This window comes from Peromyscus eremicus, chromosome 8a (genome assembly GCF_949786415.1).
Source record: "Peromyscus eremicus chromosome 8a, PerEre_H2_v1, whole genome shotgun sequence".
Taxonomy (NCBI): Eukaryota; Metazoa; Chordata; class Mammalia; order Rodentia; family Cricetidae; genus Peromyscus; species Peromyscus eremicus.
Window position 1 is genome coordinate 98,783,945 of NC_081423.1, and position 68,157 is coordinate 98,852,101.

Genomic DNA, 68,157 nt, shown 5'->3' on the forward strand with positions numbered 1-68,157 from the left:
GTTAATGCTCAAATGCTCTGAGATGAATGAAGGCCAGAGAACTGTCACTCATCCGCAGCAGTCAAGCACTTCAGAACGTCACTATCTCCCACAGTCCCAACTGGTGCACCTCCCAGGTGCACACAGGGCCACCTTTCACTGAGGGCCTGTCACTGTCCACACAGGGGGCAGGTGCCAGCAAATTCGTTTTGGTTCTCTGAAGTTAGATCAAGTTGGTCTGTCTGTCCCCCCAGATAGGGTTTCTCTGTGTAGCCTGGGCAGTCCTAGAACTCACTCTGTAGAGAAGGCTGGCCTTGAACTTGAGCTCTGCCTGCTTCTGCCTCCCGAGCACTGGCATTAAGGCCTGTGGCACCCACACCTGGCTTCCTTAGATCCAATCCTGGTTTTGTGTTCCCCACTCTTTTTTTTTTTTTTTTTTTTTTTGGTTTTTCGAGACAGGGTTTCTCTGTGTAGCTTTGTGCCTTTCCTGGAACTCACTTGGTAGCCCAGGCTGGCCTTGAACTCACAGAGATCCGCCTGGCTCTGCCTCCCGAGTGCTGGGATTAAAGGCGTGCGCCACCACCGCCCGGCTTTCCCCACTCTTTTTAAACAAGTCTGGAGAGATGATTAAGATGTTACACAGGAAACCTCACAGCTGTCCCAGCTCCCTCACTGCTCCAAGTGTCCCCCCAACAGGATACGCACCAGTGGGACGCCTCAACACACACACCACAGCAAAGGAGCACAGGGAGACTCTAGCATGCCCAAAGGAAAGCTGTCCAAGATGTAAAATGGATTGCTTTTATTAAATAGGGAAAGGGCTTCCTTGGCACCATCTACACACCTTCGCCCTTTGCTAAAAGACATGACCGTGGAGAAAAAGCCACTGTACCAAATGCTATCAATTCCCATTCAGAGTGTCCTCATTCTCCGGTGTCACCCTCCCTGGTTCTGCAGATTCCGATGGGCTGCCCCTCCCCAGGCTTGGGCCTTGCCCATGGCTTCGAGCACGTCCTTGCACAGACAAGTGCCACATGTGGTCACCTGGAGGAGCTTCGTTCTTTGCTCACACAGTCATCCTGTGAGGTGGTGTCCCCGTTTCCCACCATGCTGCATGTCCTCCTCTTCTTCCTTCGGTGTGTTGTCCCTTCACCTTCAGACCCAGACTCACACTAGACACAGGGAAAGAAAAAGAAAAAGACAGTTTAGGGCCGGGGAGATGGCTAAAGGTTCTTGATGCTAAGCTTCATGACACTGGGGCTCCCAAGGAAGGAGAGAACCAACTCCAAGTCATTTTCTGCCCTCCAGGTGTGTGCTACGCAAGCGCTTGTAGGCACTGGCACGCCCTTAATAAATTAGTGCCATATCAGAAGCTGTAGGGACTGGAGAGACAGCTCAGTGGCCAGGAGCACTTCCTGCTCTTCTGAAGGACAAAATTCACTGTGAAGCTTGTACACAGAGGAGCAATGTTCTTTATAGCGAGATAGCTCAAACCAGAATGTTTAAATAGAAAAGAACCAGCAGGGTGTGGGGATGCACACCTTTAACCCCAGCACTTGAGAGGCAGACGCAGGTAGATTTATAAAGTGAGCTCCAGGACAGCCAGAGTTACACAGAGAAACTCTGTTTTGAAAAACAACAACAAAAACAAGAATCCCACCCGGATAAAATCCCTCTTTTTTGTCTTTTTTCTGAATTACTAGGCATTGAGCACAGGGCCTTCCTAGGCTAGGCAAGCATCAGTGATGGTGACAGTGACAGTGACATCCATCAATGTATAGCACCCTCTCACCTTGAACTAGTGTTAACTAGCGCAGGTCACTGGGTTTGCCTGTTTCTGGGCTTGGGTGTTACCATCCACAAGGAAAATTTCTAACAAGGGCCCTGACACTGCTGTGTGTGCTAGGTATGATCACAAGGCCACCGTTTCACAAACCTCCAAACACCCAAGCACCTCTGCATGGATGTAGTTCCCACGTGTGTGAGGCTGTAAAGGGTGTATGACAGCAAGTGCTGCACATGAGGAACCTGCGTGTGTGTGTGTGTGCGTGTGCGTGTGCATGTGCGTGTGTGTGTCCCCGAGGGGCCTGGGCACTGGCGGGGGAGGAGGGGAGCTCACCTCCGAGTCTGTGTCGGAGGAGCTGGAGCTGGAGGAGCTGGAAGAGTCGCTGGAGCTGTCAGAAGCGATGCCTGTGGACTCTTGGAGGTCAACAGCGTCCGCCAGGACTGCCAGCTCAGGGTGCTCCTGCTTCAAGATCCTGAAGGGCAAGAGGTACGGTTCTCAGGGCTGTGACAGCTGGTGGTGACAGCCACTCAAAATGACAGACTCAAAGTGGAGAACTCCATTGCTTACAGCACCTGGAAACACCTAATGCATCGGCTGGAGCAGCCGCGGAGACACAACCGGGCCGGACAGACCACACGCTGCCCACATTTGCTGAAGGAAAACTACATTCTAGTGCCACACGCCCGAATGAGCACTAGCCACACACCTCTGGAGGCCGAGTTTCCTGGGGGACGGGGAAGTCCTTAAGAGTTTTCCCTGGAGAAAAACAGCTCCTTTTTCTACTTTCCTCCCTAAGCCTTTTCTAGCTGATTTTTTTCTTTTTCTAGCCTTTTCTTCCCACAGCAAGGTGCGAGTGAAGGGGGTGGGAGTTTGTTAGATTATACTAGAAAGAGCAGAAATAATTAGGTTTACAAGAAATAAGACATCACACGAGAGACCACCCCCATCACTTGGAAGAGAGACTGAGCTGTCACAAAGAGCAGCAGCCCTCCCCAGCAGCAACCTAATCTGGCATCCACTGTGACCAGCGACAAAGGACCTGCACACGCTGAGGCCCGAGTCCAGGGGAATAGAAGCCACCACCCTTGCTGGCCTCTCAGCAGGGAGGCAGAGCATGGAGCAAGCCAGGATCCCTCTCTTACCCCGAGAGCTGGTCCCTCCAGGTCAGGGTTGGGACACAGTGGCACGGGGTGGCTGGGGGTGGCTTGAACTGCCGCTGCCCGTGCTGTATCTGTTCTGTGGATAAACAGAGGAGCTAAGTCTCCAGGGCAGTTGCCTCACAAGAACTGAAGGTATAAGTTCAAATGAATAATGTTTCTGGGGGGAAATAAAGAAAACCTCAACAAAGGGCTTTTTTTTTTTTTCCGCTAGTGCCAGTTTTTATTTTTTAAAAAATAACAAACCAAAACAACAACAACAACAAAAGAATACGAAAAAGGGAGCAAACAGAGTGAAAACAAAATGCGAGACATCCCAATTGTGACTCTATTTTGACTGTGACTTGATGGAACATGCAGAGCCGCACCCTGCCACCTGGAGGCTAGCAGACACCCTGACAACTAGCCCTGACCTTGGGCCTTCTCTACCCACAGGTTTACAGACCCAGCTGTTCCCAAGCACAGTGTTGCAGCAGACAACTCTTCCCTGTTCATGTCTGGGGAAGGAACCGGAACAGAGCAAGAGGGAGAAGGAGGTTCTCACCTGTACCACTTCCGGGACAACTTTGGCCTCCCTCTTACCGTCTTGTGCCACACAACAGGGAAGTTGGTGCTGCTGGCAAAGTTCTGGGTGATGGCGATGGTGGTGTCAAGATTGAGGACAACATGCCACCAGCCCCCTGAAATCCAACAAATGACCATTCAGTAAAGATCAGCCCTGCCGCTCCTGATCGACCTGATGTCTAACTCCACACAGCGGTACCCTTACTTTTTTCTACTGTTTATGGCTGTTTTCCTGCTAAAAGGCAAAGTTCAGCGATGGTGACAGAGACTGTCTGCCTCAACTGTATTGACTCCTGGTAACCCAATGTGACTAATATTGTAAACGAGAAAGTTTTAGGGGGAGAATCCCTAGCTTTTAAATAGTCTCACTTCTAGAAACTTCATCCAGCAGCTGTCTGGCTGGGATTTTCCAAATCAATCCAGCCAGCTCTGCAATCTAGCAAGAGCCACAGAAAGCAGGCAGAACCTGGAACACTACTCAGAGACACCAGGTAGCAGGATACAGGCACGTGGAGGTGGAGACGCACTCTCTCTGGACTTGTTTCATTCTATAATTCTACTCCAAAACAACCAATCAGTGCAATTACAGAATCCAGTTGGAGCTGGGAATAACGGTTTCTTCTAGCTCATCTATACCTGGTACAAAGACGGTCTCTCCTGGTTTCTGTAATATCTCCAGGGGTTTGAACTCAGGTGGCCAGGTCGGAAGCTGTGTCCGAGGATAAATGATGTTAAACCAGGTAATGGCCTCATCTTGCTGGTTCCCTCCTTCTTCTCGGGTCACCTTGATGAGCTCTCGGGGGGTACTGGTCGGGAACAGGCACCAACGCTTGTGGCCCTGAACTAAGGCATTCCAGGCACTGGTTCCCAGAGGGTCAATGTGAATCCCCGTTCCAGAACGTGGTGGCCCCATCACAAACCACCTACAGGAGATAGACATGAAGACATGAAGGGTCATCTGAAATGTACAGTCTCTATAATATCCTCACGCATGCTTATTTACTTCAGAGACTGTACAAGTTGTGGTACACAATAGTAAGTAAATGGTGTATGAACTGATGTCTTAATAGAAAAAAAGAAAAATCACTGATGAAAATTATTGCTGGACTTTTTTAAAAAAGACAGGCTATCTATTATCTGCCTGTGGTGGTCCAAGCTTTTAATCCCAGCACTCTGGAGGCAAGAGGCAGATGGATCTGTCAATTCAAGGCCACCCATGGCTACACAGTGAGACCGTCTCAAACAAACAAACAAACAAAAACAAACAAACAAACAAACAAAAACCCAAACCTAGCTGGACTTAGTGTCTTTAATACCAGCACTCAGGAGGCAGAGGCAGGTGGATCTCTGTGAGTTGCAGGCCAGCCTGGTCTACAGAGCAAGTTCCAGGACAACCAGAGCTACATAGTGAGACCATGTAGCTCAAAGAAAAAAAAACAAAAAACAAAAACCAATCTCCAGGACCCACATAATGGAAGGAGAGAACAGACTGCCACAAGTTGTCCTCTAAACTCTACATGTGCTGTGGCACACGTGCCCCTCTAGTAAATAAATAAAGCATAGGTGGATGTAGTGTCGAACATCCTTAATCCCAGCACTCGGAAGGCAGAGGTGGAGGCAGGATCTCTTTGAGGTTAGCCTGTTCTACATAGTGAGTCACAGTATAGCCAGGGCTATACAATGAGACCCTGTCTCAAAACAAAACAAACCCAAAAACCAAAACACAGTGCATGGTGGCTCACAACTATCCATCAATCCAGCTCCAGAGGATCTGAGGCCCTTTTCTGACCTCCTCAGGCACTAGGCATGCACTGGTACACATACTTGCATGCAGGGGGCGAAAAACCAAGCTAGATGCCTGGAGAATTTGAGGAATCCAGCCAGATGTCTGCGTGGACCCCAGACCAGTGAAATCAATCTTCCCAAGTAGGACCATAAATGAGTCATTGTGCAGGGAGGATCCACTCACGGCTTTCACAAGGTTAGATTGAGCTCTGCTAACCACACTAAGGTTTTTGAACACTTGATGCGGAAAAATTCACCTGTAAGGGGGCCTGCGCTTCTCCCCTGCATACTGGAAAAGGTCATCCGTGAAAAACTTGGGCACCTTGTAGTCTTCTAAAAGTTTCCTTCTTTTGGGGTGTTCACCATAGCTGCTGTCAAAGATGTAAAGGGGACTGTCATCACGGGTGCTCTCCATGTACTCGATGTAGTATTTCATCTTCATCTTCACCGAGTAGCCGTCATTATCCTCGCCACACTTGAACTTCTGGTTCCGGTATTTCCTTTTGAGGCGCTCCAGAGTCCATTTCTCCTGCGCGGACCAGCCCTCCTGGGCATTCAGCAGAACCACGGGCTTGTAAGGCCTTTCGTACCGCTCTACAAATTCTTCCACCGACAGCTGTAGAGCATCAGCCCTCTCCACGTTATCCTAGGGGAACAACAAAAGACCTGCCCCGTTAAAAACACAGGAAGAAGTCCGGTGGCGGATAAAGGTGTCCCACAGGGCCAATTAGCAACGACACACATTAGCAATGACATACATTAGCAATGACCGAGCCTCAGGCTCCTCCAAGGGGAGGGATGCCCACGTGCGTGAGAGTGAGCACGTCGCACTCAGAGCCAGCCCTTCAAGGGAGGGAGGGGCTCGAAGCGCCCCTTAATGAGCGAGCTTTGACAGCCCGGCTGCGGGGCCCCATCGCCCCAGAGGGTCCGGGGACAAGCGGCCTTCGGGCAGCGGGCACCGAAGGTGGACCGCCGCTGAATGGGAGGCCCCGCCCGCAGCCAGGCACCGGGCGCCCCGCGCCCCGCTCACCGGCACGGCCGCCGGGCTCAGCGGGAAGCTCTCGTAGTAGTTGTGCCGGGTCCAGTCGAGCGAGTCCTTGAGCTCGGGCCGCGCACTCCGCTTGGCCTCGCGGATGCGCTTCTTGCTCTTGTGGTTCATCCTGAGCAGGTCACCGTCTGGTTCCGCCACGACCTCGACGCAGCTCGCTTCCTGCCACCAAATGCGCCCTCTCTGGCTGGCGCGGCACCGAAACGCCCTTCACTCCGGCAAGGCGCCTTTAAAGTCGCCTTCCAGAAAATTCACTCCCCAGCCACCTCCGGAGCTTCGGGTTGGGCGAGACGCGGCCGTCCTCCCCGCCCCACGGCCTCTTGCGGACCGCCATTGGCCTCAGCGATCTGCGAGATCCGCCTTCACGCGCGCCGATTGGGCGCCATGTTGGGAAGGTCGCCTTGCTGACGCCCTGCCCCTCCCGGCTGCGGCCTGCGCACCACTTCCGGCTGCGCGTCGCTTCCTAGAGGCCGCTTCCGGCCAGGCTCGCTGCTGCAGCTGCTTTCTGTTTGGAGAGCGTCCAGCAGGCTCGTCTGGTCTCGCGGCCACGTGGCACAGCCCCACCGGCCTGGCGTCGCTGCGCGCGTATCGCCCTCCACCGCCCCCTGACCTGGGGTCCCCCGACTCCCCTCCGTGCGAGCGCGGCCTCATGGCCGGGGCCCAGCGCTTTCGGTTCCGGGAGGAGCCAGGCCCTGGAACCGACGGGGCCGTGCTGGAGGTCCGCGTCCCGCAGGTGCGTGCAGTGGCACCCACGTGGAAGCGCTCCCTGGTTAGAGTGTAGGGAATGGGGATCCCTCAGCTCTCCGCTTCGTTCATTAGCAGCAGGTTTGGTATGAATCCCGGTGAGGGATTAGACGTGCTCCGGAGACAGACATTAAGGACCGTGCCAGGAAAGAGACACCGAATATTTCTTCCGGGAAAGTGGCTTTCTTGGCCTGTGATGTTAGCTTTGAACTTTTTTGAAAAGCATTTATTAATATATCTTAACAACACACACACGCCGCTTCTGAGTACTCTTGATTGAACCCAGCCTCTGTTAGGCAAGTGCTCCACCACTGAGCGATATTCCTAACATCCTTTTTGTTTTACTTTTGACATCAGGCAGGCTTTGAAATTGAACTCCTGTTCCTCTTCCTAGAATCGTAGGTGTGCGCCACGCCACCATGCTGCTTTGTGAGGTTCTGGGTATCAAACCCAAGACCTCATACATGCTAGGCAAAATTCTCACTTGGTGTAAGATTTGAAACTAGGGATTTCTGTCTCTAACACCCCAATAAAATTTTCTGCATCCGCCCTGGCTTGTTCCTCTGAGCTTCTAGCTACCCTAATGCTGAATAATAAGTATCCCCTGATAGTCGTGTGTTACAAAGAGTTTTCAGGTTGTAATGTTAGCAGCTGGCCCAGCAGGTGTTCCTGGCAGCAGCAGTGGAAGCAGAAGGTGCAACCCTATGCTGCCACCTGTAGCAGCCTGCATTCTTTGCAGAGACTTCTGCCCAAATGAAGCAAGGATTCTTTTGTTTTTGGTTTTTTGAAACAGGGTTTCTCTGTGTAGCCCTGGCTGTCCTGGAACTCACTGTAGAACAGGCTGGCCTGCCTCTGCGATTAAAGGCGGGATAAAGGCTGCAGGCCGCCGCCTCCACCACCCAGCAAAGCAGAGATTTGTCACTATACTACAGAAAAACATTTCAGGGCAAATCAGTGTGGAGCAGAATGGGAGGATATTAACATTATAACCTGGCTTTAAGTTTGAGGGTTAATAAACATTTAGGAAAAGAACACAGAAGGCATGGGTACAGGCTTTGCAAGTGCACAAAACTGCACTTAACTGTCTTAATAGCCATATGCGCAATTTTGGTAGCTTCTGTAGGTAAATTTAAGGGATTTCTAAGAAAGTTTTAGTAAATAAGATCACATGGGTGGGGGTGGAAAGATGGCTCAGCTGTTAAGAGCACTGGCTGGCTCTTCCAGAGGTCCTGAGTTCAATTCCCAGCAACCACATGGTGGCTCCCAACTGTCTACAGTAGGATCTGATGCTCTCTTCTGGCATAAAGGTGTACATGCAGATAGAGCACTCATACATAAATAAATCTTTTTTAAAAGTCCCAGGATGAGATTAGTAAAGGGCATTGGACAGGAGGGATTACAGTGATGTCAAACTATATGCTACAAGGGTCAAATGAATCTTTAATTATACTAGGTCCCAAGGGTGTTGACATGTTTATAATCTTGCTCGTGAGATTCTCAGAAAGTTGCAGGTTACAGCTGGAAAAGCTGTGAGGTTACATTCAAAGGTCAGACATATTTTGGTCACAAGAAGTTTCTCTCTTTAGTTTTTAATTTTTTTTTAGATAGTCTCATTCTGGAACTGACCAGGCTGGTCTTTAACTCAGAGATCCACCTGTCTCTGATTCCTGAGTTGGGATTAAAGGTGTGCATCACCATCCCCTCCTGGTTCTTTGATAGTTTAACATTTGGGTTTGAAATATATCTATAAAGAGCACTGTTCCTCTGTAGACAAACTTCACAGTGAATGAATTTGGTTAGTTGTACTGAAATTTGACTCTTACCTGGTGAGAGACTTCAATCAAACTCTGGGATGAGATCTTTACTTTCCCATGTCCTCATGATTTTTCCCTGTCTGTCCTGCCTTAGTAGTTCAGTGTTAAAAAGACACAGCATAAGTGACAAAGCAAAACAGAACTTTTTTCCTGTAGCCTCCAAGTGACTTCATGTTAAAAACTATTGAGTCAGGGTATTATGCTAAGCCACTGTTACTTTATTTTTTGAGACATGATGTAGCTGTGGCTGGCCTGGAACTACCAGAGATCTGCCCACTTTTGCCTTTCATGTGGATTAAAGCCATGTACCATACCCTGCTTCATTTTTCCTTTTTTTTTTTTTTTTTATTTTATTTTATTTTTTTTTGGTTTTTCGAGACAGGGTTTCTCTGTGTAGCTTTGCGCCTTTCCTGGGACTCACTTGGTAGCCCAGGCTGGCCTCGAACTCACAGAGATCCGCCTGGCTCTGCCTCCCGAGTGCTGGGATTAAAGCATTTTTCCTTTTTTTAAAGATTTATCTTTTGCTGGGCATAATAGCCCATACCCTTAATCTCTCTCCTTTAATCCCAGCATTCAAGAGGCAGAGGCAGGAGGATCACTGGGAGTTTGAAGCCAGCAGAGTCTGCAGAGCCAGTTCCAGGCCATCCAGGGCTACGTACCAATTTGGTCTCAAAAACAAGCAGAAAGCACGTTGAACTGCTGAATTATCCTTCTAGCCTATTTTTTCCCTGTAACTTCATTTAAGTTATGTATATATGTATATGCATATACATGTTTTTAATTTTTTTATGTGCATTGGTGTTTTGTCTGCATGTATGTCTGTGTGAGATTGTCAGATCTTGGAGTTAGACAGTTGTTAGTGGGTGCTTGGAATTGAACCCAGGTCCTCTGGAAGAGCAGTCAGTGCTCTTAACCAATGAGCCATCTCTCCAGCTCACATGTATGTATTTTTGAGTAAACAAGAGTCCTCAGAGGCCAAAATGGTGTTAGATCCTGCAAACTAAAGATACAGACGTTTGCTAACTGCCTTATAAATGCTGGAAAAAGCATTTCTGGAAAAGCAATCTTTCCAACCCCTACTTATTCTTATTTTCAATTAGGGTCTTGATATTTAGGCCTGACTGGCCTTCAGTTCGGGGCCCTCTGGTCCAGCGCTGGAGTGAACAGTGTCCCACCACAGCCATCCAAGCACTGTTCTTGAGTGGACTGAGTAAGTTTGGACCTCAGATTCCTTTACAGCCTTGATAATTTTTGTCTCTGTTTGTCACCCTATCAAGGATGCCCTTGTCTCCACAAGACAGGCCAGCAGATGCTATGTAGATCAGGTTGGCCTTGAACTTATAATGTTCTTTCTTCCTCCTGTGTGATAGGATCACAACTGGGAACCACATCCTAGATGATTCTAGTTCTTTCCAAAGGCTCTCTTTTGCCCTTCAGAATTCAGCTCCACATATGCCTCCTTTTGTAGGACTGCAGGACTTGTCATTAGCATCTCCCCCAAAATAGGGAGAGATAGGGACACAGCTTAGTTAGAGTGCTCGTCTAATATAAATGAAGGTCTGGGTCTGATTCCCAGCACCTCAGAAAACTGAGTGTGCTGGCACACACCTGTAGTGCTAGCATTTGGCAGGTAGAGGCAGGAAGAAGCTCATGTCATCCTAGGCTGTATGAGTAGAAGACCAGTTTGAACTACATTAGACACTGCCTATAAAAAATAAAAAATAAAATAAATAAGGCTGAAGAGATGGTGTAGGTAAGGACACTTGCCTCCAAACTGGACAACCTGTCCTGAATTCCATCCCTAGATCCCACATGATGGAAGGAGACAACTTACAAGTTGTCCTCTGACCTCCACATGTGTACCCTTCCCCTCTTCCTCCAACAAAGTAAAGGTGTAAAGTTGTTTTGTTTTTTAATTTAAAGAAACCTTTCAACATCTTTTTGTACTTAGAATTCTAAATTCCTGCAGCCAGTAAGACGCACAGATTAATAAACCTCTACTCACAGCTGTGCCTGTGGTTAGACCAGAGGCACTTGCTTGGGCAACCTTAACTGTCTCCATGTGTTATACCCTTGCTTTATCCTGCTTTACTGTTGTAGCATTTATCATCAACCAAAACGACCTGCTTTTTGCCCATCATTGTCCAGTATGTAGCATGCACAGTATACATCTAGTCCAAAAAGTTGTAACTGTGCTGGATCCTCAGTTTAAATGCTTGTGGAGAGGCTAGAGATGACTCAGTGGTTAAGAGCACTTGCTGCTCTTACACAGGACCTGGTTTTAGTTTCCAGCACACAGATGGCAGCTCAACCATGTTTAACTCTAGTTCCAGGGGATCCAATACTCTTCTGGTTTCATACATGCACATAAAACACTCATACATGCCGGGTGGTGGCGGCGCACGCCTTTAATCCCAGCACTCAGGAGGCAGAGGCAGGTGGATCTTTGTGAGTTTGAGGCCAGCCTGGTCTACGGAGCGAGATCCAGGAAAGGTGCAAAGCTACAGAGAGAAACTGTTTCGAAAAACAAACAAAAACCACACTCATACACACAAAATGCTAGTTGAGGGTCTAGCACTGTCATCCAAAGCCCTGGGTTCACTAAGGAGGCTGAGGCAGGACTGAGGCCAGCCTGGTATACAAAGAAATAAAGCATCATGGTTTCAGACATATAGGTCCTGGACTGGAGAACCAGACTATCACAGTAATGTCAGTGACTGACAGTACATGAAGATAAATATTCACATGAAACTTTTCTTTATAGGTCCTGCATGTCCAATATGGGATGTATGTTTGGCCCTGTGCTGTAGTCCTGGCCCAGTACCTGTGGTTTCACAGAAGATCTCTGCCAGGCAAAGCCGTCTTAGAGGTAACAAGGATCTCTTAAGTTTCCAGAATGCTGGGCCATATTCACATATACCTTCATGCTATTAAGTCCTGTTAGGTTTTTTTTTTTTTTTTTTCTTCCCCGAGACAGGGTTTCTGTGTAGCTTTGCGCCTTTCCTGGAACTCACTTGGTAGCCCAGGCTGGCCTCAAACTCACAGAGATCCGCCTGCCTCTGCCTCCTGAGTGCTGGGATTAAAGGCATGCGCCACCACCGCCTGGCACCTGTTAGGTATTTTTTTTTTTTTTTTTAAAGATTTATTTATTTATTATGTATACAATATTCTGCCTACATGTAGGCTTGCAGGCCAGAAGAGGGCACCAGATCCCATTACGGATGGTTGTGAACCACCATGTGGTTGCTGGGAATTGAACTCAGGACCTCTGGAAGAACAGTCAGTGCTCTTAACCTCTGAGCCATCTCTCCAGCCCCCTGTTAGGTATTTTTAAACCAGGTAGTTTGGCTGGCTTTGAAATTCCAAATAAGTCTTCACATTTTAAATTCTTAAAAGTGTCTGATGGTGTGGTGCACACCTTTAATCCCAGCACTCAGGAAGCAGAGGCAAGCAGTTTAAGGCTAGTCTAGTCTACATAAGTTTCCAATATAGCCAGAGGTATCCACAGAGAAACGCTTGCGAATCTGGATACTGACTTTAGCTATAAAGTCGACACCAGTTGGTGGCACAACTGGCTGTGCAACCCACCTGTTCAGGTGCAGTCAGCTGCTTCCGCTTCAGATTATGGAAACCACAGTAGGTGGCATTTCAAACTGTTTTGAGATATGGAAGCACACCTTTTAATTTGGCAGGTGTATACTGCCATTTCTTAGCAAATAAACCATGTATTCTCAAGTTCAAATTTCAAAACTGCTTGTTGCCAGTGGCAGAGCTACCAAGCTTTAGTCCCAGCACTCAAATGGGGAAGCAGGTAGACTGAGTTCAAAGCCAGCCAGGGAATATACAAACCGTCTCATCTGGGGTAGAAAGCTAAATCATTAAATTCCATTTTCACTAGATTGGAGCTGGAGTGAGTCTTCCAGGGATTTTGGCTGCCAAATGTGGTGCTGAAGTAATACTATCTGACAGCTCAGAACTGCCCCACTGTTTGGATGTTTGCTGGCAAAGTTGTCAACTGAATGACCTGACACAGGTACAAGTTGTAGGACTGACATGGGGCCATATAACGAAGGACCTACTGTCTTTGCCACCACAAGACATCATTCTTGCATCTGACGTGTTCTTTGAACCAGAAGGTAAGCTTAATCTGCCCCCCTCCCCCAAACAACCTACCACAGATGTGTTGTATTAAACTCACTCAAAAAAGTTCTCCCCACCAGACTTTGAAAGCATTTTAGCCACAGTCTACTTTCTGATGCAGAGGAACCCCAAAGTTCAGTTTTGGTCTACCTACCAGGTCAGAAGGTGAGTATGGATCATTTCAACTTTAATAATTATTTAAAAAATGCACTAAGGAAAATAAAGCATCAGTCATAAAAACAATTTATTTCTTTTAAGTGCGGACTGGTCACTTGAAGGCTTGCTCTTCAAGTGGGATATGAAATGTGTCCATATTCCTCTGGAGTCTTTTGATGCAGACAAGGAAGACATAGCAGAGTCTACCCTCCCAGGAAGACATACTGTTGAAATGCTGGTGGTCTCCGCAAAGAACAGCTCCTGAATTGTACCTCAAGCTGTTCAGGGACAGTGTCAAGAGTGAATAACCTGGCATTAAGGGGAGCTGTCTCCAGTGGGCCTGAAGATGGCTTTAAGACTGTGATGTCATGCCCAAGAAATTCATGGGCAGTGTAACTTTTAACAAATTAAAACACTTAAAAAAGGACTTGGACTCCTCTCGATAACTAGGAGAATGTGACGTTTTTAAATCCTACTCAACACTGAAGGTAATTAACTACATACGTCTTTAGATTAAACCGAGGGAAAAAAAGACCAGGACATCTTCTCAAAAAAGCTAACACCAAGAAACACTTTAATCAAACTACAGAAACAATGGTTATAGTACAGAATATTCATAAGCAAAAGATACACCATGTTTTAAGTACTTACAAAGTTACAAACCATTTGCTTCCTTAACATTTTCTGATTAAGTTCATACATGAGGATGATCAGATTTACCATTTTTTGAGGGGAGGGGGTGTATTTATCATCAGCTAGATGTGCTCACTGTATGCTCCATTATTTATATGCAAGGCCCGGGTGACTGGAAGTGCAGTTGTCAGGCATTTAATAAACTGGACAGCCATTTGTTTCTGCACAAGAAGGCATCTTTACACAGGAGCAATCAGGAGAAAACAGGAAACAGCCAAGCACTCTGCACTGCAACACGCCACCTTAACAGCTAACCAGCATTACTCAACTGCTACACAACTGCGCCTAGTGCACAAAAATACATAAGAGAAGAGATTAGAATTGTGTTTGGTAAACAATCCTTTCAAAAAAAATTAAGTCTTTTCACCTGAAAGTCTTTATACAAATTTGGGTTCAGATTATCATTTAGACCTGAAGGTAAATAACATATATAAACGAATTACACCAACTTTCGTAGGTTTTTAATTTTAAGGAGTGAAGGCAATGTTGAGTCAATCTGCTGACAGCTTTAGGCTGTGTGTAATGGCTGCAAACGTTTCCTTATTAAGTCAGGAGGCCACAAATTAGGTTACCAATCTGTTTAATTTCAAACAAAAAAAGTCAGCACTATAAACAAAAATGAAATTTTACCTCAAATATCCAATCCAATAATGAAATCTGAAGTCGCTCACCTCACTAAATTACAAGAAATTTGAATAACAGCAACAAAATGGCACATAAAATGAAGTTTGCCACCTGAGGCAGATTAAAACAAGTAAAAAGTTAGACAAATGTTACAAAATAACCTTTTCAATAGCCAGTTGCTTGTTCCAAGGACTCTTCCATGGACGATGGACTGAGTTTGTGGTCCTTTCCTCCAGAGTCCTCTGTTAAGCTGTTTGCCGATCCATCTAGATTTGAAAAGAGAAAGGTTCAGCTTACCTTCTACCACTACAAAGGTACCAAAAGTGCAAATGGTTTCAGTTTCAGGCACGTACTTACTAAGGCTCTGGTGAAACAAGTAGGTTACAGAAGGTTCCACCTGGCCATCAGTTTTTTAAAGGCCCAATGAGAATTCTCCTAAAGGCTACCACCAGCACAAGTTTGAATGTGATTCTTGGTCAAATAACCAAGGCAAAAAGAAAAATGGCAAGGGGGGGAAAAAAAGAAAAAGCGGGAGGGCAGGGTGGGGCTGTATCCAAACAAAAACTTGCTATCAGAAATTAGTCTACACTTTAAGATGTTTGAAAATGAAACGTTGGCAGTTGAGGATGTTCTTAATCAGCTACTTAGGGCCCTTTCCTTTAAAAAAAAATAGGACCAAACAATTTGAGAGTTAAAGACACACTATCCTTTCCCCACCCAGTGCAATACCTGTAACTTTCTTTTGGGGTTCCAAAAGTTCATTGCTTCTTAATTGCAATTCATTTGCCACATCCATTAGAGTAAGAAGTCCCAGTCAGTACAACCACAGTTGAACTGATTGTTTTCTCTATGAGGATAGTGCATCTTTAACATTTAAAGACAAACCTGCTCCAATACACGCCCACAGAAACTGGTCCCTGGAGGATCAGCCAAATCAGTTAAAATCTGCAATACTGGCCAATATTCTTTTATCAAACAGGAGACCGCAGCTTTAAAGGGGGAAAATGCAGACGTTGGATAAAAACAGCAAGAAATAGTCATTTTCATTAATAGGTCTCAAACAGTATGAAACAGCCATTATCATTTAAGCTTTACACAATCCTCTCTGAAGACCCCTCTTCAGCATTACTCCCAAAGCCGAGTAACTTCAGAGCAGTACTCTTTAACACCAGGAGTCACTATTACGCTAGCATGGCTCAAAAAACCTACTTCAAACCCCACGGGACTCAGGGTGGGTCTCGGATTCCTGCAGACATTACCTTTTTCTTAAGAGGACACGGCTCCTTCTTCCTCTGGAGACTTGGGGGGGCTCTTGGAGCGCGACCTAGACTTGGATTCCCTCTTGGACACGGGGGGAGGACTTCTGGATCTCGACCTGGACCTGGACCGCGAGCGGGATCTGGAGACCGACGAGGACTTGGACTTGGATCTTCGCGCCGATCTGGACTTGGAGGTGGACCGCGAGCGCGACCGAGTGCGGGACCGAGACTTGGAGCGGCTATACCGGGAGCGGCTCCGGGACCTGGAACGGCTCCGGCTCCGGGACCGGCTGCGGCGACGGCGCCGAGGGCTGCGGGCGGGACGCGAGCGCCGGGGTGAGCTGCGGGCCGCCGGCCCAGCCCCGCCCGCTGCTCCCGCCCCGCCGCCATTATCTGGCTGCCGGGCGCCATTTCCCTCGCCGCGAGGCGGGGTCTCGCACGGTGCTGCCAGGCTCCGCCGCCGCCGCCCAGGCCGCGAGGGAGGGGCCCGCTCCACGTGCTCCGCGCACCTTTGTGCGCCCGGCGGCCTCCCGCTCCGCCCCCGGGCCCCCGTCGCGCTCACCTGCGGCTCCGCCGTCCGTAGCCGCCGCCGCCGTACCTCCGGGGCGGCGGGCCCCGGCGGCTGTGGTGCGAGTCGGGCGGCCGGCCGTAGCGCGCCATCTGCACCCGCAGCTCGCGGCCGTCCAGCACGGCCCCGTCCATGGCGTCCATGGCGTCCTCGGCGTCGCGCTTGTCGTGGAAGCGGACGAAGGCGAAGCCGCGGGACTCCTTGGTGTAGCGGTCCCGCGGGATGTACACGTCGCCGACGCGCCCGTACTTCTCGAAGACGCGCCGCAGCGTGTCGGGCGAGGTGCGGTAGGTCAGGTTGTCCACCTTGAGGGAGGTCATGCCCTCCACATCGGGAGGCGGGCGGCCGTAGCTCATGGCTGTGAAGCGGCCCGGGGCCTAGCGCCCGGAGCCGGCGCTCGCTCTCGGCAGAAGCCGCCGCTTCCTCAGGCCGCGGCGGCCGCAAGCCGCGCCTCTCTTGGCAGTTAGTGTCCGCGTGGACGAGCCGGGAGCGGCAGGGCCGTGGCCGACGGAGCTCACGCTACAGGCTCCTCACGGCAACTGAACGGGCGGGCCGGCCCCCGGCGCGCATTTATATCCGCCCTCACAAAATGGCGCCCGCGCCACCCGGAAATGAATCTTCTGATTGGCTCTTCCTGCCCGGTTCCGTAACGTCGCGGCCGCGCGCCCCGCCCCTCCCGCGCGCGCCTGCGCAAAGCGCGGCGGGCGGGCAGAAAGCGCGCAGTCACTGCGGCGGGGCGGGGGGAGCGGCTCGGGAAGGCAGTTAGAAAGCCCGCCAAATGCTCTTTCCGCCGGCGAGGCCGGGGGAGGAGCGGGGAGGGGGAAGGACTAAGTACTACGGAGGGAGGAAAAGGAAGCGCTCCCCACCGGACCCCGCCTTCTTCCCCACGCCAATACCCGAGCTCCACGCACCTTTCTGCCCAGCCCTCTGCCCCGCCTCTGTCAGAGGGGTACTCCTGTTCCCAGGTGCTTCTGTGTCCCTGGCCACCTCAGATGCACCCCCCAACCCTGGCTGTTCCTGTGTTTAGCTCGCTGCACTCGGGGTCACTCCCCCCAAGGGACGAGTTTGTGAGACACGCGCTAGTCGCCTTGCGCAGGCGTACCCCCTCCCTCGCCACCTGGGACTACATTTCCCGGCGGGCGCTGCGCCTACACTGTGGTCAGCTGACCGTTCTCGTGATCTGCAGTGAGTCAGGCCGGGAGGGCGGGCCCCATCGGCTGCTGAAACTTGTCCTTGCCCCTGATCCCCCTCCGTGCAGCTTGGAGTTGCTGTCGGCCGGCCCCGGGTCTCCTCCCCAGTCGGTCACGTCCCTGGAGTGTCCTAACTGTGCGGGTGGGGAGAACTTTCTTCTAAGCCTGCGATTCCCGTTCGAGGACTGGAAATTGGTAGTCTGGCTGCCTGGCTCTCTCATCTCGTTTCTTCCCTCAGGATTGTCAGGGGCTTCGGCTGGAGGAGGAGAGGTGACTGCCCTGGGCCGCTGCCGATCTCCGACCAAGCGGAGCCAAAATGTCCCCGGAATCTAAAAAGCTTTTCAACATCGTTATTTTAGGAGTTGCCTTTATGTTTATGTTCACCGCCTTTCAAACTTGTGGAAATGTGGCGGTGAGTTGGAATTTGTCCTCCCTCCTTTGAAATGCCTATCAGAATGCACTCCAGTTGTGACAATAAACGTTGATGTCCGCTGCCACGCCAAGATTGCTCCTCCTGTTTTTCAGCCTGCCTTTCCTTGTTTTCTATGATTTAGTTTGATTTCATGTGTCAGACATTTCTCCTTCATGAGGTGTTAAACACCGGCGTTTATTACTCAGGTGCGGCTTGGAGTTTGAGTATTGGCCATAGTTACTCTAATTCTTGTCCGCGTTAAACTCTGCGTTTAATGTTTGGGTGGTTGAGGCATTAAAAACCAATATAGTTACAGCTGGTTGCCAGTTCCGGGTCTCGGGTTTGTGTTCCGCAATTGTGTTCTTTTTCTCCTCTCAAGGTAGGCTTGGGCGGTAGATAGTGAGCACTGTGACTCATAACACTTTCCAAGAACTTAGGCTTTCCAAGGGGGAGGGAGATGGCAAGGCGTTTTCGTTGACTAGTTTTATCTTCCACACAGCAAACTGTCATCAGGAGCTTAAATAGCACAGATTTTCATGGCAGTGGATATACCAGGTATTGTACTGTGTGCATGATTTTGCTTTGCATGTTGTAGTTCCATACATCTCTTCAGGAAAACCAGCAATGAAGTGTTGTAACTGGATAGTAGTAATTCCTTTTGTACTTATATTGGATTTTATTCAAAACTCTGAGAAGCAGTGACTGTGTCAAATCTGTCCCTTTTTCCTACTTTAGGGCCAGCCAGCTAGGGCCACCCTTGCCACCAAGGCTATTTGAATTCATCCCAGAACCTACATATGGAAGGAGAGAACCAACTCCTGTAGGTTGTCATGTGACTTCCACACAGGAATACACCCTTACACATACATACATTAAAAAATGTGACCCTAAAAAATGATAGGCCAGGCATGGTGGTCATGCCTCCATCCCAAAATTAAGTAAGTTTTGATAGGTTGTTTTTTTGTTTTGTTTTGTTTTAGATGATGACTTCAGATTTTCTGCAGAATTAGACTTTGAGATTGAAAGCCTAGCTTCAGAACTTGAGTGCTTGCTGCCTTGGGCAAGTTATTTCTCTGAGCCAAGTTTCTTTCTTTCTTTTTTTTTTTGTTTTGTTTTGTTTTGTTTTTCGAGACAGGGTTTCTCTTTGTAGCTTTGGTGCCTGTCCTGCATCTCTGTAGATCAGGCTGGCCTTGAACTCACAGAGATCCGCCAGTACTGGGATTAAAGGCGTGCGCCACCAACACCCGGCTGAGCCCAGCTCCTTTAATAGGATCATGGCAGTAAAGACAGTGTAGTGCTTCCTGTCCAATATGCATGCTAGTCTTGTCAGTTCCATTCCAAACCTAAACAGTTGAAACGTTGGATCTTCATGGCTTTGTAATTTCATAATCACTGTGATTTCATTCTCAATTTGTAATTTGGTTTGTTTTGGTTTGATGTTTCAATACAAGGGGTCCCTATGGTTGTCCTGGAACTCACCCTGTAGACCAGGCTGACCTTGAACTCAGAGATCTGCCTCCCAGTGCTTCGATTAAAGGCCTGCGCCACCACCACCCGGCCTCAATTTGTAATTTCATCAGAAGCTTTTGGATTTTTATGCTGTCCAGGTCCAATTTTATAGGCAGAGAAAATGAAAACTTCACAAGTCCAAAGTACTTTGGGTTTATAGCTGGAATTATTATTATTTATATATGTACTAAATAATGTGGGTATGTACATCCTCTCCCTCTTCTTCTCATGTAGCCTTGACGCTGCCTGGCCTTGAGCTCACAGTGTATCACAGGAGAACCTTTAACTTCTGATCCTCTCGCCTCTGCCTCCCTCATGCTGAGATTAAAAGCCTGTAGCACTAGACCAGGCTTCAGGGTACATGCACGCGCGCGCGCGCGCACACACATACACACACACACGCACACGCACACGCACACGCACACGCACATACACACAATAACCTACATCAAAGAATTCAGCATCCTTCAGGCCAGGCTGTGGAGAGCCCTCACCCCATGTTTGTGAGGAAGGTGACCATGGGGCCTCTGTCAACCTGGCTTTACCCATCGCTGAGATACTAGACAAATTGGACACAGGCAGTTGCTTTGTGGCTAGAAGGGTCAGAGGCCGAGCAAGGCTGGCAGCCAAGCTTTGTGTTCTCTAAGAATGTTCCAAGTTTGTCCTGCTGGTTCTTCCAGTCTTTGTGTATAAGTAGGGCAAATATTGCTGCTTTTTTTTCCTTTTTTGTGAGACATTCTCACTATGTGACTCTGGCTAGTCTTATTTATTTATTAATCTATTTATTTGTTTTGGTTTTTTGAGACAAAGATTTTGTGTATAGCACTGGCTGTCCTTGAACTTGTTCTCTAGACCAGGTTGGCCTCAAAATGGCTATTCAAAGTTACAGAGATCCTATTTTGCTTCCTGAATCCTAGGATTAACCAAATGCACTACCTCATTTAGCTCAGGGTTCTTAACTTTAAGACAAAATAAAATAAAATAAAAACCCTCAACTTTTTAATTTTTTTTTGTTTTGTTTTATCAGACAGGGTTTCTCTGTGTTGCCCTGACTGTCCTGGAACTAACTCTGTGGACCAGGCTGGCCTTGAACTCAAAGATCCTCCTGCCTCTGCCTCCTGAGTGCTGGGATCAAAGGTGTGGGCCACCACCACTGCCCGGCAAAAGCAAAACTTTTAACTGACAAGAATTGTACATATTTATCCCTAGTATGTATACATTACAGAATTGTGAAATTGAGTTATACACACACTCTTTAAATTTAATTGATTTTTTAAGACTTTAGAGGCAGGGTACTGGCTCATGCCTTTGATCCCAGCACTCAGGAGGCAGAAGCAAGCGGATCTCTGTGAGTTCAAGGCCAGCCTGGTCTACAGAGTGAGTTCCAGGATAGCCAAGACAGAGAGACCCTCTCTCAAAAAACAAAACACAAAACAAAACAAAAAAAACTTTAGAAAGAGAACTAAGATCTTCCCCCGTATCCCAAGCTGGCCTAGAACCTATTCATGCTCAGCTTGGGATTGCCGACATGTATTACTGTGCCTGGCTACTTTTCTTAATTTCTCTTTGCTTATAGGTTTGTTGTTACCCTGTTCCCGAATTCCAGAGCTTTTTTTTTTTTTAAGGTTTTTTTTAAGACAGGGTTTCTCTGTGTAGCCCTAGCTGCCCTGTAACTCACTCTGTGCACCAGGCTGGCCTTGAACTCAGATGCATCTGCCTCTGCCTCCTGAGTGCTGAGATTACAGGTGTGTGACACTACCACCCAGCCCCAAAGTCTTTATTTTGGCTCTTTATTACCTAAATCTAGTATATGGTGTCTGAAGATAAGCGGAAGTCAGTGTCCGTGTTTTTTAGGCGGTTAGCACCATTGGAGCTTTGTAGCACTGTGTCTTCTATGTATTTTAAAGAACAAATGAAAGAATACATTTCATGTCTGAGCCGCTTATGGAAGCCAAAGAAATACTTCCTTTGAATTTACAGATTTAAGCACTACCTAATAAATGAAACCAGCACCTTCAAGATGGCTTAAGTGCCCCTCTGTTCAAGATATATGTAGTAAGCTGCATAAGGTGGTGTAGCCTTGAATCCCAGCCCATGGGAGGCAGAGGTGGGGGGACCTCTATGAGTTCAAGGCCATCCTCTACTGTATAATAAGTTTCAGGACAGCCAGGGCTACAAAAGAAAAGAAAAACAAATACGTGTAGTAAGTGGGAGGAGAGGTATATGTAGTGGGGTGCTTAGGCCTGCTGTGTATGTGTGCGATCCCAGGACATGGGAGAATCGTGGGTTCCAGACCAGCCCTGGCTATATAGTGATAGAACAACTGTCCATATAGCTAATCTATACAGTTATATAACGTATTTGTATAGCTAAATTGTGTATATGTAATAGGGCTGAGAAGCGACCGAAAAATGTTCAGGTGAGTAAAATAAATCCTAGTGTAAGGAAATTCTAACTCCACTTGTTATTTATAGCAAAGAAATGCCATTCAGCTACCAGAAGCTGTAGTGGAATAGACTGTTTAACCTAGACCCCTGGACCACATCTCCAGGGCTGGATCCTGACTCACCTAATGACTGGTTGAACTGAGGCGACTCACTCACTGCAGTTCTGTTCTCGATGAAGTGAGGCTGTGTAGTAATGCCTTCTTCCTATAGCGTCTAGACTAGAGGAGGAAGGACCTGTGAAGTCCTCAGCACAGAGCTTGTTAATATTCTCTGTTGTCAAAACCAGTACCTGGAGCCGGGCAGTGGTGGCGCACGCCTTTAATCCTAGTACTTGGGAGGCAGAGGCAGACGGATCTCTGTGAGTTCGAGGCCAGCCTGGGTGACAGAGAGAGTTCCAGGACAGACTCCAAAACAACATAGAGAAAAACCTGTCTCGGAAAAAAAACCAAAAAAAAAAAGTACCTGGAATCATGTTACAGGCAAGCTGGCTGAAAGAAACCCGATACAAATGTTTAATACAAGACAGATGTGGTGGAATATATTTGTAATCCCAACAGTGTCCTGGGATAGACAGACAGATAGACAGGAGTGTTGCTGCAGGTTTGAGACCAGCCAGGGCTAGATTTAGAGACCCTGTCATAACAATCAAATAAAAACCAGCCAGTGTTAGGTTGTATTCCTGTAATCCTAGCACTTGGGAGACTGCAGCAGGATTGCCGTGAGTTCAAGCTCAGTCTGGGCTGTGCAGTGAGTTTCAAGCCAGCCAGGGTTACATAGTAGGACCCCATCTCAACAAAAGCTCTACCCATCAATAACTAATATATTTATAGGGTAAATATATATTTCTGTATGTTACATAAGTGAAAACTTTAATGTGGTCTTTAAGGATATAAATATTAATTCTAACTAAAGTCTATGGAATTTTCTACAAAATTTTAAAATTTACATATCACTAATAGAATTTTACATTATTTTATTTTGTGCATATACACACACACACACACACATATATGTATATATATATGACATACCACAGTGTGAGCGTGGAGGTCAAAGGACAACTTTCAGGAGTTGGTTCTCCCCTTCCACAGTGTGGGTTCTAGGCACTGAACTTGGGTCGTCAGGCTTTACCTGATGAGCCGTCTGGCTGGCCCTAACTAGAATTGGAAAAGTGAACTTTTGAGATATTACTTAAGGTTTTTGTTCTTTTCCTTTCTGTACATTGTGCGAGCAGCTTGGCAATTATTTACGGCGTGTTCTCTGCTTCCAATTTGATCACTCCCTCCGTGGTTGCCATTGTAGGACCTCAGATCTCTATGTTTGTCAGTGGCTTGTTTTACAGGTGAGTTGTTCTTTTTCCACTTCTCTTGTTTAATTTAGAACACTTTAGCCCGTCTTTCAAGCACAGTAGAAAGTAGTTATTTTAGGGATTCGGTGCTATGCTTTTTGCTCAGGAACACTGTATTTCTAACTGATACTCATCAGTGTGTGTCAAGTTCAATTTGTGTTTGAGACAGGGTCTCACTGTAGCCCAGACCCAGGCTGTCCCTGAACTGCCCATCCTCCTGGCTCGGCCTTTAAAGTTTGGTATTATCGGGCTTCTCCGTGTCTGGCAGATACCAGTTTTTGTCTTACTCTTAATAATTAGAATGTACAAATCTCCTTCTGTTAGGGTTGAAAAGAAGCTTCCTTGAAATAAGTTTCCTTTCTGTTAAAGTTGGTTAGCAGATTTATGTGAAATTGAGAACTGTCTCTGGCTGGAGCTTCTTCAAGCATTGAGCTCATAGCAGAAGTTGTTGCAAACCTGTGAAATCTGCATTTACAGGCTTGAGGTGGTGAACAGCACTGAGTAGCTTGGGCTGCAGAAGGCTCAATGGCAGAGCACTCGCCCATCACACACAGAGGCCTGGGCTTGATCTCTTCTGGGGGCAAAAAAAAAAATAAAACAAAACAAAATTCCAAAAACAATTCACATTTATCCCTTTCCAAAAGCCCAAACCAAGAAAGTGCTTTCCAGGTCGAAGTTAAGGACGAGAACCTCTGAGCTGGCCCCTGGGTGGTGTGCTCAGCGTTCTCTTTCATGTACTGTTTGACTGTAATGCACTGACCTGTTGTATTTTAGCATGTACATTGCCGTTTTTATCCAGCCTTTCCCATGGTCCTTCTACACAGCGTCTGTTTTCATTGGAATTGCAGCTGCTGGTGAGCATTGCTCTTTACCTGCTTTCCCGGGATATGGGTGCTGTTTACATGTTAGCACGGGAGACTGCCTGATGTCATTCCTTTGATAAACTTTTGGTTTGAATTTTAGTACTTTGGACAGCACAAGGAAATTGCCTGACAATAAATTCCGATGAGCACACAATCGGGAGAAACAGCGGCATTTTCTGGGCACTCTTACAGTCTAGGTAATCATCTCTGTGGAGCTCAGTCTGTCCTTGGGTTTCTTTCTGACATCATTTACTAGCTCTTTATTGTGTGGGGTGCAGATTCATACTCTATGAATTACATAAAACACATGGAACTGTTTTCCTAAAAGTTAAAATTAGCAAACAAAATATTGGCCTCCAATGTATGTAGCAGCCTCTGTATTTTAGACCTTTTGGATTATTGGTTTAATTTCATGTTCTCTTCACATAGACTTAGGAGGTAGAAGGTATTTTCTGTATTCTGCAGATGAGAAAATGGAGCTAAAAGTTAACCCATGTAGATATGATTATCTGTAGTCCGTTAGCCACGTCCTTCCTGCCAAGCTGCCCCGCCTGATAGCTATTAATAAATACACCAAATTCAGGAGAGTGAACGGTGGCACCGGTCTGATCAGTCCAGCATGCAGATGTTTCCTAAGGAAAGCGCAGCAGTCATTCTGCTCAGGACTGTGAGTTTCACTAGGAATAGTGGCATGGACCTGTAATTCCAGCTTGGGAGGCAAAGGCAGGCAGACGCAGTGAGTTCAAGGCCAGCCTAGGAGCCGTGGATGGCTCTGTGGATAAAAGCTTGTCACCAGACCTGATGACTTGAATTCTGTCCCAAGACCCACGTGGTAGGAGGAGAGGACAGCTCCTCCGGCAGGTTGTCCTCTCACCCCCCAACCCCCACCCCACCACACTTGTATACTGTAGTACTGGCACACCTCCTCCCACATACAAAACTAAGTGTAATAAACATTTTTTAAAAAGAGTTTTGGTTTTTCACAAGACTTAAGTTTGACCGTTTAGTTGATGATGGTGGTAGGGATGTGTGTGCGTGGTTTTTTTGTTTGGTTGAGGCTGATTGGGAGTCTCACTAGGCTGGCCTTGAACTCCTCCTCCGCTCAGTGTGATTATTTTGCTTCAAGCCTCCCAAATAGCTGAGACTATAGGTACACCCCACGGAGCCTGGTTAGGAAACAGGAGAATCCGTGAGTGGCCAGCCGGTCCTCAGGAAAGTCTGCCAAACAGTTGGAGGTGGCTATTAAGTCACAAACTTTTCACAGAGTCCTTACATTTTAGGATTTTAAAAGTAGCGTAAGTTTGTCTCTAGTCTATGTGGAGAGTCCCAGTAAGTCCCACATGTCAAAGTGAGTCAAGGCCTCTAGGGCGGTGCTGAGTCAGGTCACTGTCATGTGCATCTGGGCGATCAACGTCTCAGAAAAAGTCAGGTGGAGTTGATACTGTTAAGTAACCTAAGGCAGGCAGTTCTCTATACTATCCTCTTTCCCTCTTCAAACAATGGGAGTGATGTTTTAAAAGCCCCAAGTATGAGCTGGGCACAGTCCCCGACCTCTTTCATCCCAGCACTCAGAGGCAGAGGCAGGTAGATCTCTGAGTTCCAGGCCAGCCAGAGACCCGTTTCAAATAAGTAAACGTACCCCCACCCCCACCCCCAGGATGCCAGTGATTCGCCAGCATCTTCTCCCTTTCTCCCCAACAGCTTGTTCTTTGGAAATCTCTACATATATTTTGCCTGGCAAGGGAAAACTCAAATTTCAGGTTGGTCTTATTCACGTTGCTTTATTGACATGGTTTTGAAAGCAGAACAGTAGTTCTACAGAAATGCCCGTCTCTGCTCCGTCATTCCAGTGAACTTTAGCACACTGAAGTTCCTTCAGATGTTTGCTTTTTCGTAAGCTTTTGCCCCAGATTTATTAAATGAAGGTCTGAGTTCATGGCTGTGCTTTGCAGGACACCTCCAAGAGAGCAGAAGGTCGTGGTGAGGGTGCACGTGCTAGCCAGGCTCCCGAGGGTGTGGAGTGGTCGGTGGCTGGCTCCGTGTCCTCCTCCAGTTAGAAGAGGCGGTTCTGTGATTGTACTGTTGTGTCTTGGGCTTGTTAGTATTTCTCCAGCTGAGAGACGAAGGTGGAAGTGGCTGTTTCTTCCTAAATTTTTACTGATGCCTTATAATAAAAATGTAAGAGGAAGTGTTTTTGCTGCCTAGCGACAAGGGCATGGCACTAACTGGCATTGTTTCACCTGTGCCGTCCACTCTCTCCTTTGTCCCTAGAGAACGACCGAAGGACAGTGTTCATTGCCCTGACGGTGATAAGCCTCGTGGGGACTGTTCTGTTCTTTCTCATTCGGAAACCAGATCCTGAGAATGTCCTTGGAGAAGAAGAGTCTTGCGATGACCAGGACATGGAAGCCACTGAGTAAGACACCTGGAACATTCTTCTTCAGTACAGTAGATTTTGAGCTGTGGTCTAGGGATTACTAGACTGTTGACCACAGCTGACATGTGATACTCTGACAGACAGACATGGGGGGAACTTTCAAATAAAGATGGAGGAGATTCATGGATGACAGAGAAGGGAAAGGCTGTTTGGGGAAGAGAGGCCATGAAAGGTCCTTCAGTCCTTCCACAGCTGCAGGGGACCCTCACAGTAGCAAACGTCCTGTCCTGTCTCTAGGCTGCAGTTTCCCTGTGCGAGGCTGGGCCGATAGGAGAGGGAGACAGATGCCTTCAGTCCTGTGCTTTGGTCCAGCTCTCCAGCTCCCCCATGCTGTGATGGGGCCAGTGGCAAAGCCCCTGCAGGTCTCAAGGACCAGGCTGCTGTGCTGATCTGAACAGGAGGTTTTCAATGCTGTAACTATTGAGCACATCTCTTTCTGATTTTGAAATGGGCTGTCACTATGTCGCTTAGGCTAGCCTAGACTTGAGACCCTCCTGCATCAGCCTTCTGCTGCTGGGATCCCACAGGAGTGCCAGCACACCCAGTCACCTCAGCATATTTCAATAGTGACATTATTTCGGGTATGACAGGTCGCCAAGCATAGTGGACATGCCTGTAATCCCAGTACTTGGGGGTGGAGGTGGGATGATTAGAAATTGAAGGTCACCCTCTACTGCACAGCGAGTTCAAGTCCAGCCTGGGCTATGTAACACTTGTTTCAAAAGCTATACAAACCAAAAATCCTAGGTGATTTATCTGCAGTATCATTTAGATTCAAGGGGGGAAAAAGAAAAATTAAAGATTTAATTTTGGTTTTGTTTTGTTTTGTTTTTTAAGATTTATTTATTATGTGTGCAGCATGTATGACTGCAGGCCAGAAGAGGGCACCAGATCTCATTACAGATGGTTGTGAGCCACCGTGTGGTTGCTGGGAATTGAACTCAGGACTTTTGGAAGAGTAGTCAGTGCTCTTAACCTCTTTGCCATCTCTCCAGCCCCCTAATTTTGTTAAGACCAGGTCTCTGTAGCCCTGGCTGTCCTAGAACTCACGGAGATCCTCGTGCCTCTGCCTCCCAAGTGCTGGGATTAAAGGTGTGCGCCACTCTGCCCTGCTTCTGTGTTGCCTTTTTAATAAACAAACAAACACGCATAAAACTCCAGTTGAAAACGTGCACTGAGTATTTAAAGTGAAGGAGGGGAGAGTTGAGTATATGTCACACACAGTCATGCACAGCACAGTAGGTTTCTGTTAGTGACAGACTGCTGTATGACAATGGAGCCGTAAGATGATGTCACCTAACAAGGCTAGCCTACTGTGTTGTGTGAGTGCAGTCTGGGATTAGTTCTCAGCGCTATGTGTTAGAGCGTTGGTCAGCAGGTACTGGAGAAGGGCATGGGTACCTGTGGGAAAGTATAGTTCTTAGGAACGATGCTCAGCCTGATCAGCGGTCTCGAAACTTCTGGGCCTTTGTTTTGCAGATAATGCTGACCATGTGCCAACCCTAGCAGAGGACAGGCCTCTGCTCTTATTGGACTTAGTTTTAGAGGTAGTAGAAGTAATACACATGTAAGAGAATATCGCCGGGCGGTGGTGGTGCACGCCTTTAATCCCAGCACTCGGGAGGCAGAGCCAGGTGGATCTCTGTGAGTTCGAGGCCAGCCTGGGCTACCAAGTGAGTTCCAGGAAAAGGCGCAAAGCTACACAGAGAAACCCTGTCTCGAAAAACAAAAAACAAAAAACAAAAAAAAAAAAAAAAAAAAAGAGAATACCAGAGTGTTCTAACCATGGGATAGTCATGTTTTTATCATTATGTCAGGAGATCTTTACTAACTTTATTTTTATTGTTCTTTTTTTTTTTTTTTTTTTTTTTTTTTTTTTTTTTTTTTTTTTTTTTGGTTTTTTGAGACAGGGTTTCTCTGTGTGGTTTTTGGTGCCTGTCCTGGATCTCGCTCTGTAGTCAAGGCTGGCCTAGAACTCACAGAGATCCACTGGGCTCTGCCTCCCTTCCAAGTGCTCGGATCAAAGGCGTGCACCACCGCCCGGATACTTTGAATTTTTAATACATTTATTTATTTATGTGTATGTATACATGTAGGCAGTCGTGGGTCATGACATCAGACACACATGTCAGAGGACACTTTCAGGAGTCAGTTCTTTCCACTCTTGTGGGTCCCACAATAGCAACAAAGTATTTCTGTTTTACTCAAGTGTCTTTTTCAAAAAGGAGACAGATGAGTGAGTGTGTGTAGTAAGTTCATTAGGAGAAAGTCTTGTCCCATTGTTCAGAATGAGGAGATTCTGGGAAGCACAATAAGCACCCTGGAGACCAGGGCCAAGACGAGTCCCTCATAGCAAAGAACACTGAGAATCATTGGAATTACTTGGCAGATCACATCGAGCCAGAGGTATGGTTTAGTTTGGTTTGAGACAGGGTCTCACTACGTAACTCTGGCTGGCCTGGAACTCACTATGTAGACCAGGCTGGCCTTGAACTCCCCAAGATCCACCTGCCTGTGACTCTGAAATTAAGGGAGTGTGCCATCAAACCCAGCTGAGGCCACAGATTTAACAAATCCAGACGGAAGTGGGGTGGCCATTGATCACGGGCTGCTTTTGTTCCCACTGTGGTTTCCAGGCGGAACAATCTGATTTTATTTTCCCAGGTCTGCCCAGAACAACGTGACAAAGGCAGTAGATGCGTTTAGTAAGTATTCTCTGTCTGAAATGCAAGAACTAGTCGGGAACACCTTCAGCATTTGCCTCCCCTCCCCCTGGTAACTTTGGACTGATGACCCCCAGTGTTTTCAGTCTTCCAGGTATGCACTTCTAAAATATGCCAGTCTTTCCACCAGTGTCTCTAACGTGGGGTGTGAGAAATCAGTGATAAGGCTGCCCATCTAAGTCGGGGGTGGGGGGGTCAGGTGTGTTGACCTTGGAGTTGAGGGCAGCTGCACTTGCCCACTGAGGAGTTTTTTCGGGCCATAGACTGGAGGAAACTTTCCGTGTGGTTCCTTGCTGCCATGCTCACGAGTGGTTTGGAGGGTTCTATAGTAGGCCGTGATTGACACTTCCGTTCCAGAGAAGAAAGGGAGGTTTCCAGGACCTGGATGAGTCCACTCAGAGCTGTTCACAAGTAACCAAACAGTTTTTGGAGCATGGAGGAAATTGTATCCATTGGCCGTAAGATGGAGATGGGGAGCACTCCTTGCTCCTGAGGTTGGGAGTGGGCAGTTTAGTGGTTAGCAGCTGGGAATGTGTGATGATCAGTGTCCAGGCTGGAACTTCTACAAACAAGCACCATCTTACTGACTGGACAGCAGTCTGTCAGGAGGTACCACCAAAGATCAACCAGATGGTCAGTAGGTGGGTGGAGTAGGTTTGAGCCGGGGCTGACTTAGCAGACAGTCAGTGATTCACACAGATCGAGCATTCCCTCAGACACAGACGGGCTTCTGACTCCAGCTTCTGCCCACAGCCTCTCAGCTTCTTTGCTTCCCAGGAGAGACCCTTGTGAAGGCCGTTATTCTCCATGGGAGCAGCCTGCTGTAAGCCATCAGCTCTCAGGACTTCCCAGTGCCTGTGGCCCTTGGGGATTTATGAGTTGTTAGGTCCCTTCTGCCAGTGTGGAAATTCTTGATCTCGTCATCTGTGGCCTGGCTCACATGGCACAAGACCTGTTTTTAGAAAGGACCTGGGACGTGGATGCTCTGTCATTAGAGCTGTTTAATTTGGCTTTTACACACTTCCTGTATTTCAGAGATGCATTCATAATTACAAACCGGCGTTGGTTGTAAGTAAATAAGTTATAGCCAGGTTCCCGACTAAAATGGGACTTACCGCTGTTGGAACTCTGGCTTTCCAGTTTGTAGTCTAGGAACTTGTCTGCCAGAATATCCACTTGTGATCAGGGGGTCAGAGGACTGAAGTTAAACTCACAGGAACTGCAATTTGGCAACTTTTTTAGACTGATTTTTACTGTGTAACCCAGGCTTGCCTGAAACCTATGGATCCTTCCATTTCAGCCTGTAATTCCAATTCTTGAGTCACAAGAGGTTCAGTTGTCATCCTCAGCTACTGAGGAATTCAAGACTAGCCTGGGATACAGGAGATTCTGTCTAAAAAAAAAAAAAGACAAATTCAGCCGAAACTTTGCGTGCATGGTAATCTAGGACTGTAAGCCTGCCACTGGAGACGGTGCCAGGGAGAGGGACTTGTTCAGACCATCTTGTACCGCATAGTAAGTTCCAGTACAGCTTGAGCCAGAGGGAGACCCTATCTTTGGGGGCGGGGGGTGGGGGGTGGGGGTGCATTTTTAGAAATGCATTCTCATCCCTGCAGATCTCATGCACACTGCTCAGTGCAGAGGCAGACATCATGGTCTGCAAATAGCAGGGCAGGGAAACCCTGGGTCTGCAGTCAGTCTCTGTGGGTCAGGAAGCTCCAGGTGGTTCCACCCCAAGGACTCTGCGGCCTGACTCCCTGTGCGGCCCGACTCCCTGTGCGGCCCGTCTGTGGTGTCTGCTCAAGTGTTTTATTGTCTTGTGTAATTCTGGTTTCTTCCCCCTCCCCTCTTGTCATTAAGAGCTGAAAACACATTGAGGACAGTGTGTCTCCAGAACATATTTAAGCACTTGAAATAAACATTCTATTTACAGGGCAGACTTAGTTCATGCCTCATGCATTTTAATCTGAAATTTTAGGTTCTTTGTTTACTGGCTACAGCGATGAGAAGAATGTTCTGGCTGAAGGAAATGATTTTTAGAACTTTTGGTTGCCAATTAAAATCTAGCTAAGTCTGCCCAATTTTTCTTCTTCCAGAAAAATCTCTGAAGTTATGTGTCACCAAGGAGATGCTCCTTCTGAGCGTTACGACTGCCTACACAGGTACGAGCTGCTCTCTGCTCTGACTGCCTATGCTACCTGAGCCACCTCCCCAGGCTGCTTTCAGAGGGCAGCTGCAGCCAGAGCCTCCGACACAGTTTTGTTCACATGCCTGGTGTCTGATGGAAGGCTGAGTCACACTCTGTTGGTCAGTCTTCATGTAGCATCAGAGCTCTGCGTAGCTATCTGAATGACCTCCTCCCTCCGTGAGATCTCCATGTGATTGACAGGAGAGCCAGAACTCACAGTGTCTGAAGGCCCCCAAAAGACAACAGGAAAAGCTGAACAACCTTCCCTGAGGGTCTGTCTGCTAGCCTTGTAGCATCTCTACTCTGTTCTTTTGGTGACAGCCAATGACAGGGGCCGCCCTAATTCAGTGTGGGAGGATCAAGAAAAAGAGAAAAGAGGAAAAGAAAAAGTTGTGGTTGGACTGGGGTGTAACTGTGTAAGTGAGTGGCAGAGCATTGCCTAGCAGACTCGGGACCGTGGAGGGCAAACCAAAAAAACGAGCTGGAGAGCTGGGCGGTGGTGGCGCACACCTTTAGTCCCAGCACTAGGGAGGCAGAGCCAGGCGGATCTCTGTGAGTTCAAGGCCAGCCTGGTCTACAGAGTGAGATCCAGGACAAAACTACACAGAGAAACACTGTCTCCAAAAAAAAAAAAAAAACAGGCTGGAGAGATGGTTCAGCGGATAAGGCATTTGTTGCTCTTCTAGGGGGTCAGGTTTGGTTCTCAGCCCCCACATGGTGGCTCACATGTAACTCCAGTTCCAGTAGTTCCAGCGCCCTCTTCTGGCCTCTGTGGACACTGCACACAATGGTGCATAGACTTACCTACAGGCAAAACACCTTACACATAAAAGTAAAGTATAAATCTTAAAAAAAAAAAAAAAAAAAACCCAACAGACAAAAAAAAAAACCAAACCAGTTTGAGCCTGATGTCGTGGCACATACTGGCCAACCTTAGCTACAGAGTGAGACCTTGTCTCAAAAAACACCAGCAGCTGCAAACCACACTGATTTCCCAGTTTTGGAGCCTAGGAAATCAGAGCAGGTGCCAGCATGGTCTGGGCTGGCAGAGAGTAGGAAGCAAGCCACTCTGGTGTGTCCTGTAAGAGTGATCCCAGGCTGGAGGGATGGCTCAGTGGTTAAGAGCACTGCTTGTTCTTCTAGAGGTCCTGAGTTCAATTCCCAGCAACCACATGGTGGCTCATAACTACCTGTAATGAGATCTGGTGCCCTCTTCTGTCTGCAGGTATACATGCAGATAGAGCACTGTATACGTAATAAATAAATAAATCTTTTTTTAAAAAAAAAAAAGTGCTTGGTCCCATCATGAGGGACCATTGTGTGGGTCCATTACCTGAAGGCTGTGCCTTTAAAGCCACTTTGTGGGGAATTGAGTTTCCAGTAGGCTTTCGGAGAGGACTGTGGAAGCCCACAAAGGTTTCCTAGTGAGGTCTGAGCTTGCTCTATACATTAGGCTGCATTAGGGAATGGATTGACCACGTTCATGGTCACCGGGTGTTTGGAAGGATCTGTGCTTGGCTATGCTAGGGGGAGGCCTTTTGCTCCACCCCTTGGCATTTCTATAAATAGCCCTTTAGAAGCGACAGGAGAGGTTGGTGAATTTTGACCCAGGCCCTCCCGAGGCTATTCTATGTTTCTATGTGTTTCTCTCTCCTCTATATTTCTACCTAAATATTTCCCACTTCTCCCTGCTCCAGAGTACCCTGGGGGAAAAAGTGGGGGCAGGCCCTCCACAGAGGCCTGTCTGGTCAGTTATGCAGCATAAAGCTGCCCCTTGGTCTGTGGTTTTGTCATATGTGTCGAGCTCAACTGCTGCTACCGGACACAAGCAGAGGTCCGGAAAGGAGACAGTGGCTGTCTGTTGTTAAAGTTGGTTTCTCTCCCTCAGGTCTGGAGCTGACGTTCTTCTCTGGGGTGTACGGGACTTGTATTGGAGCCGTAAACAAATTTGGGACAGAAGAGAAAAGCCTCATTGGACTCTCTGGAATTTTCATCGGCATTGGAGAAATTTTAGGTAGGTTTGTTTGCATTTTGTTTTTTAGTTTAAAAACCTCTTATTTGCCAGGCAGTGGTGGTGCACACCTTTAATCCCAGCACTTGAGAGGCAGATGGGTCTCTGAGTTCAAGGCCAGCCTGGTTTACAGAAATAGTTCTAGGACAGCTAAGGCTGTTACACAGTAAAACTGTCACAAACAACAACAAAAACAACCCTTTTATTCAAAGTCAGGCTGGTAAAGCTGGTTCTGTAGGAGTTCAAGGTTAGTATTAGTCTAGGCAGTAAAAAGAGACCCTATTTCAGTTTAGAAAAGGAAGAGTCAGGTATGAGGACTCATGACTGCATTCTTGAGTCTTCAGAGATGGAAATGGGATGATAGAGGAATTCACAGTCATCCTTGGTTGTATAGTGAGTTTGGGGTCAGCCTGGGCTACTTAAGAAAGAAAAACAAAACATTTTGTTATAATAAAGATAGAAATCTTAAGTCTCTGTCCTTGACTTTGTGTTTTCACTAATTTTTATCCAAATGGTATATTTTATTTTTCTATCATAACTATTTTCTTTTAACTTATTTGTGTATATATGTGGTGTGTGCACACAGGCCAATAGAAGGCATCTAGAGTCCTCTATAACTCTCCATCTATTTCTTTGAGACAGGGTCTCTCCCTAACCTCAGAGCTCACAATTTTTTATTTATTTATTTATTTTTATTATTATTATTTTTTATTTTATAATTTAATTTAATTTTACATATCAGCCATGGATTCCCTTGTTCTCCCCCCTCCCGCCCCAGAGCTCACAATTTATTGGATAGGCTGGAAGCCATTGTGACACCCAAACCCCCCACCCCTCCCACCTCAGCCCTCCTTGTTGCTTGGGTGGTGGGATCAGAATCCTGGTCACAGTGATGGGGCCTGGGCAGGAGGTGTGCTGTTAGGCAGCCTTGGTTACACCGTGGTCAGCTGTTAGAGTTCTGGTTCTACAAGGTGGTTCAAAGAATTCCTTATTGCTTGAGGGGACAACCTGGTTCTCATGGAATGAGTGCTCGTGCTTGGGGTGATGTCATACAGGGTGAACTGTCTGTAAGGCTCTGCTGTCTCTACAGTTTAGATGGATGGCTAGAGACCTGCTGGTACTTGGTGTGGTCTGGACTAGGGTACTGAGGGTAAGGTACTGTAGGACTCCTGGCTTTGGGCTGGAATGACACAGCACATGAGACAGACTGAGGGTTAGGTCCCCTCAGTTTTCACAGACTCTCGTTGTGATCAATGTGTGTATGTGTGCAGAGCAGCAGGGACTGCTGGGAAGTAAAGGTGGGGCCAGGCCTTCCCCTGCCTTCAGGTTCCTGTGGGCACAGGTGAGTTGGCGCTGTCAGCAAAGCAGTTTCTAAGTGCCTGTGACTCACCCGCACTTCAGACAGTCACAAGCCTGGGGGTCCCCAGGCCACCCTCTCTCACGTGGCTTCAAATTCAGGGTTAGAAATAGCTCACGGAATCCAGGAAAATGCTGTGTACTCTGTTGTTCATTAAGAAGAACAAGAATGCAGGTTAACAGAATGCTGGGGACTCCAAGCTGTGTTCCAGAGGGGCTGTGCTGGCAGTGTGGGCACAGGCGGCTGGGTACAGTGTGGCGTCTCATTGTGTGACCGCCAGATCCCAGGTCAGGGTGATGTGCACATCAGTGCCTTAAGTACTTACCGTTTCTCTGTGTTACGGAACTTGCCAGATCCTGTCTACGAGCTATTTTGCAACCTATAGATAATTGTCATTAACCATAGTTACCCCCACTGTGTCACAGACCTGTGTAACTTTTCTTTTTTTCTGAAATGGTCTTGCTGTGTGGCTCTGGGCTGACCTGGAACTCACTATATAGAACAGGCTAGCCTCAAGCTTGTTGCAAGTGTATACCACTAAACCCTGTTTACGTTAAGTTTTTTTGTTTTGTTTTGTTAAATTTATCTTTGTTATTTTAATTGTGTGTATGGGAGGTATATGCACATGAATTTGAGTGCCCACAGAGGTCAGAGGTGTCAGATTCCCCTGGGACTAGGGTTATAGGCAACTGGAAGCCATCTGATGTGGGTGATGAGAATTGAACTTGGGTCCTTAGAAAGAGCAACATGAGCTCTTAACCAACCACTGAGCCATCTTTCCAGCCCAACATTAGTAGGCTTTTTTGTTTTGTTTTGTTTGTTTGTTTGTTTTGGTTTTTCGAGACAGGGTTTCTCTGTAGCTTTGGAGCCTGTCCTGGAACTCGCTCTGTAGACCATGCTGGCCTCGAACTCACTGAGATCCTCCTGCCTCTGCTGGGATTAAAGGCATGTGCCACCACTGCCCAGCTTACATTAGAAGTTTTTTTTTTTTTTCTGTTTTTTTTTTTTTTTTTTTTTTCCGAGACAGGGTTTCTCTGTGTAGCTTTGCGCCTCTCCTGGAACTCGCTTGGTAGCCCAGGCTGGCCTCGAACTCACAGAGATCCGCCTGCCTCTGCCTCCCGAGTGCTGGGATTAAAGGCGTGCGCCACCACCGCCCGGCACATTAGAAGTTTTTTAACAGGCTGGAGAGATGGCTCAGAGGTTAAGAGCACTGACTGCTCTTCCAGAGGTCCCGAGTTCAATTCCCAGCAATCACATGGTGGCTTACAACCATCTGTAATGAGATCTGGCTCCCTCTTCTGGTGTGCAGGCATACATGCAGATAGAACACTGTATACATAATAAGTAAATAAATCTTTAAAAAAGTGGGTTTTTTTTTTTTTTTTTTTTTTTTTTTTTTTTTTGGTTTTTTCGAGACAGGGTTTTTCTGTGTAGCTTTGTGCCTTTCCTGGAACTCGCTTTGGAGACCAGGCTGGCCTCGAACTCACAGAGATCCGCCTGCCTCTGCCTCCTGAGTGCTGGGATTAAAGGCGTGCGCCACCACTGCCCGGCTAAAAAAAGTTTTTTAACTGCTAACTTTTAAAAAATTTTTTATGGTCAGAATTAACCCTGGAGCCTTGTGTATACTAGACCAAACACTCCACACTGAGCTAGCTGCTTACCCGACTCCATTTTTAAAACTCCGAGACAGAATCTCACGGAGTTGCCCAGGCTGGCTTTGAACTCACTGTAGTTGGGTCAGGCCTTGAATTTTTGCTCCTCCCCCCCCTTAGTCTCCTCAGTCATTAGGACTAACAGACATGCAGTGGCCTTGGCACTGAGCTCTTACGGGTAACCCTTCCTGAAAGCATTTGTTGTCATTCTGTGCTTATGGCAGTCCGCAGTTTCACAGTGATTGCTCCAAGTCATGACTCCTGGACAAGCTGTGATACAACAAAAGCATCTGAGAGGTCATTCCTGGCTCCACATTATAGCCCGCAACTGGTTCTGGATGGGTGGAGACTTTGAAGTGTTTGTGTGTCTTTTTTTTGGTTTTTCGAGACAGGGTTTCTCTGTGTATCTTTGTAGTCTATCCTGGAACTCACTCTGTAGCCCAGGCTGGCCTCGAACTCACAGAGATCGCCTGCCTCTGCCTCCCGAGTGCTGGATTAAAGGTGTGTGCCACCACTACCTGGTGTGTTGGTGTGTCTTCATCTATAGGTGGAAGCCTCTTTGGCCTGCTGAGCAAGAATAATCGCTTTGGCAGAAATCCAGTCGTGCTGCTGGGCACCCTGGTGCACTTTGTCGCCTTCTACCTGATCTTTCTCAACATGCCTGGAGATGCACCCATCGCCCCCTTAGAGGGAACTGACAGCAGTGCGTACATCAGGCCCAGGTATTCGAGTGGTTTAAGGTGGGCAGGGGGAGTGGACGGCTGGAGGTTTGAAGTGGAGCACTTAGTCCTCCTCGGAGTCTGTCGGCTTTCTGTGGTCATGTGTCAAGTGGTGATGGAGCCCGGAGGAATTAAAGCAGGGACCCAGAGCATCCCTTGATCTGTGCAGGAGTGCAGAGACATCTGATCAGAATTTTATTCTCTGCGTCTTGAGCAGTGATACTCTAGTGTTAGTGGAGGGTCAGAGAGGAATGGCCGAGGCTGACTGTCAACCGAGTGGCCGGCCTTATGTGTAAGGATGTTGATTCATTGCCTTGACTTGTAATTCATTAGAGATGTAGTGTCTGGATAAACCCACAACCCAAGGGAGCCCAGCCCAAAGGCAGTCTTTGCTTTCCAAAGAGAGTAGACCAGAGTTTGCTAGAGTGCAAAGGTCGGGCTGGAGAGATGGTTCAGTGGTTAAAAGCACTGGCTGTTCTTCCAAAGGTCCTGAGTTCAATTTCCAGCAACCACATGGTGGCTCACAACCATCTGTAATGAGATATGACACCCTCTTCTGGCATGCAGGCAGAACACTGCATACATAATAAATAAATCTTTAAAAAAAAAAGAATGCAAAGGTCTGTGCATTTAAGCATAATTTCTTACTGTACAAATTCTAGTAGGTGGGCTGGATTTATAACACTGTGAGTGTGAAATGTTTGTCTGGAATTTGGAAGGCCCTGGGCTTAATCCCTAATACCACAGAAAAGGCCTCAGAAATGTTAGTATTTATTTGTTCTTTTTTGGGGTATGTGTGCACATTGTGACCTTAGCTCTGAGGAGGCTGAGGCTGGAGGGTCATGCATTCCAGGCCAGCCTGGGTTCTATAGTGGTGCCCTGTCATAAAGCAGGTCTGAGAAGTAGTACAGTGGCAGGGCAGTCGCCTAGCATCGGGAGTCCCTGGACTCAATCCCCAGCAGCCCCTTCACCAAATAAAACAAAAACAAGTGTAAACTGCTTTTGTTGGGAGCGTTGTTTCTATGTTCTAGTGGTACTAAATATTGGTGCTACACATTACATTTATTTTAAAGATTCATTTTTTGCCAGGCAGTGGTGGCACATGCCTTTAATCCCAGTACTCGAGAGGCAGAACCAAGCAGATCTCTGTGAGTCGAGGCCAGCTTGGTCTACAAAGCTACACTGAGAAACCCTGTTTTGAAAAAACAAACAAACAGAAAATTCTTCTTTTTTTTAAATTTTATTATTTTTGGTTTTTCAAGATAGTTTTGGCTGTCCTGGAACTCAGTATGTAGACCAGGATGGCCTTGAACTCACAGAGGTCCACCTGACTCTGCCTCCTGAGTGCTGACATTAAAAGCATGTGCCTGGCCTATTTTTTATTTAAATTATATGTATATGCATGTTGGGGTGCCTGTGGAGTTCAGAAGAGGGCATCAGCTCGTCTGGAGCCATTGGAAGTGGGTTCTGGGAGCCAAGCTCAGCCCTTTACAGCAGCAGCAGCAGCAGCAGCAGCAGCACATGCCCTAACCATTAAGCCATCTTTCCTGTCCTGTGTCTACTTTTCTTCTCTTCAGCAAAGAAGTCGCCATTCTCTGCAGTTTCCTGCTGGGCCTGGGAGACAGTTGCTTCAACACGCAGCTGCTCAGCATTTTGGGTTTTCTCTACTCGGAAGACAGCGCGCCAGCCTTCGCAGTCTTTAAGTTTGTCCAGGTAACCTCTGGATTGCGCTGCAGTCCTTGTCCTAGTGTTGTCGTTGGTCACCCTCCCGTGGGTTTCCAGTGAAAGCTGGGCACCCCGTAAAGAGGATTGTAAGTAGAGCCCAGCTGCAGCCGCTCGGCTGGGTGAGAGTTGTTCGTTGTTGTGTTTTTGGTTTTCGAGACAGGGTTTCTCTGTGTAGCCCTGGCTGTCCTGGAACTCGCTCTGTAGCCCAGGCTGGCCTTGAATGCAGAGATCCACCTGCCTCTGCCTCACGAGTGCTGGGATTAAAGGCGTGCGCCACCATGCCCAGCTGGGTGAGAGATTTTCATTCTGGTCTCTGCACTCAGGTGAAAGACCTTCCTTCCTTAGGTACAGGATTCATTCTCTCATCGCCCAGACCCATACTTCTCACTCTGTGCACTTTATCGTATTACTGTAGCGCCCACAGCGTCCTTGATTGTTGCTGTCAGGCAAGTTTGGGTACAGTCGTGAGCTGTCTCCATGGGCACCACCAGGCGCAGGTGTTCTTTGGGGCAGAAGCAGCAGGCTGACGGAGCTGCTGAGGCCCCGGGTTCACTCGGTGACTCATCTTGTTTTTCTAGTCGATCTGCGCAGCCGTGGCTTTCTTCTACAGCAACTACCTCCTCCTCCACTGGCAACTCCTGGTCATGGTGATATTTGGGTTTTTTGGAACCATTTCATTTTTCACTGTGGAGTGGGACGCTGCTGCCATTGTGGCCCGAGGCTCTGACTACCGAAGTATTTGATGAAGCCCACGTCTCCGGGAAACACAGCTGGTCGCATCGCAGAGCCGGTTAAAGTGGCTGCCTGTCATGGCCTAGCCGTTGGATGATGTTGAGTGTGGAAAACGAAAGAACCAACACTGTTAAGTCGGGTGGAGTTGGTATTAAAGTTTACAGGTCCTGGTAATTTAAAGCTGGCGGAATAATGGAATCCCCTTCAGAGATGTCTGTCCACCCACCTTCCTCGGTTCCTTACAATCATGTCTCCCTCATCCTCGTTCTCATGGAGAGATCCTGCCTTGATCGTCGTGTGTCACTCAGGATTCTTGCTAGCTACGGAGTGTATTTCACCACTTAGGAACAGGAAGCAGGTGCCGCTCCATGTGTGGTCATGGGAATGACTTTCAGATGTATTGTGAGGATGCTGAGACACAATTGTTTTAAATAGGGTCTCACTGTGTGTAGCCCAGGCTGGCCTTGGACTTGCAGCCCTCCTGCCTCCAGTGTTGGGATTATAGAGTGTGCCCAGCACACGATTTAAAATGCCCCAGTCTTTTCGAGATAGGATCTTGATATGCAGCCCTGGCTGGCCTAGACTTTGTACAACAGACAGCACTCCTGCCGTTGTCTCAAGAATGCTAGGAGGGTGAGAAGACACCCCCACACACACTTGGCATGAGACTTTAACTTCTCTTGAAATGCTTTATTGAACAAGTTCTCTTACCTTCCATTCCTAGCAAGGAGTGGCCAGTTACATTCATGAAATGAAGACTGTCATTTGTCAATTAATAAAAGCATATTTAGGGAAGTAAAGAATATTTACTGGGAGACTTTTGCTGTGGTTTTCCTGATAGTTACAATAAAGAAAAACTCCATCCTCCTGGTGGGTTCTGTGCGGCTGTCCTGTCTGAGAGGATGCTTAAGTACTGTTGACTGTCTTCCGTAAGAGCTGACACTTTTACAATTGAGATAGTGAGACCTGATCTTGAAGCTTTATTTACTATGTACTCCAGGTTGGCCTCCAACTCTTGCTCTTCCAGCCTCAACATCTGGCTCAAATTCACAAACTGTGTGTGTGTGTGTGTGTGTGTGTGTGTGTGTGTGTGTGTGTTGTGTATAAGTTTGAATAATCATCACTGTATCTAATAAAGCATTGTTTTTATTTGTTTTGGTTTTTTGAAGCAGGGTTGTTTGTCTCTGTAAAAGCCCTGGCTGTCCTGGAACTAGCTCTTTAGATTAGGCTGACCTTGAACTCACAGTTCCACCCACTGGGGGAGCCAAACATTCAAATATATGAGCCTACGGGGCCGTTCTCATACAGACGAACACAAGAAGCAAATTCTCTTCACCCTGAGCCGTATTACAGCTTGCCTTTTCTCAACCAGTACCAGGAATCAGCTGAAAACCATCCTCTGTCCCTTGTCACAAGGGCCATCCTGGGGTGAATCACAGCAGGGCAGTTGTGTTCACCAAAGCAAGCCACAGCCAGCAAAGGCAGCGTGTGAGCCCTCTTCTCACCTCCTGAAAATGCCGTCCCCCGTCCCGCCACTTCCACTGCCTTCTGTGGGGATGCTGGTCACTCTTCCAGCATGCCAGAGGGGACAGGGCCACATAGCCCCTGAACACCAAAGCTGTGGTATGAAGAGAAAGCAGTCCTGCGTTCCTGAGCTTGCATCCTCTCAGGCTCTTGCTGAGGACAGGCCATGTGGCTGTGTGGGTGGGAAGGTGGCCGAGCAGCCTGTCCCTAACACCACGTGTCTTCATAGGAGGGAGCCATATCTTATCACTGCTTGTAGGATTCCTGGTGATTACTGTCACCAGGGAAAGGACATGTGTTGAAGGTTGTGAACCCAGCTTCTGGTCTACTTCCTGACGGCTATGCCATGTAAGTTGTGGGAATTCAAAGCCAGCATAGGGAATTCCAGGCCATCTAAAGCAATATGGAGAGACCCTGTCTCAAAAAAAAAAAAAAAAAAAAAAAACAAACCCAAAACCAGAAAACAAACACAAAATGTGGTTTATGCGTAGAGTGGAATAGTCTTCATCCTTTAAAAGGGAGCCTGTTGTGGCACATCCTGCAGCCTGGGTAAGCCTACAGGGTACTGTGTTGAGCGAAAGAAGCCAGCCAGCAGAAAGTTAATGCTATGTGGCTCCCCTGACATGAGGTGCCTGCCAGTCACAGCTCAGAAGTGGAATGGTGGGCTGTAGGAGATGGAACAGTGGAGACTTACTGGGTATAGCTTCCGAATTGCAAAGTAAAGGCATGGAGATAGATGGTGGGGGTTACACAACACGGTGGATACAAAAGATGATAGGTTTATGAGTATTCATTAAAAATAATGTCTTGTGAGGGGGGTCCTTGCAGGTGTCATGCAGGGAAGTGACCGAGGGAAGAGATAAGAAAGAAAACCCAGTGCAAATTGATTTCATTAACCTGGACCAGACTTCAGGGAGTCTGTCAGGTGGTTCATTGTCAGCATGTTTAAACACACAGTACAGTTTGGGGAAAGGTTTCCAGGCAACAATCAGTCCAGTTCCAGGTGCATAGTAAAGCTTAAGATATGACCACATAGAAACTCCTTTACCCAGTACATGTGACCATGAGGGTGGGTGCTATAGCTAAAAGGCCTGCAATCTAGTGTGGTCTCTGACTGATAGCATAGAGGTCAACAAGCCATAAAGTACATGTGACATCTACCTTAAGGTTGGGTAATGGTCTAGGGAGGGAAGAGTCTGCTGTAATCATTCTGGGGAATTTGAGTGAAGTCTGTCCCTTGAGATAGCAAAAAGGTCACCAGGTCTTTAACAACCTCTCAGCTTTCTGGATGGAATGCAGGTGTTTGATTTTTACCTTCCATTGAGGAGACACCTCGGTGATTAGCATTCCAGTCCTCTTAGTGCTTCTCTGTGAGTACAAGGACCTCTGTGTGCCCAGCAGTCTTGAGCTGGGCATGGTTGGTGCACCCCTTTAATCTCAGCACTTGGGAGGCAGAGGTAGGAAGATCTCTGTGAGTTCAAGGCCAGCCTGGTCTACAGAGTGAGTTCCAGGACAGCCAAGGCTTCATAGTGAGACCTTGTCTTCTAAATATATAATAAATAAGTCTTGAAAAACTGCAGTACTGGGGTAGAGCTAGGACTATAACTTAGTGCCACAGTGCTTGTCTAGTATGCAGGAGGTCCTAGGTTCTGTCCCCAGTGCTGGGGTGGCGAGGTGACAATAGGCAGCAACAGGGCTGTAATCCCAGCTGGCTCTTTGGGAGGCTCAAATAGAGTGACTGGAAAATTCCAAGACCTGTTGAGGCAGCAGTTCAAAGCTAATTTGAGCAACTCAGTGAGACCCTGCCTCAAAAAGTAAAATGGGACATTGAAGAGGCAGAGGCAAGTGGATTTCTGAAATCAAGTCTAGCCTATTCTACAAAGTGAGTTCCAGCACGTGATGATCTGTCTAGAGGGATGACTCAGCAGTTAAAAGCGCTGACTGCTCTTCCAAAGGACCCAGATTCAATTTCCAGCACTCACAGGGCATCTTTCATCTATAGCTCCAATTCCAGGGGATCTGACACCTTCTTCTGCCCTCTGAAGGCACCAGGCATACATGTGGTGTGCAGACATACATGCAGAACCATACTCATAAAATGTGTGTGTGTGTGTGTGTGTGTGTGTGTGTGTGTGTGTGTAAAATAGAAGCACAGAAACACAGAAGGCTGGCAACATGACCCAAGCATGTAAAGGCACAGGAACTCACATAGTGGAAGGAGAGAATTGACTCCTAGAGTTGTCCTTTGACCTCTACATGCCTACTCATTCCACATGGGGCCCTGACAACAGATCAGATTAAAAGATCACCAAAATCCAATTTGGAAAACTAGTGAGTTTATTGGATTTAGTTACAGAGCATTGGTGAGGGCTGGCTTATGGGAATGTGGATGGCCCCAAAGGAGCTGGTCCACCAAAAAGTCTCTCCAGTGAGGACAGATGGAGTCTAACTTCAGCAACCCTTCTATTCAGTACACACTCTAGCATCTCCTAAGCCCAGGAGGCCTTGTGGAGTCAAGGCAGAAGTGGTACAGCTGTCTGCAAGGTGGAGGGGAAGTAGGTGGAATCAGCTGAGGGTCCAGTGAGGGAATGTCCTCAGGCCCAGCTTTCAGGTCTCACAGCTGCTCAGGTGAAGATGATGGCTGAGGATGGCGCTCTGGGGTAGCTTGTGTCTGAGGGGACCCAGGACCATCCCTGAAATGGGACATCGGCCAGAAAGATTTGCAGGACTGAGCATGTGGTCATACTCACGGCTAAAGCTTATTCCAGTGTCATAGTCCACTGCCAGATTGCAAGGACCAGGACCCAGAGTCTGGAGGTGCTGTGAGTAAAGCTACCTATGTGGATCTCTACCTTGGGGCCATACAGGTCACACTTCCACAGCCACCTGTGCTGTGTGCCTACCAGGAGTGCCCACCAGGTCAGACCCGGCATAGAAGGGGTCTGGGGTCTGATTCCAGGCGCTGCCTCAGCCTAGCTCCTGGCCACCTGCCAGACTCCCAGAAAGAAGGCAGGTGTGTGTTTAGCATAAACTATGTTGTGTGCACTGCCAGTCCAGGCACACGGATCTACTCTCAGCTGCTGGGGACAGAAGTTTCTAGAAAGAACAGCTTCACTGAACAAGGCTGATTAACTGATGAGAATCTTTGTTAACTATGGAGAGTGGGAGTGTTGCAGGTCCGGAGCCTAATTATCTTGGCCACCTTTAGCCCTCTTAGCATTTCTTGCTCTCCTCTGAATGTCAGCCAATATCTTTGTGACCATGACCATTAAATAAATCCTATGGTATGTACTGTCTCCCGACAACTGAAAGTTCAATAGCATCTGAAGTCTACAATGGAGATTTCTTGGCTTTGCTTTTAACCCACCCACCTCATGTTTCCACCAGTGCATTTAAAAAGTGCCTCAGCTGGGCATGGTGATGCACGCCTTTAATGTTAGCACTCAGGAGACAGAGGCAGGTGGGTATCTGTGAGTTGGAGGCTAGCCTGGTCTACATAGCTACTGGAGTCCAGCTCCAGTCTGTCGAAGGGTTCTTGTGGGGAGGAGAGAGGAATGAGGAAGTGTTAGATAGAAATATAGGTGGAGATGACAAAAAAGAGACACAGGATAGCTTCCGGAGGGCCCTGGGTCAATACTCAGTCGACCAGAGTTTTAGTCTAATGGGCCTTTTATACACTACCAATGGAGAGGCAAAACACCTCCTCCTTTCAAGATCAAAGCACAACGTACAGCCAAGTGTAGTCCCTTCAAAACACCTGGTAACCACGCCCCTGGCCAAATCATCCTGTTATGCGACCCTGCTGGGTAAAGCAAGCTCAGAGTCTCTGACCTTGAATAAGGCATTACTAGAGAGCCTCTGTGGGGCCCCAGACATAGCAAGTTCCAGGACAGCCAGGGCAACATAGTGATACCCTGTCTCAAACAAACAAAAAAGACTTTGCCGTCTCCTAAACTGTGTTTCTAGGCCCATCTCTGTTTGGAAGGAATCTGGTGGAAGATCCACCTCAACTCCCCTCCCCATCTCTTTCCCTAAACCCGCCCCTTCAAAGCCTGCCAAACACAGCTCCTCCCCCAGAGAGGCTCAAGACCACTCCCACAGGGGATATAAGCGGCATCCCAGAAAACAGACACATGGTTATTCTGGTCTCTCATTCCATCTCTTCTCTGTGGGCCGGGGAATCTCCCGGGAGTGCTTTACCCATTAAACCTGGGCTTTCCAATTTGGTCTGATTCGGTTTGCTGCATTGGCAGAGAGGCCTTCAGGAGGCCTAAAACTTATCAGTCTCCAAGGCCTTGATGTCCAAGACCAGATAGCAAGGATTTGAGTAACTAAAACATTTGAGCTTTGTGTGGTGACACACATCTGTAATCCCAGTACTTGGGAGGTGAAGGAAAGTGGATCAGGGGTGCAAGGCTAACCTGGGCTACATGAGACCTGTCTCAACAAAAAGAAAAGCACATTTAGTCTCTTTCTTAAATTGAGGGTGTTTTATGTAACTGATATGAAGTTTCTTTTGCTTTTCCAAGAAAATGCAAGTATTGGACAGATTAGAGCAGGAACAGCTCTGACCTTGGGGTGAATGTCCTCCTGAGGGCCTTGGCTGGTTAATCAATAGTAAAGCAATGTGAGCCTGATTAAGAAAAATTAGTCAGCTAAGGTGGCTCATGCCTGTAAATAAAAATAAACCCCAGGACTTGGGAGGTTGAGGCAGGAGAATTGGACTATCGTAATGAGTTCCAGGCTAGTCTGGACCACAGAGTGAGACCCTGGGAATATAACATAACTGTTGCGGCTTCTTTATTTGGGCATGCAAAGTAAGTAGACAATGCTGTTTTGTTTTTGTTGTTTTAAGCAAACAAACCAAAAAAGTCAGGGGCTGGAAATATGTTCTGGCACTTAAGAGGGCTTGCTGCTCTTCCAGAGGACCCAAGTTCAGTTCTCAGCATCCACACCGGGCAACTCACAATCACCTGTAACTCCAGCACTGGAGGATGAAATGCTGGCGTCTGGCTTTCTGTCCCAGTCAGTGTTCTATTGCTGTGAAGAGACACCATGACCACGGCAACTCTTCTAAAGGAAAACATTAACTGGGGCTGGCTTACAGTCAGAGGTTTAATCCTTTATCATCATGGTGGGAAGCATGGCAGCATGCAGGCAGACATGGTGCTGGAGAGGGACTGAGAGTTCTCTGTCTGGGTCCAAAGGCAGCAAGAAGAGGAAGACACTGGCCTGGCTTGAGCCCTTGAAACCTCAACAAGGCTAAGGCCACACCTCCTATGCTGGTGACCACGCATTCTAATCTATAAGCTAAGGAGGGCCGTTCAAACCACCACACCTGCATACACTCATGGAACACAAAATAAAAATTAAATACTTAAAAAGAAATATCAAAGTCAGGCTTGGTGGCACACATCTTTAATCCAAGCACTTGAGAGGGAGAAAGACAAGCAGATTTCTGAGTTCGAGGCCAGCCTGGTCTACAGAGAGAGTTCCAGGATAGTCATAGCTATGCAGAGAAACCCTGTCTCCAAAACAAAACAAAACAAAAAGAGATATTGAAACGTATCTCTTACAAATACCTTATTGTTACTCATGTTATTGTTATTATGCTGGGGATGAAATCCAGGACCTAAGGCATACATTAAAAAAAAAATGAACAATAGCAAGTAGTACTAAGTTAAATTAAATTTATTTACTTATGTGTGTGGTGGAAGGTGCATGTCACAGTGGGTGCCTGGAGGTCAGAGAACAACTTGTAGGAATTACTTCTCTACTGCTTTGTGGGCCCCGGGGGATCCAGCAGGCACGTTCACCTACTGAGCCATCCCATTGGCCCCGAGATTTTATCTTTAAAGTTTTAATTTGTGTGTGTGAATGCGTGTCTAAGTACCTGTTGGGGTCAGAAGGTGTCATCAGATCCTCTGTAGCTGGAGTGTGAGTAGGTGCTGGGGGATTGAATTTAGGTCCTTTGGAAGGATAGTGAGTGCTCTTAGCCACTGAGCTCTCCGGCTCCCTCCTCCTGACCCTTTTAATGGTGGGAAGTTTGTGGAGAACCTGCTGCTCAGGCTGCTGGCCTACTCAATTCTCTTCAGCTTCCCTGCAGGTGGTGTGAAGAGGCACGCACCTCCCTGTGCATCTGGTGGCGGTGCCTGGCTTCCTGGTTTTTCTGCGCTAGTTTGAGTCTGGCAAGTCTGATGCCCTTGTCAGAAGTAGTTCTGCCCAGTTTTGTGGGACCCGAGCCAGGGACTTGAAAGAGCTGATTGCAATCTGGAAGACTAACGCTGATGAGGCTTATCTGGGCCTTTCTTGTTTAGTCTTCATTTCGATTCAAAGGTCTTCCTGAAAATGGCCTCAGCTCCTGCCTCCTCCTTCAGTCTTTTTTGTTTACATTCTGAGCCTGATTGCCTTTTTCTCTTTTATTGGATTAGTTCTCTGGGTTTTGCATTTGAAAGAGCTCTGCTGGGACAGTTGTTACAGCAGCTGAAAGCCAAGTCTGTATGACTCATTGTAGATGGGGCGGGAGCACACTGAGTTAAAACAGGACACCCCCATATGTGTGTGTGTGTGAAATATGTGCAGCAGGTGTGTGTGTGAAGTATGTGCGGCAGCTGTTTTCACTGGGTTTCTCCTTTCTGTAACCAGATAACTCAAGGGAGCAAGGGCTTGTTTTGGCTCAAGGTTTTAGGGGGTCAGCCCGTCATGTAATTGGGAGGCACTCCTGGCCATGGCGACAGGAGCGTGAAGCTGCTTGCTCTCATCCAGGTGGCTCAGAAGGCAGGTATGCATCCTCTGCTGGCTTTCTCCTCTGTCCCCATCTAGACCAGCCCCCAGCCCATGGGACTGTGCTGTCCACACCCAGTTTATCTTAAGTGTCTTCTCTGACACACCCAGAGTTGTGTCTCACTAAATAAATAAATGCCTGGCGTGTTTATTTAATCAGGTTGAAAATTTAACTGTCACACTTGGGGTGTCAGGAGAGGTTCACCGGGTGTAGGAGTTTGAATGTAGTTGGCCCCCATAAGCTCAGGGAATAGTACTATTAGGAAGTGTGTCTTTGTTGGAGTAGGTATGGCTTTGTTGGAGGAAGTGTGTGTGTGTGTTTGAGGTTTCCTATGCTCAAGATGCCGCCCAGTGTCACATTCCACTTCCTGTTGCCTTCTGATCAAGATGTAGCCAGCACCATGTCTGCCTGCACACCACTGTGCTCCCTGCCATGATGATAATGGACTGAACCTCTGAACCGTAAGCTGCCACCTCAATTAAATGCTTTCCTTTCTAAGAGTTGCCATGGTCATGGTCATGGTGTCTCTTCAGAGCAGTAGAAACTCTGACTAAGACACAGGATCTCTGTTTTTTTTTTTTTTTTTTTTTTTTTTTTTTTTTTAAGATTTATTTATTTATTATGTATACAGCATGTATCCCTGCAGGCCAGAAAAGGGCACCAGATCTCATTACAGATGGTTGTGAGCCACCATGAAGTTGTGGTTGCTGGGAATTGAACTCAGGACCTCTGGAAGAGCAGCCAGTGCTCTTAACCTCTGAGCCATCTCTCCAGCCCCCGGATCTCTGTTCTTATGGGGGCCACACTGTGTGTCAGGATTGGCCCTGCTCTTGCAGTGAACTGTGCCAGGGCTCACTCTGGGCGCAGGCTTGCAAGTGGCACTTTGCAGTCAGACCACATTTAGACTGAGACATCCTTTGGGCCCTGACTAAGCCTTCACTTAGGGGGCATTTTGGCCCATCTCATTATCTTGTAGGATTAGGTGTGTGGTGATATTGTGTCCCCCAATATATTGTGCACCCTAATAAACTTATCTGGGGTCAGAGAACAGAACAGCCACTAGATACAGAGGCCAGAAAATGGTGGCACACACACCTTTAATCCTAGCATTCTGGAGGCAGAGATGTGAGTTCAAAGCCACACTGGAAACAGCCAGGCATGGTGACACACGCCTTTAATCCCAGGAAGTGATGGCAGGAAGTAGAAAGGTATATAAGGTGTGAGGACCAGGAACTATTCTTTTTAAACTCTTAGCAGCAGTTCAGCTGAGATCCATTTGGATGAGGACTCAGAGGCTTTCAGTCTGAGGAAACAAGATCAGCTGAGGAATTGGCAAGGTGAGGTTGGCTGTGGCTTGTTCTGTTTCTCTGTTCATTCAGTGTTCACCCCAATACCTGGCTCCAGGTTTGTTTGTTTGTTTGTTTTTTTTAAGTTTATTTATTTATTATGTATACAGGGTGTTTGCATGTGTGCCTGCAGGCCAGAAGAGGGAGCCAGATCTCATTACAGATGATAGTGAGCCACCATGTGGTTGCTGGGAATTGAACTCAGGACCTCTGGAAGAGCAGTCAGATGCTCTTAACCGCTGAGCCGTCTCTCCAGCCCACCCACAGGTTTGTTTTTATTAATAAGACCTTTAAAGATTCATGCTACATAGGTGTCTTGTGTTTGTAGACAGTTTAGTTTCTTTGGTTAGTTAATTGGTTGACTGGTTGTTGTTGTTTTGTGTTTTTTGAGACAGGGTATCTATCCTATTGGCCTGAAGCTTGACAGTTACTCTATGCTGACTGACCAGTGAGCCAGGGTCTGTCTGTCTCTGCCTTCCCAATGGTGAGATTGCAAGTGGGCACCACTGTGCCTGGCTTTTATCTATTTATTTTTCATGTGTGATTGTGTGTGTGTGATTGTGTGTGTGTGTGTGTGTGTGTGTGTGTGTGTGTGTGTGTATGTGGCCAGTGTGTGTGTGAGTGCACATGTGCATGTCTGGTGCCCTCAGAGGCCAGAAGGATTTGGATCCCGTGGAAATGGAGTTGCAAACAGTTGTGAACTGCCATGTGGGTGCTGGGAACTGAACCTGGTCCTCTGGAAGAACAGCCAGTGCTCCTAACCACTGAGCCATATCTCCAGCTCCTGTGCTCGGCTTTTCCACGTGGGTTCTGAGGCCAGAAGTCAGGTCTTCATGCTTCGTGTCAGGCTCCCCAGGCTACTTTTCATTTTTATTTTCTTCTTTCTCTCCTTCCCCGCCTCCTTTCTCTCTTTTTTAGGAGTGTTTTGTGTAGCCCAGGCTGGTCTTGAACTTGCTACATAGCAGAGGATGCCCCTGAGGTCCTGATCCTCTTGCCTCCAACAGCAAGGTGCTGATATTCCAGGAATGAGTGCACCCTCACACCTGGTTTTGTTTACTTTTGATTTGGGGACAGGATCTCACCACATTGCCCAGGCTGGCCTTGAGCTGTGCTGTGCTGCAGTTTCGGTAGACTTGGGGTTGATGTTACCCACTGAGGGGGAGGTCTGCAGCACAGTATCCCAGAATCCCCTGAGGCCTAGCCCCAGGCCATGATGCTAAAAGACTGATAGCCTCCAGGTCTGGTGCTGGTTGACGGCCTGTGCCTTTGCGTGCAGAGTCCTTGCTGTTGCATGTTGGAAACTGCAAGGTGTCCCAGGGGAAACCAATTTAAAGCCAGACATGCCTGCAAGTACTAACACTTTGCCTGGAGATGAGAAGACAGAGCCTGCCTCCGAAAGGTCTCCCTGAAGAGATAAAAAATGACCTGGGTCACAGAGATTGAAAATATTTCAAGGCCATGATGAACCTTTAATGCTTACATCAAGCAAAACAGGCTGTGGTCACAGGTGTTGTGGGAGGTAACGATGGGAGGGTGTGGGGAGCACAGTGTTGGGAGCACAGTGTGGGGCTTCTGGCAGCGCCACTTGTAGGAGACAGGGAAGTGGGAATCGGAGAGATCAGAGTGTCTTGTGGGCGGTGGAGATGCCCACAGGAGTCTGGACACTGGTGCAGCTGTTGTCCTGTGTTTCTAGGGGGCCTGTGGACTCGGGAGCACAGCGTAACTCCGGTTCCCTCCCCTGTGGCCTAGACGCTGCTTCTTTGTCAAGGATCAATCTAGAACTCTAAAGTGGGCTTGACATTGGGAATTGGATCTTTTCTCGTGTGTGTGTGTGTGTGTGTGTGTGTGTGTGTGTGTGTGTGTGTGCAGGCCCTTAACCTTGGATGTCACTTAAGTGTCATACACCTTGTTGTTTTTGTTTGTTTGTTTTGTTTTGTTTTTCGAGGCAGAATTTTTCTGCATAGCCCGGGCTGGCCTGGAACTCAGAGATCCCCCTGCCTCTGCCACCACCAGCACCTGTCCCACCTTTTTGTTTTAATAAACACTTTTTCTTCTGTCTCTGTTTGCCTGCACACCAGAAGAGGGCACCAGATCTCATTACAGATGGTTGTGAGCCACCATGTGGTTGCTGGGAATTGAACTCAGGACCTCTGGAAGAGAAGCCAGTGCTCTTAACCTCTGAGCCATCTCTCCAGCCCCCTAGTGCTTGAATTAAAGGTGTGCACCATCATCGCCTTCCTTGAAATTTTATTTTTTATGAGCTGCATTTAGTTTATGTATATGAGTATGTAGGTGCACCATGTGTGTTCATTGCCCACAGAGGTTAGAAGAGAATGTTGGATCCCCTGAACTGGAGTTATGGAGTTGTGAGCCGCCATGTGGGTGTTTTGAACCGAACCCCATTCTCTGCAAAATCAACAAGTGCTCTTAACTGCTGAGCCATCACTCAAGTCCCGCCCCGCCCCTTTTTAAAGATAAGGTCTTACTATATATCTGTTTGGCCTGGAACTTGCTTTGTAGACCAGGCTGGCCTTGAATTCTCTTTGTAGTCTGGGAGGACACTGAAATTCTGATCTTCCTGCCTCTGCTTCCCAAGTGCTGAATTACAGGCATGTTCTACCATTTCTGGTTTATGCACTGCTGGGCTGAACCTAGTGCTTTATGCATGAGAGGAAAACATTCTACCCACCGAGTCCAGCCCAGCCCTAGCCCCCGCCCCAACCCCAGCCCTCCTAGGGTCTTTATAAAAAGGAGAAAGTGGGTCAGAGTTAGAGAAATTTGATGTCAGTTGGAAAGATCAGAGAGAGGTGGAGAGAAGACAGAGGACTGGAAGCGAGGACCTTTGGCTTTAAGATGAAAGAACCACAGACCAAGAAAACTAGAGCCTTCCTGAGCCGCCGGACGGCACAGCCTGCTACCCTGCTTCTAACTCCGTGAGGCCTACCCTGGAGAACTGGAGCATAGAAATGTAAGAAAGTATGTAATTTTTTAGACAAGATGTTGCTCTGTAGCCCTGCCTGGCCTAGAGCTCTGTGTAGTTCAATGTAGCCTTGACTGTCAGCAATCCTCCTGCCTCCGTCTCCTTAAGTGCTGGGATTACAGACAAGCACCCACACTCTAGTATTTTTGTGCTGTTTTAAGCTACTAAAGAGTTTTGTTGTTGTTGTTGTTGTTTGTTTTGTTTTCTATTTTGGTTTTTTTTTTGAGACAAGGTTTCTCTGTGTAGCTTTGTGCCTTTCCTGGATCTCACTCTGTAGACCAGGCTGGCCTCGAACTCACAAAGATCCGCCCGCCTCTGCCTCCCAAGTGCACCACCACCGCCTGGCTGCTACTAAAGAGTTTTGTGGAGACTTGTTAGTCACAGATTCATACAGTGGCTCTGTGTTACTATGTGTCCTGAACTCACGCACATGCACTTGCCCCCTTCTGGGGGGCATATTGAATTCAGGGCCTTATGAGTCCTGGGTACATGCTCTATGGCTATATAAACTGGGTATGGTGGCACACAATTATAGTGCCAGCGCTCAGGAGTCAGATGCAGGATTTGAGGCCAGACTAGGCTATAGACATCAATAAACCAAACCAAACCAAATTGATTCCAAATGCCCGGGGGAAAGTCTCAGCCATGGCTCTCCAGCTCCAAGTTACTCAGGCTCTCTCCAGCCTCAGTGTGCAGAAACCAGGTCCTGTTAGAGAGGCCGGTGCATATCCTTCCATGCCCTGCAGAGGGCAGCCAACCCTTGGGATCTGTTTTTGTCCGTTTGCCCCAGGCTGAGACAGAGTCAACTCAAGGCCAGGGATGGAAGAGGTGTTGAACCTGCAGAGTAGATCCACACATAAAGCAAACCTCAACTCAGCTCGAAGGGAGCTGCCCTTGTTCTCGCGTCTCCTGCTCTTAGGTCTCGGGGTGTCACTCGGCCTGTGGCTTGTCTTCTGATGTCCTGGTGAATCCCCGAGTTTATAGGTTGTTCTTAGGAAGGAAGGGCTTGTAAAATGGCTCAGTGAGACTGTCCTGAAGCCCCTGCATGAGAGGGAAAATGTCGTGTGCCAGAATCCCTGGCATCCTCTGCTCTGATGATACCCAGTCTGAGAAGAGACTTAGACGCCTTCAGCCTGATCAGGGTAGCACTCTCCAGGGACCGTGATCTGCTGCTCCCAGTGCCTTTCCAGTCCCTGCAAGCTCCAGGGCAGGTGGGCAAGAGGGGGTGGGTGGGTGGGTGGGTGGTGGAACCTCTGGAAAGGGGTGCTAAGATCCTGGCTGGCCTCAGCAGGTGGTGTTCGTTGCTAAGGAACAGGAGGCCTTAGGGGTGCTCTGCAGGTGAGTGGGATCCCTTGCCAGCTGTCTGACTTTGCAGTTCTGTTCCCCTTGGAGCACAAGGGTGTGTGTGTGTGTGTGTGTGTGTGTGTGTGTGTGTGTGTGTGTGCAGGTGAGGGGTGGTTACCCAGATCTACCCACCTCTGTAACACATGGAGCACTCGCCCCAGGCTAGCCAGGGCCCAGGTGGGGCCATGAGTTGACTGCCCTCCAGTTCTTCCAAAGTCTGAGATTCTTTCTCCCCTGAGAGGCCTGCTCCAGTCTCTGTGTGGGCTGGGATTTGGGTTTATGAAGGTAGTGGTGGTGCTGGGGGTTGAATCCAGGGCCTGTGCATGCTAAATAAGCACTCTGCCACACTCCCTAGTGGTCGACTTCCTTCTCCTCCTCCTCCTCCTCCTCCTCCTCCTCCTCCTCCTCCTCCTCCTCCTCCTTCTATTCTTCTTGTTATTGCTGGATGTGGTGGCACACACCTTTAATTCCAGCACTCGGGAGTCAGAAGATGAAAGATGTCTGAGTTCAAGGTTAGCCTGGTCTGCACAAATTTCAAGCCAGCCAGGAATGCATAGTGAGGCCCTCCCTTCCTCAAAACCAAAAGTTATTCTTTGACAGTTTCATATGTGTATATAATGTATTATATCATGTATTTTGGTCACCCTCCCCCATTATGCTCTCATTTTTCTCCTGCTTGCTGAACCGCTTCTTCCCAACAAAGTCCCTCTTCGCTTCCTCTGTGTGCATGTGTGCGCGAATGTGTGTGTGCACCTGTGTCTGTGTGTGTTTGTGTGCATGTGTGTGTGAATGTGTGGTGTGTGTGTGTGTGCACCTGTGTGTGGGGGGAGAGGGAGAGAGAGAGGGGCCCCCTGAGTTTAGGGTTGCTTGCATGAGCATGAGTTATGAGTCATTTAGTGGAGCCTGAGCAACTTTTCAGTGTCTACACCATGGAAGAAACTAACTGCCCCCCCCCCCCTCCAGCAACCACTAAGTGCTAATAACTCCTGTGGAGGGGCGGGGCCTCGTGAGCCTCTTCACCCATAATGGAATACTGACAACTCACTGTGTGCAGGTAAAGCAGAGCTGCTCCTGAGTCCATGAATGCAGCAGCCATGCCCTGTCGAAGGAAGACAGCATCTCACAGCATCCTTCCCCAGCCTCCAGCTTAGTTCATCTTCTGCAGGATTCCTGAGTGCAGGGTCTTGACACAGCCATTAGGAGCCAAACGGGAGGGAGACAACCTCCTGGGTCAGTGCTCTCTCACTTTTCTTCTGAGGCCAATTCTAGAGCAGTTTGGAACCATTTGCTCTTAACCCTCAGGCGCCCTGACCAGCCGCTCGCCAGGGCGTCGACTGCTGGTGGGAGCTGAAGTTTTGGCCCCTTGTCCAGAAGCAAAGATTGCCCACCTTGGAACTGCAGACATGATGATGCTCCTCCAGGTCACTCTGGTGGGAGAGGGGACTTGAGGACAGACAAACTGAAGTTCAAGTTACAGACTGCCACTCCTCAGATGTCATCCTGGATGACAGTTCCAACCATCCTGGGACTCACTTTCATCTAGCTACAACATGGGAGAAATGGCTTCTTGACAGGGTCCTCATGTCCCCCTTTCAGGGTGCTCAGACCATCTTTTCCTGGGGCAGAGAGCAAACTGTCAATGTGCGCAGTGAGTGGACACTTCATCTCAACTCCTGGGAGGAGGGTCATGTTGACAAATGCCCACCTAGATGGAAGTGCTGTAGATCTCTCTCTTGGGCAGTGGATCCCAGGAGAGTGTTGGGGAGAGCTAGGGGTTAATGCAGGAACAGTGGGAGGGGATGTCAGCTGGTCTGTGACATCTGCTCTAAACCTCTGCGTCAGCACTCCTGATCCTAAAGCATTTCTGTGGGGCCCAACCAAGCAACATGATGAAATCATCCGCTTCATCCCCTGACTCTGGTGAAACGGAAGTGCTGGGCGCATGCTCTTGCAGGGGCTATAAATGGAGCCCTGAAGTAGGAAGAGGAGGGCAGGACCCTGGGCCTTGCTTCCCTGGGGCATGGGCCTAGGTGTCAGAATGAGGCAAAGGTGGAAGAAGCAGGGACTCAGGAAGCTTGCTGCAAGGCCTTCCTGGGACATGGGCATCTCCAGTTTCATGATCCCAACCCCCACCTTCCCCCAGGGGCATCTAGGACAAAGGGAAGTGAATTTGTACATAAGGGGAAGTAAGTGGGGAGCAGGGAGAGGCTAGGCTTCTCTGAGGGGACCCAGGACTGCTGTCAACTCCAGGTCCAAACCTCTATGTTGTTCATATTGCTTGGGTTTAGTGGAGTCCTTTTTTTTTTTTTAAGATTTATTTATTTATTAGGTATACAGTGTTCCGTCTGCATGTATCCCTGCAGGCCAGAAGAGGGTGCCAGATCTCATTACAGATGGTTGTGAGCCACCATGTGGTTGCTGGGAATTGAACTCAGGACCTCTGGAAGAGCAGTCGGTGCTCTTAACTGCTGAGCCATCTCTCCAGCCCCCGATTTAGAGGATTCTTACTGTTCATAGATATTAGTTTTATAGATGTGAAGAAAATACTCAATTTTCAAAATTTCTCTGCAACAAAACAACACTATGGATGTCTAACTGCCACTGAATGGCAAGTGTCATGGAGACAAGTCTTGAGAGGTTGGGGTCAGCTCACCCTCTTCTTTTTCTTGCCTGACTCAGGCCGTCCTATGCCTGCCCCTGATTTTCCTCCCCCTCCCCACGCTCCCTGCACCCTTGAGAGGCCTAGGCAGCCCTGCAGCTGTGTCCTGGCCCACCAGCCTCTGACTTCCCGTGGCTGCTCCTCTCTCTGTGGGGGGGGGGACGGGGACGGACGACGGGGACGGGGGGGGGGGGGGGGGGGACGGGGACACGGGGACGGGACACGGGAACTCCTCCTCTTACCATTTGACATCAGGCATGGGTGGTCCTGGCCTTTCAGGACTGAGCAAAGTGAGCAAAGGACACGGCCACTGATAGACCACAAACTACACACACATGTGCACGTGCATGCGCGCGCACACACACACACACACACACACAGAGGCGTGCACTCTCTGGAAGGCAGACATCCCACACCAAGCATTCAGAAGGCTCCAGTAGAGGAAAGAGTCTTCAGTCTCTTCTAGCTCTGGTGGCCCCTCGGCTTATAGCTGCATCACTTGGTTCTCGGCTTGTGTCATGTGACCCTGTAGTCTTCCCTCCCCAGTGTCCCCGCCCTTTCTCTAAGGGACTTTGAGTTGGACTTAAGCTCAAATGGAAGAGCCAGGCTGGTTTGGTAAGAATTTTATATGTGCAAAGAAATCTGTTTCCAAATGAGATCTCATCCCTTCACAGGTTCTGCAATGTTTTTTGGGGGAGTGGGGTGGGGGCGTTCTTTTTAAAGTACTGCAGAGGAAAGCAGGTACTTACTAGGTAGGGTACAGCTTGATTGTCTTTCTTAGCTGTGTTCACTTCTGGCTCCCTTTGTCCTTTGTGTGTCTCTCTGTAAGGGTGTGTGTGTGTGCGCGCGCACATACATACGAAGATGTGCATGTGTTACTGGGGATGAAATGCAAGGCTTCACGAATACTAGGCAAGCAATCTACTACTGAGCTACACCTCATTTTTTAATTTAAAAATTATTTATTTTTAGTGCGTGTGTGATGGGGTGGTGTGCCACAATGCACATGTGAGGGTGTGATGGGGTGGTGGGGTGGGGTGTCACAGTGCACAGGGTGTGATGGGGTGTGATGTGCCACAGAGGATAGAGGATAGCTTTGTAGAGGCCATTCTCTCCTCTCACCTTTAGGTGGGTTCGAGGGACTGGACTCGGGTCCCCAGGCTTGGCGGGTGGCAAGCACCTTCACCTGCTGAGCATCTGCTGGAGCCCTTGACTGGTTTTCAATTTCGAGACAAGTTTCACTAGTTGCCTAGTCCCAAGCCTCCTGTCTCAGCCTCCAGAGTAGGTGGTAATCTAGGTCTGTGCCACCAGGGGCATCTCTAAAACATGTACTGACTGATTCCTTTGACCTCAGCCCTCCGTCAGTCACATCTATAGTCTCCCCGCTCCAGCCCCTTCTTATTTTACAACTCCCTAAAGCAGACTGAAGGCCCTTCCCTAGAGCTCCACCCACCCACCCCGTTAGCTCCAGGACTGCCTGGTAGAGCAAGCCTGTCCCTTGAGTCACCTCCCCAGGCTCCCCCTACACTCCTGGCCTCTGGTGACTGAGCATGTTTTCATAAGGATGGCCTGGCCGTTTGGGTGCTGGAGAGACCTACTCTAGCCATCAGCAACTGTACATCCCGAGTTCTGTCTGTGAGATGGGCTTTTGCCCTGGGACAGCTATCCATGTGGAGCACACAGGTACAGCCCCAGGGAGGTGTCTGATTGAGCTAGGCTCCGCTTCTCAGGGTCCTTTGCTGCACTTTGAGAGCATCATAGGACCAGGGAAGGTTGTGAGCACAGAGCATTCACTGGGGCTTAGTTGCAGGATGGAGGGGGCGACCATTTCTTCCTCCCTAAACCCGGGCCTCCATTACCTGCTTGTGTTGCTGTTTTTTATTTGTTTGTTTTTAATTTTACTATGAATATGGGGCTGCATGTATGTCTGATGCCCACAGAAGCCAGAAGAGGACATCAGATCTCCTGAATCCTGAGTTCCAGACAGTTATGAGCCTCCATGTGGGTGCTGGGAATTGAACCTGGGTCCTCTGGAAGAGCAGCCAGTGCTCCAGTCCCATTGTATGACTCTTTCAGGTATCTGATGAGCTGCGCTATCTTTCATCTTGCAGGCAAGCCGGACATTCCTTCTCTCCATGCTCTGCTCTGAGGGAGGGGAGGTTGAGCAGGGCCTGAGGTTTGAGTCTGTCTCAGCCCTCGGCTGCCTGCTCAGCTCAGGCCTCATCTTTTCTAGGATTCTGGCTTCTTCCTCTGAAATCTCTATTAGCAGGCAGTTGGCACCGGGCCATGAGACGCCGGTTAACGAGGTGCTCGTACCTGCTGAGGCCATCCTGGAGAGGCTGTACATCTCTGCTGCCCGAAATTCTATGTGGATTAATTAGAACAGTGGAGAGCATTTCTCCTGAATTATTTACAACTTCAAGGAGACCAAACAACTACCATGGAGTCTAGTTACAAATGCATGGACCTCTCCTTGGTGGAGGTGGGTGGCGGGGCAGGCTCCGCGGCTGGGGCAGGGAGGGGAGCCTTCCTTCTCGGGCGTTGAAAGGCTTCATTTCAGGAAGCCACAAGAGTCGGTGAAGCCCATCATGCGGGAAGCCAGCTGCAGAATGCTTTAGAAAGTTCTACCCGCAGAGAAGCCAGAACCACAGCTTTAATTCTTCTTCCCGATTCATCCCAGAGAAGGTCCCAGGAGAGATCATTTTCCATCCCAGCCTTGCTCCAGGCCATGGCCTTTCTGGGCCCTGCTGTGGCAGATCGGGGGCCTATGTTGTTCCCTGTATGTCCCTGGGGTGTTTTCCTGCTGTAGATGAGGGAGCTGCTACTTAGACAGGGTTTGAGGAGCCTTCAGGAGCATGGTGCCCATCATGAATGCAGTGGGCAAGGGTGCTGGTCTGAATTGTTAGGATAGTCTGCAGCCTCCATGCCGGTTTCCTAGACAAGGGGCTCTCCCACATAGGTAGTCCTGGATCCAAAGACTCCAAGTTTTACCCCTCAGAACCCGCTGTCTCCTATTTCTGGGCATAAAGTCCAAAGCCACATGTGTCTGCATCACCCCCTCTTTATTCCCCTTTTTTTTTTTTTTTTTTTTGGTTTTTTTGAGACAGGGTTTCTCTGTGTAGCTTTGCGCCTTTCCTGGAACTCGCTTTGGAGACCAGGCTGGCCTTGAACTCACAGAAATCCGCCTGGCTCTGCCTCCCGAGTGCTGGGATTAAAGGTGTGCGCCACCACCGCCCGGCAAAAATTGTTTGTTTGTTTTTTTTTGAGACAGGGTTTCTCTGTGTAGCTTTGCGCCTTTCCTGGAACTCACTTGGTAGCCCAGGCTGGCCTCGAACTCACAGAGATCCACCTGCCTCTGCCTCCCGAGTGCTGGGATTAAAGGCGTGCGCCACCACTGCCCGGCTTATTCCCCTTTTCAATGATAGGGCATCATTGTAGCCCAGCCAGAGTGATGGTGTCCCCAGCAGGCTCTCCCTATGATGCTGGTGCCCTTTCCAAGGCAGACTGTGGCCATGGCACGCATGCCCCTCCCCCACTCCTAAAACATAAATTAACCACTTCTTTGTAGGCTAAGGATCTGTGAAATGGCAGTGCTAAGCTGGGCATGGGCATACCTTTCATGTCAGCACTCAGGAGGCAGAGGCAGGAGGATCTCTGCGAGTTCGAGGCCAGCCTGGTCTACAGGCGAGTTCCTTCAGTTGTCCAGTGTCTGTCTGTCTGTGCAAGGGAGTAATGTTGCAGGTCCAGGCTCCACCAGCCACTGTTTTTATGCAGGAACCTCAGATGCCTAACAGCCCATCTTTTAGATTTGGCCAAAGAAGGAGTAAGTATACTTGGTATACTGGCTGACTTTCTTCATTTTCTGCAAAAAGGCACCATCTTGGGTCGTGAATTTACCGACATTCCAGCCTTCTTGGTGCATTTAGTCATGTTGCTATGACTAGGCTGAAGTCAGAGATCATGCCCCCCCCTTTTAAAAAAGCACTTTCAGGGTAATAAATATTCATTTGTTTCCCCGCAGAGAGAGGACCAGCCAGCAGGTCTCACCCCGGGGAGGGGTTGGGTCTTAAGGCCAGCGTAATCCCTTCCCACCTGGGGAAGAGCAAATGTGGCCAGGTCTGCCTGCCGACACTTTGCCCTGAGACTGAGAGAAAGCAGACACCATGCTGGGTAATGTGGCTGGGAGCTGGCTTTAATAAAACACTGTCTTGTGGAGTCTGCTCTGTGGGTTGACTCTTTGCATGTATTTAAGACACTAATTTAAATGATAATGGCATAGTTTGTTTATCTTTGACAAGGTCTCACTGTATAGCCCTGGCTGGCCTCGAACTCACAGAGATCGGCCTGCCTCTGCCCCCCAAGTGCTGGGATTAAAACTGTGTGCCCCCATGCCCTGATCAAATTATTCTTAAGGGGGCTTAGATGTAGCTCAGTTGTGACAGTGCTTGCCTAGCATGCACAAAGATTTGCTCTGATCCCCAGTCCTGAATAAATAAAGTGTGTTGATGTATTCCTGTAGTCCCAGCACTCCAAAGTGGAAGCAGGAAGATCAGAAATTTTGAGAACCTGTCTCAAAAACAAAACAAAACAAAACAAAAAATGAAAGAAAAGAAAACAAACCAATCTCTGTGAGTTCAAGGCCAGCCTCGTCTACAGAGGGAGTACCAGGACAGCCAAGACTGTACAAAGAAAACCTGTCTCAAAAAACTCAAAAAAACAAAAACACACAAACAAACAAAAACCCCAACAACAACAAAACCAAAACAGGGTCTGGAGAGATGGCTCAGAGGTTAAGAGCACTGGCTGCTCTTCCAGAGGTCCTGAGTTCAATTCCCAGCAACCACATGGTGGCTCACAACCATCTGTAAGAGACCTGGTGCCCTCTTCTGGCCTGCAGGCATACATGCAGACAGAACACTGTATACATAATAAATAATCTTTAAAAAGATAAAAGCAACAAAACAAAAAATATGGTCTGAAGTTTTCCTGTGTCCCACCCTGTCCTGCAGCTGCTCCGGACCCAAGTAAATACACAGGGGCTCATATTACTTACAAACCTCATGGCCTATGGGTTAGGCTTCTCGCTAGCTAGCTCTTACAACCTAACTCAGCCCGTTTCTGTGAATCTATGCATTGCCCTGTGGCTTCGTGGCTCACCAGTACTTTCACATCTCGCTTCTCCTGGCGTTGGCTTGCAGCGTCTGTCCCACTCTCCTTTCTCCTCTCTCTCCACTTGGAGTGTACCGCCTCACCTTATTCTGTCGCACCATTGGCGCCAAACAGCTTTATTTATCAACCAATCAAAGCAAGTATACAGCATACAGAAAGACATCCCACAGCACAACAACAACAACAACAAAAAAAAAAAAAGAAAGAAAAGAAAAAGACAAACCAAGATTCTTAAAAGCTTGACTGAGAAACAATAGATTCAGGCATCATGGCACACACCTGTAACCCCAGCATTTGGGAGATAGAGGCAGGAAGAGTCCAAGGTCATACTCAGCTACATAGTTCAAGCCAGCTTTTTGGGAATGAGCTGGCTGCCCAGCAGGATGGCTTAGTGGATAAGGTTGCTTGCTGCCAAGCCCGAAGACCTGTGCTGGCTGGTCTTATGTCAACTTGACACAAGCTAGAGTCATCTGAAAGGAGGGAACCTCAATTGAGAAAATGCCTCCATAAGACCCGGCTGTAAGCGTTTTCTTAATTAGTGATTGATGGGGGAGGGCCCAGCCTATAGTGGGTGGTGCCATCCCTGGGCTGCTGGTCCTGGGTTCTATTAAAAAATCAGGCTGAGCAAGCCATGGAGGGCAAGCCAGTAAGCAGGTTCCTGGTGTGTTTGAGAACAGCAATATGTAAGTGTAAGCCAAATTAACTCTTTTCTCCCCAACTTGCTTTTTGGTCATGATGATTTCTACACAGCAGTAGAAATCCAACTAAGAAAAGACCAAGTTCGATTTCTGGGGACCCACATGATAAGAAGAATGAACTGACTCCTACAAGTTGTCCTCTGGCTTCCACACAATGTGGTGGCATAGGTGTATGCACACACTGAATACATGTAAAAATAAAAATAAAGCCAACTGGGGCTACATGCTGCCCAACTCAACCAAACCAATGCCTTACATGGAGAAACTGTCCCACACACAGTAAGCAGAGTGGAACTTCCTCCAGTGGTCACCTAATGTTTTTCCAGACAAGCTATTTTCATGGAAAGAGAGTGTTTCATAGGTAAAGATTCAGTTTCCCCTCCCTAGTGCTCAGAGTGTGTCCATTCTCCTCTCTGTGAGCCTCTTTATGGGCTCCAGGTTGGCCTGGAACTCAAGCTATAGCCCAGGCTGGCCCCAACCTCCCAGTCGCTGGGATTACAGGTATGAGCCATCAAGCCCAGTTTCCCCACAGTTTTTAAGAAGCTTAATCCTGCCAGGCGGTGGTGGTGGTGATGCCTTTAATCTCAGCACTTAAGAGGCAGAGGCAGGCAGGTCTCTGAGTTTGAGGCCAGCCTAGTTTACAGAGCGAGTTCCAGGACAGACTCTAAAGCTACACAGAGAAACCCTGTCTCAAAAAAACAAAACAAAAAATCAAACCAAAAGTGTAATCCTTCGGGCAGTAGCTCTCTCCACTCCTGTAGTCTACAGTCAGAGGCCAGTCTCTAATCACAGCCCACACTAAGGGAGGGAAGGCATGCTACAAGGGTGTGGGCACTGGGGGGCGAGCCACTTTGGGTCATCTCAGAGGCTGCCTGCTGCTGTCTTCTGTCTGTGTGGGCATGTGTACTGGCCTGTATTTTGGGTTTTGTGGAAGCTGTGAACTCACAGATTTGTACATCAGGCACATTCTCCTTTTGGCTATCTGGAAGGGAGAGCCCCTTTAACGGTCCATTAATTTTCTTGACTTGTACATTTTGCAAACACTTGCTTCTGCCTCTGGTGGAGCATCCTGTTGAAATCCACAAATTACAGGTCCCTATAACAGCAGGCAGCGGCCCACATCTGAAAATGCCAGCCATAAAATGCCAGCGTGCAAAGATGTTTGCCAACGGCTGTGCGTTTACAGATGGGGACTGTGTCTTAAAGGTGGGTGAGGCTCTGTTATCCCGGCAGCTGGGCCAGATTTGTCCTAAGGAATGTGCACCTTCCTGCTCACCCTGCAGACAGCTGTGTCCTTGGGTGTGGGTGTGGGTGTCGGGGGTGGAGGTTGGGGGGCACTCCTCTGTGTGAAAATAACATGGCAAGATGAACTTCTGGCTAGAGTGACAACCCATGGGGCAGAGCCCAAGGGAGGGTCATCAGGGGCCAGGTCACTGTCCCGTCCTGAACAAGATCATAGTTTGTAACAGGTAGGGTGGTTCTCCTCTGTACTCCCCACACCTGGAAGGCTGGTGCAGGAAGGTTGCTGTGAGGTCAAGGCCAGCCAGGACTAGAGGGTGAGACTCTGTTTTGTTGTTGTTGTTTGTTGTTTTTTTTTGTTTTTTTTTTGGTTTTTCGAGACAAGGTTTCTCTGTGTAGCTTTGCGCCTTTCCTGGAACTCACTTGGTAGCCCAGGCTGGCCTCGAACTCACAGAGATCTGCCTGGCTCTGCCTCCCGAGTGCTGGGATTAAAGGCGTGCGCCACCACCGCCCGGCTGTTTGTTGTTTTAAGTGGGGTAAGGATTGAGGTTGTAGCCTAGTAGTAGAGTGCTTGACTAACGTATATGAGGCTCTGTGTTCTACCACCGCAGGGACTGTGTGGTTGTACATACCTGTAATCCAGCACTTGGAAGGTTGGAGGGAAGAGACCAGAAGTTCAAGGTTATCTTCAGCTACATAGTGAGATTGAGGCTAGCCTAAACTACATGAGACCCTGTCAAATGAATAAGAAAACACATGAATAAAAATGACACTTTGAGCCTGGGGTTTTGAGCCCCAGGGTCTCCAGGGCGTGCTTTGGCCTGTTACCCCGTCTGCTGTGGATGTCTTCAGAATGATCACTTTTGGTCAGGACTGTCATCCGCCTGCCAGTACGTCTGTCTTTCCCTCTTCCCTCCATAAGTTTCCACCCCTTGCGGGGAACCCCACTGGGCCTGGGAGAAGACCCCAGCACTTCTGAGATTGTGATATGGTCGAAAGAACATGGCTGTTGGACAGGACAGCAGGTTAGATATTCTTCTAGCCCCGATCCCTCAGTTTGCTCCTCTGTCAACTGGGGATTGTGTGAGGATGGTCACTCCTGCAGAGTGTAGCGTTACAGCAGACAGTGCATGGTATCACTCCTCCCTCCTTCCCACTTCAGACCCAGGCCCAGCTTTCCTTTTTCATGAAGACAGTCTTTCCATATGGTCTTGTTGCAGACGGGTGTTCTCTCCAAGGGTGTGAAAGAGGAAGAGCACATGAGTCAGTGGGCTGAGACGCAGGCTCGGAGGAGAGCAGAAGGGCCTGCGGAAGTCGCTCTGCTTGGCTTTTCATTCTAGGAACAGCAACAACGTGCTTTCGACTGCCAGGGCATTCTGTGGCAGGAGAAGCTGCCCCATTGCGCCAACCCTTCCCAGTGACAGTGACAGCTCCAATCCGTTCCTCGGCAGGGAGCTTCTCCAACCAGCAGCTTCCTTTGTCCCTGCGTGTGTGTGTGTGTGTGTGTGTGTGTGTGTGTGTGTGTGTGTGTGTGTGTGTAACAGGGAAGGAAGGAGCCTTGGAGACCACCAGAGACTGTGTCCTTTTCAAATTCATATGGAGAAACCTAACTCGAGGGACTAGGCAGAGGGCTCAGTCTGTAATGGGCACGCTGGGCAAACATGAAGACCTGACTTTACATCCCAGCAGCCGCGGACAAAGCCAGCCATGGTGGTGTACACCTGCGATCCCAACACTGGGAGGCAGAGGCAGGTGGATTCCAGGGACTCCCTGACCAGCCACTCTTGTCAGTCGGTGAGCTCCAGGTTAGAAGGACCCATGAGATGGCGCAGTGTGTAAAGGCACTTGCTGCCAAGTCTGATGACACGAGCTTCAGTCCCAGGACCTACATGGTGGCAGGAGAGAAGCAACTTCCACAAGTTGTCCTCTGACCTACACACACACACACACACACACACACACACCAATATGATAGTGTCAGGAGACAGGCACCTCCACACATGCATCATGGCATGTACACACACACACACACACACACACACACACGCACACGCACACACACACACACACACCAATATGATAGTGTCAGGAGACAGGCACCTCCACACATGCATCATGGCATGTACACACCCACACACACACCCACACCAATATGATAGTGTCAGGAGACAGGCACCTCCACACATGCATCATGGCATGTACACACACACACACACATACACCAATATGATAGTGTCAGGAGACAGGCACCTCCACACATGCATCATGGCATGTACACACACACACACACACACACACACACACACACACACCCCAATATGATAGTGTCAGGAGACAGGCATTTGGGAGGTAGTTAGGACTGGAGGAGGTCATGAGGCTGGGCCTCATTCTGGGATTGGTGACCTTACTGCACTTTCTACCACATGAGTACCCAGCAGCCAGGTGGCCATTCACAAACCAAGAAGCCTCACCATGAACCTGGATCTTGGGCTTGCCAGCTTCCTGGACCGTGAGTCTGCTGTTTGCGCCCCAGGCTGCGGCATTTTGTGACAGCAGCTGGAGCTGACTCATTGGGACAGCTTTCCCGGCTAAGGCTTCTGTCTTCCCTGCAGCACCTGCTGCCCGGCTCTCTCTGAGGGAAGAAGGGATGCTGCTGTCCTTGTCCCTGGTCCCTGCAGCTCTGGCAAGCCCCCCTGGAGAGCTGGGCCTCTGATTCCAGTGGACTGCCCCCAAGTCTCCCTCTGTATCCCAAATGAAGGTCTGTGGTGCCCTGTCCTTGCCATCCAGGAGCACCCGCAGGCGGTGCTCTGGGGGATGTGGCCGCAAGATGTCTTGTCTTCTTTGTTGAGTTTATTTTTCTCTTGTCTGTGCACAGAATTGGGCTTATTTACCTCTATTGCCTGCTAGAAAGCAGGGGTGGAGAAGAGAGACAGGGTTGGGGGATATTTTCCTCTCCTATCTACAAAGTGCACATTTTCTTTGTGTGGCCGGAAAATGTTTGAGCTTTGAAAGTGCGTCTTAAATGGCCTAATTGTCTAGTCTCAGTCCTGGCTTGGCGCCCTACATCTGGCTCTTCATGGATTTGAATGGGGGCGGGGCACTGCTAGGAAAGCCTTCCCTAACTTGGGGATATTTTTGGCAGATCATAGTTTGCTTTTCTGGGTCAAGTCTGTCTTCCATGGCCACTGCTACCTGCTACCTCAGATCCTGAGGCCTTTGTCTCTGGCTTTTGGGTAGGAGTCCTGTCCTGGGCTGCTGAGTTACCACCAGGACCACCACAGCTTCACTGTCATACCAAGGCCAAGGCATCCCACCCAGGGAAAGGGAAGGGGTGCTGCCTGAACTCCGGGTCCATAGAGCCCCAAGATGATGAGGGCTTGGGGCTGGCACCCACCCTAGTCTGTGGTATTCCCTGAACTGGCTTCATCCCTGTAGAGACCTGTGATGAACACCGAGGCAGAGCCTTTATGAGAAGATTAAGCAGAAAATGCTCCAATTGCCAGGCGGCGATGGCACACACCTTTAATCCCAGCACTTGGGAAGCAGAGCCAGGCAGATCTCTGTGAGTTTGAGGCCAGCCTGGTCTACAGAGCAAGATCCAGGACAGGCACCAAAGCTACACAGAGTAACCCTGTCTCGAAAAACAAACAAACAAACAAACAAACAAAAGCTTCAATTCAGCCTGTGTTCTTACTGAGGTTGAGAAGTTTAGTTAGTTTATTTGGAGTGCTGGGAATGCAACCCACGGTTTCCCTGATGTGTTTCCTCTGAAGGGAAAGGTATCCTGGCAGTCAGAAGCCAAGGAATAACTACAGCTCTGAAGGGAAAGTATCCCAATAGAAGCTTTACAGCTCTGTTCTGGTGGGGGGACCCTTTCCCCAGTGAAGTGTTACAGTCCTTGCTCCAGGAAAGGTTTCCTTCCCTAATGCAAGTGTAACAACTCTGCTCCAGCAGGGGAGGGTTTCCCCAGCGAGATTGTTACAGCTCTGCTCCAGAGAAATGTTACAGCTCTGCTCAGCTTCCCCAGAGTGTAACAATTCTGGCCCAGCAAGGGAAATTTTCCCCAGCCAAAGTGTTACAGTTCTGCTCTGCTCCTGCTCCTCTCCCTTGACAAGAGCTGTTACAGCTCTGCTCCAGAGAAAGTTGTTACTTCTCTTCTCTGCTCTACTCTGGCAAAAGAAAGTTGGCACAACAAACTTCACTCAAGAGATTTATTGAGAGGGAGGAATCCAGGAGAGTGGCTGCCTCTGCCAGGGTGGAAAAAGGGCAGCCCCAAAATGAACAGGCACAGGGCTTATATAGGGTTTCTTAGGGGTGGAGCTTTCCAAGGTGGAGATTTTCAGGGTGCGGATTGGTAGGATTTCAATTCCTGAGTTTGGGACAAGCTCAGAGGTTGGTTGGTTTCATGCTCAGGGACTTGCTAGTTTTTGTGCTCAGGGATTGGTTGGATTTCAATTCCTGAGTTGGTTAGGGGCAGATTGTATTTCCTTGGCTCTGGTCTCAGGGCCAGGTTGTTCGTTCACTGGCCATTTTTGCCCTACACCTGATGCTAGGCAAATGTTCTACCACTGAGCTGCGTTCCCAGCCCTTTAAACACAATTTTATGATTTTTGAGACAGGGTCTTGATGAGCTGAGAATGGCCTGAAACTCTCCATCACTTTGGCTAATCTTCCTAGTAGCTAGGATTACAGGTGTGCTGTCCCATGTCTGTCTCAGCAGAAGCAATTTAGGCACACTGAGGGGCTGGGAGTGTGACTCAGTTGGGTGAGCACTTGTCTAACAT

The 68,157-nt window shown here is 48.4% G+C and overlaps 4 protein-coding genes across 17 annotated transcripts; 2 read left to right on the forward strand and 2 right to left on the reverse strand.

Moving 5' to 3' along the window:
• Nucleotides 1–766: 766 nt before the first annotated feature.
• Nucleotides 767–6,869, reverse strand: Jmjd6 (jumonji domain containing 6, arginine demethylase and lysine hydroxylase). Of its 4 annotated transcripts, XM_059272192.1 has the most exons (7): nt 6,302–6,869; nt 5,529–5,917; nt 4,123–4,409; nt 3,505–3,602; nt 2,908–2,996; nt 2,099–2,237; nt 767–1,151 (listed from the first exon to the last, which is right to left on the reverse strand). In XM_059272192.1, exons 1-7 carry the CDS (start codon nt 6,428–6,430, stop codon nt 1,020–1,022), a joined length of 1,263 nt encoding a protein of 420 aa, XP_059128175.1. In that variant the 5' UTR covers nt 6,431–6,869; the 3' UTR covers nt 767–1,019. The 4 variants fall into 4 exon arrangements, with proteins under 4 accessions (XP_059128175.1, XP_059128172.1, XP_059128173.1 ...); XM_059272189.1 differs by lacking the exon at nt 2,908–2,996 and having other exon boundaries at nt 3,467–3,602; nt 6,302–6,849; XM_059272190.1 differs by lacking the exon at nt 767–1,151 and having other exon boundaries at nt 2,105–2,237; nt 2,908–3,001; nt 3,467–3,602; nt 6,302–6,866.
• Mettl23 (methyltransferase 23, arginine) lies at nt 6,313–13,603 on the forward strand. Of its 2 annotated transcripts, XM_059272188.1 has the most exons (6): nt 6,939–7,052; nt 9,978–10,087; nt 11,642–11,746; nt 12,776–13,013; nt 13,098–13,182; nt 13,276–13,603. In XM_059272188.1, the coding sequence occupies exons 3-6, from the start codon at nt 11,663–11,665 to the stop codon at nt 13,436–13,438; spliced, it is 570 nt and encodes a 189-aa protein (XP_059128171.1). In that variant the 5' UTR covers nt 6,939–7,052; nt 9,978–10,087; nt 11,642–11,662; the 3' UTR covers nt 13,439–13,603. The 2 variants fall into 2 exon arrangements, with proteins under 2 accessions (XP_059128169.1, XP_059128171.1); XM_059272186.1 differs by lacking the exon at nt 9,978–10,087 and having other exon boundaries at nt 6,313–7,052.
• A 114-nt stretch (nt 13,604–13,717) lies between these two features.
• On the reverse strand, nt 13,718–16,986 carry Srsf2 (serine and arginine rich splicing factor 2). 5 transcript variants are annotated; one of them, XR_009380802.1, is made up of 3 exons: nt 16,312–16,982; nt 15,376–16,060; nt 13,718–14,756 (listed from the first exon to the last, which is right to left on the reverse strand). XR_009380802.1 is itself a non-coding variant. In XM_059272195.1 (3 exons), the coding sequence occupies exons 1-2, from the start codon at nt 16,671–16,673 to the stop codon at nt 15,757–15,759; spliced, it is 666 nt and encodes a 221-aa protein (XP_059128178.1). In that variant the 5' UTR covers nt 16,674–16,986; the 3' UTR covers nt 13,718–15,479; nt 15,750–15,756. The 5 variants fall into 5 exon arrangements, 3 of the variants coding, with proteins under 3 accessions (XP_059128178.1, XP_059128177.1, XP_059128176.1); XR_009380803.1 differs by having other exon boundaries at nt 13,718–14,151; nt 14,652–16,060; XM_059272195.1 differs by having other exon boundaries at nt 13,718–15,479; nt 15,750–16,060; nt 16,312–16,986.
• Mfsd11 (major facilitator superfamily domain containing 11) lies at nt 16,312–40,497 on the forward strand. Of its 6 annotated transcripts, none has more exons than XM_059272180.1 (14): nt 16,312–16,604; nt 17,746–17,919; nt 18,419–18,474; nt 23,110–23,217; nt 23,998–24,077; nt 24,187–24,283; nt 25,788–25,846; nt 26,358–26,502; nt 29,188–29,228; nt 31,343–31,408; nt 33,323–33,448; nt 37,002–37,176; nt 38,751–38,886; nt 39,477–40,497. In XM_059272180.1, exons 2-14 carry the CDS (start codon nt 17,824–17,826, stop codon nt 39,639–39,641), a joined length of 1,350 nt encoding a protein of 449 aa, XP_059128163.1. In that variant the 5' UTR covers nt 16,312–16,604; nt 17,746–17,823; the 3' UTR covers nt 39,642–40,497. The 6 variants fall into 6 exon arrangements, with proteins under 6 accessions (XP_059128163.1, XP_059128165.1, XP_059128164.1 ...); XM_059272182.1 differs by having other exon boundaries at nt 16,312–16,599; XM_059272181.1 differs by lacking the exon at nt 16,312–16,604 and adding an exon at nt 17,014–17,502.
• The last annotated feature ends 27,660 nt before the right edge of the window (nt 40,498–68,157 follow it).

Excerpts from the sequence above, each read along its gene's own strand:
- Mettl23 (XM_059272186.1), top strand. The coding sequence starts at position 6,405 with ATGCGCTTCTTGCTCTTGTGGTTCATCCTGAGCAGGTCACCGTCTGGT. Across the intron at positions 7,053-11,641 it reads TGGAGGTCCGCGTCCCGCAG|GTCCTGCATGTCCAATATGG; the intron begins GTGCGTGCAGTG and ends TTTTCTTTATAG. Across the intron at positions 13,183-13,275 it reads TCTACCTACCAGGTCAGAAG|TGCGGACTGGTCACTTGAAG; the intron begins GTGAGTATGGAT and ends ATTTCTTTTAAG.
- Jmjd6 (XM_059272192.1), bottom strand. The coding sequence starts at position 6,430 with ATGAACCACAAGAGCAAGAAGCGCATCCGCGAGGCCAAGCGGAGTGCG. Across the intron at positions 4,410-5,528 it reads AAGCGCAGGCCCCCTTACAG|GTGGTTTGTGATGGGGCCAC; the intron begins GTGAATTTTTCC and ends TATCTCCTGTAG. Across the intron at positions 2,238-2,907 it reads TGGAGGGACCAGCTCTCGGG|GATCTTGAAGCAGGAGCACC; the intron begins GTAAGAGAGGGA and ends CTTGCCCTTCAG.
- Srsf2 (XM_059272195.1), bottom strand. The coding sequence starts at position 16,673 with ATGAGCTACGGCCGCCCGCCTCCCGATGTGGAGGGCATGACCTCCCTC. Across the intron at positions 16,061-16,311 it reads TACGGACGGCGGAGCCGCAG|CCCTCGGCGCCGTCGCCGCA; the intron begins GTGAGCGCGACG and ends TCCCGCCCGCAG.
- Mfsd11 (XM_059272180.1), top strand. The coding sequence starts at position 17,824 with ATGTCCCCGGAATCTAAAAAGCTTTTCAACATCGTTATTTTAGGAGTT. Across the intron at positions 37,177-38,750 it reads AGTGCGTACATCAGGCCCAG|CAAAGAAGTCGCCATTCTCT; the intron begins GTATTCGAGTGG and ends TCTTCTCTTCAG. Across the intron at positions 38,887-39,476 it reads CAGTCTTTAAGTTTGTCCAG|TCGATCTGCGCAGCCGTGGC; the intron begins GTAACCTCTGGA and ends TTGTTTTTCTAG.